This window comes from Lepisosteus platostomus, chromosome 7 (genome assembly GCF_059453375.1).
Source record: "Lepisosteus platostomus isolate fLepPlt1 chromosome 7, fLepPlt1.hap1, whole genome shotgun sequence".
Lineage (NCBI taxonomy): Eukaryota > Metazoa > Chordata > Actinopteri > Semionotiformes > Lepisosteidae > Lepisosteus > Lepisosteus platostomus.
In genome coordinates, this window is record NC_142617.1 from 27,752,608 (window position 1) to 27,813,555 (window position 60,948).

Consider the following 60,948-nt stretch of genomic DNA (forward strand, 5'->3'; position numbering starts at 1 on the left):
GGCCTTGGAGGTAAAGGACAGGGTGCTGCGCCGGGGGTGGCGGGTACCCTCCAGTGGCGAGGTACGGTGGCAGCTGGTGGTGCCACAGTCGCTCCGCGGGGCGGTGCTCCGAGCAGTGCACGGCCAGCCGGGCGTGGGGCACTTAGGCAGTAAAAAAACCCTGCAACGTCTCCGAGGCCATTTTTATTGTGGTCTTTGCCACCGGGACGTGGAGCGGTATTGCCAAACGTGTGCGGTGTGTGTGGCGCAGAAGGGCCCCCCCGAGCGCTCTCGGGCCCCCCTCCAACAACACCAGGTGGGGGCTCCTATGGAGTGGGTGGGGGTGGACGTTTTGGGCCCGTTCCCGCGCACAGAGGCCGGGATATAATGATGTGTTCCTGCTTAACTTAGATATTGCGTAATTTTAAGTGCTATAAAAACAGGTTTTGATAGTTAATAACCACTTTTTGTGCGCGAAAATTGGGTAATCTTTCTTCCTCGTGGTCAGCCTAGAATCTTTGTGTATGCTGTAAGTTTAACTTTTTTCTCTTTTCTCACTCACTGCGATTCGGGCACAGAAAGGTTAAAAAGAGGTCAGATAGGCAGAGGGAAGGGGGAGGGGAGAAACTGTTACCTGTCCTGGATAAAGCAGTTAGGTGGATTTACACCTGTGAAAAGCGTTCCAATTTTATTGCGATAAGGAAGACATTATTTATAATAAATTATCTTGTAGGGTCTGTAAACTGAATATTTATAGAGGAGACACGTTGAGTATCGCCTCTTTTTACATTTGGAAGAACATTCCAATGTTAATGCGACACTGAAGATATTAATAACCTTTTAAATCTGAAGCTGTTAACTCTTCTTCAGACCTGCACACTTCCACACCTGTATGTCAAGATCATGGTTCATAATGCGTGAATGAGTCAAATTAAAAATAAAACATGTTTACAAAGAAAGTGAATACAGTAATCAGTTGGGGACTCGAACGTCACTGCCAGCTGTGGCAGCCAGCTGAGCTAAAGGAAGAGCTCTCCTCAGCCCTGCGGTTGAGGTCACTGCTAGCTATTCAGAGGGAAAGGTAGTGACGTCACCCTGCTGACGAGCAGGCACAGCCTGCAATGTCGGCTGTATGCGTTACAATACTGTATATTTAGATCTCTAAATGAATATCATTATTGATTTCTTTAGCCTCACAACATTGTCCAATAATACTCTTCTTGTGTCTAATTTTTAGTTAAGCAGGATGTGAGCTACAGACCATAAAAATACAGGATTCACTTTTTTATGTCTCCTATATCACCCGCTGCGATTTCGGTGATAATAAAGAACAAAGAATGTGGACTACAGTAATACTACACACACTTAAGCCACACCACAGCCATAATTACGTGGGAAGTAGAAACATTATGGCTTTTCACAAAGTACTGTATATAACCTTAATATAGTCAGAAGGAGCACGTAAAAACATTTCCAAAATAACCACATGTAAGACTTTGATGCTTAAAATGTTTAGGAAGAAAGTGGAATACTGGTGTGTATTTTTTATTTCAACTACCAATACCAGCCATGTACAGTTTACATAATATGTTTATGTTCCTAAATTAATATCATTTACGATCATCAGGTGCATTATGCTCTTCTTCTTTTTATGCTCAGCTACTAAAATTTCCCGTTAGTTGTAAAATTTCATATAAATATTCAATACTAAGCGGATTAAAATGTACACAGTAAAGAGTTTAAATGATTAAATCTTTTCACTAACGACCAATGTACCACAAGTGCCCCTGTCGGTCATTTTGGCCATCCAATCACGTATCACGGTACACTGCTGTGGCTTGTGGGTAGCTTTGTGCGGTACGGGTTTGTACCACTTATTTTGAATTGCTGCATCTGTACCTGCTTTAAAAGTAAACACCTTAGTCTTAACAAAACTGTCTGTCCAAGAAAGTGACAGACTATTTTAGATTTATAAATGAATTAATTGTACAATATTTATAATTGATAAAACCTAATGCTTTAAATTATCTAATTAAATTACAATCCAATCCTTAAAATGATCCATTGCAATTCTTGTTTCCTGCAGATGGTTTGTATATGGCATGGTGGCGCAGTGGGTAGCATTGCTGCCTTGCTACAGTTGGGCCTTTGGTTCTATTTCTAGAGTGTGATCTGTGTGGAGCTTGTATGTTTTCCCCATCTTTCTGTGGGTTTCTTCAGGGTGCTCAAGTTTTCTTCCGAAGTCCAAAGACAAAGGTTAATTTGTTTCTTTATATTTGGTACTGGTGGGAGTTTGTGTCTGTGTTGGGTCCTGCAATGGACTGGCATTCCAACCAGGATGTATCCTGTTTTGAGCCTGTTGCTTGTTGGGCTGCATTCCCTGTTATTCTGTATTGGATAAAGTAGTTTAGAAAATTAATAAATGGTTACAAAATAAATAAAATAGTGTTAATGAAATACTAGTGTAATATCAAAATGATAATTGTAATTAGTTAATTAGCTCTGGAAGGTAGGAGGAAACCAGAGTACCAGGAGAATACCAACATCAACAATGCAACATCCACACAGAAGGGCCCCAACCTAGAATCAAACCCATGACCCAATAGATGTGAAGCAGCATTTCTACATGCCACTGCCTTTCCTGAATATATGAAAGCCAATCTACTATTGCTGAACATTCCTATATGCCTGTTTCTTTCAAGTTACCAGCTGGTTTTTGCTTTCATCTGTAACTGGAGTCTGTATCTGTCCAGTCAGATACAAGAAGTATAAGGCATACATTTAAAAAAAAACAGGTACTTCAAATCATGTGCAAAAGTAAAAAATCTGTAATCTGTAGAAAGTACTCCATAACTGGTTTACAGACTAGCCTACCATTATTCATTCTACTTTATACCGTCTACTTTAGTGGTGAGCAACATACATTAAATGCCTTCAATACAGTTTTTTGTAATTGCAGTACAACCTCTTGGCGCATTTAAGAAAGCTGCTGCATCCGTGCAAATATATGACCTGAAAGAGCTCTGGTCACTAAGTGACCATTTTGGTAGGGATTGAAATTGCTGAACCTTTATCCCCTTCCCATCAAATCATCATGTTCAAATATCTTTTTAAATGTTTACAAATGAAATAATGCAGCAAAGGTATTGACAATCTGTCTGAGAATCTCCTTGTGCCATTATGTACTGTGGGAAATAACTGATCAATACCTTACAACAAATTAAATACATTTTTGTGACTTTCTGTGTCCCTGCATATTAAGTAATTTTTTGTGACTTTCTGTGTCCCTGCATACTGTATTACACCACCAGTTAAGAGTTCTGACAGAGAATAACATGAATGCATTATAAACAAATTTTTATGGCAGAATAATTGGGATCAACAACAAAAATATTGCATTTTTCTTCTTTATTTTCTTGCTTATCAGCATGGAATTAATCCTTGATTGTCTCTTTTATCCCCTATTATTCAAAACACTTCAAGCATTGTAAATTATACAAATGTGTATCATTGGAGGAAGATAATTCCACAGTTCTGTCACGCCCTCTGCAGCCAGAGGGCGCTCCTTCTCTGTCCTGTCCCTAGTTTCCGGTCTGCTGTCCTTCCTGTCCCTCTCTTTCCCTTGGGCTATATATTTCCGGGTCTTGCACTCTGTCTTCGCTCAGCATTGACGTTCGGATGTCCTGAGACCCGCCTAGCACCAGGGCGCCCCACGTCCGCTCCCTGAGGGCATAGGTTTCTATACGGCATTCCTGAACTCTTTGCACTAATGAGCCCGGGCCTTTTTCCCATCTCACCGCTACGCATATGGGTCTTTTTCCGCTCTCCTGCTCCCCACGGTTAGTCCCTTTGGACGCCCGTGACAAGTTCAAGGTCAGTTCAGATCCTGGAGGTATGTGAAGTGAGTGAGGAAGATGTTCTCGACAGAGACAAGTGGAGAAGAGCAACCAAAGCAGCTGACCCCAGGACAGTCTGGGACTAAGGCTGTGAAAAAGTAGAAGAAGAAGAAGGCCAGTTCAGATCATCTAATGCTCAGTCACCAGCACTTTGTCTCTGCAACCTTTGGACATTGACTATGCTGCATACTGTGAGACAAGAGACCAATCAGGGACATACAAATCCAATTGGTCTCTCAGGTACACGGGTCCATATGCACAGAGAAGATAACATATGAGATGACGAGATGACCTGATTTAAATATTCAAAGGTTTCAAAGGCGACAGAAAAATTCCATGTCACAAAGTCAAGAACTGGTGTGGGACAAAAGGTTTCTGGAACTGTCAATACTGTTTATACATTTTAAGTGTGGATAGAATGGCCAATGTTTCCTTATGGGTTGATGTACTGTATGTCCCTCCTTGTCCATTGAGCTTCCCATTGTTTAAAGACACTTGTTAATTGCCACACAATTCAGAAGTCACATTTGGAATTCTGAGAGGGGGCTAACTGGGTCCTAGGCTACGAGGGGTCTCTAGAACAGGCTGCAAATACACAATGGAAAGTTACTCCTGTCTATCTGAATATAGTCAGTTGATCAAAGAGCCCCGAGTTGTTGGCTCAAACCCATAATATTAAAGAGACACTTCAACCCACACAAGGAGCTATGGTTAAGGGGGCAGCATGGACTCTATGGACAGCAGCAAAGAAAGGCCCTAGCATTAGCTTTTCTTATACCCTCTACCCAAAACTGGACTTGGGGACAATCAGAGGGGATACCATTATGGACACACTGTTCAGGAGGATGCCTGATACTTCACAGAGTTTCTTTGCCGTCACTATCCAGAGCTGTTGCTGCATACTGTGAGCTAAGAGACAAATCAGGGACATACAAATCCAACAGGTCTTTCAAGTAGGTTGGCAGTCATAGGCATGACTATGTTATGAGGTTACAATTGTGTGATGAGAAGATACGGTAATAAAATGGGATATTATGCAGGATAATGGTCTTGTCTGGTCTGTGGATACATTGGGGGTTCTGGGATATACAAAGAACCTGTTGTAGGAGAAAAGGAAAAATATTGCTAGGCTGCATAGTTGGCTACAAAAAACAAACCCTATGGTAAAAATACAAGAATAGAAGGAACTTATTTACTCAAAGGGTTGTAGGACTATGGAACAAACTACCCAGCTATGTTGTTAAAGCCAATGCCCTGGCTTTTGTCAAGAAATGACTGGATAAGATCCTTCTTTTAATTACCTAATAACTACCAAATTGGCAAGAGGAGCCTAATGTATTTCTATTATTTCTTATATTTTTATGTATCCAATGGAAGTGTGTTAGTACAGGTAAAATATGCTCAGATTCATTCACTCTTGTTAAAATTCTGATAGCAGCGTTATATACATGTTGTAGTCTTTAAGTAATATCACTGGAGGTGCCAAAGGGAAATGCATTTAAATGTTTAAGTCCTGATTTAACAAAAGTGTATACTAAGTTCTATGCATGCTGGAATAAAGAGAAAGACACATTTTGGACTATATGACACTTCTGAGCAAATGGAAAATAGAAACTACATTCTGTGTTAGTGTACAATATTATTATACCATGTACAGTATGTACTTTAGTTTTTATGTTTAAATAAATGCATGTCTTTCTCCTAAAAATGACATTTATGTTTAGATTTTGTGATTTATAAAAAAAACATCTGAAGTGCTCATGTTCAGTGCAAAGTACAAGAGGATACCTTTGTCATTAATTTGCTCTGATTGGCATTCTGAATAATCTACTTCAAGAATGTTCACTTACTTCTCTCATCCCTACAGATGTGATGATTGGAAAAAATACTGTAATCATGGTGATCCCCCAGCTAGAGGTTTTGCCACAAATGTTGAAATAATGATTAAATTCTTAGAAATTTCACATGTCCTCTGGTTTGTATCTCATTGGTGATCCCAAAGAGCCCAGTGGGTTTCTGTTAAGCCTTGGCTAGCTGAAGCTAACAGCCATGGGTTACTGATAGGCTTGAATCCCAATGCAGGAGCTCAGTGATCTCTGAAGGCTAGTGAAGATTGTCCAGAGAATGGTTTATGAAGACAGCCAGAGGCAGTGTAACGAACAGTTCTTTCTGGACCCTATGCGGACAACACAATCCGAAGTAGTGAGGAAACACTGGGGGAAAAGGTCATGCAGGAATACGGGGATGAAAACTGGGGGGTGTATCCTTGGTTCGCTGGTATACGCTGGGTGTGGGCGAGGCAAACAATCCAAAGAATAAGTCCATAGGCGAATTCCCAAAACACAAGCAAACGTCCATGGCCAGGTGATCCATCCAAAACGAAGGATTAAAAATAGGAACCGGCGAGGGGAACAGGAACAGGCATAGAAACTTAAAAACATAACGGAGCCAGGCGCAACCAGGTCCCGGGCTCGCACAATATGGAAATCAGAGGCAGAGCCCAGATTAACGTCAGCGACTGGCTTTTAAGGGGGGCTGGAAGGAGGCTAGAACAAGGAACAGGTGCGGGGAATGAGGCAAACAAGGAAGAGCCGGAGCGCCCTTAAGGGGGAGGGACTACAATGGTGACAAGTGGCCGAGGAATATAAAGATGATGAAGAGGATTGGCAGATCTGAGGAGGTCTCTGTAAACCATAGACAATTAAAATAGTAAGGGCCATCAGGAGGGAAGTATAACTGTGCTGCACTCCAGAGTGAAACTGCACTGGTGTGAGAGCACTGGTGTGAGAGCAGTTGTCTTAAAGTTAGGCACCAATGCTGAGCAGTAGGCTGGTGTTCTTGGATTCAGGACAGATTATGAAATCTTCAGGATTCAGGCAGAGAGAAGTTCTCAGAGACAGGTCAATATTGCAATTGCAAATAACTTAAAGTCAAAGCCCTGTTCCAGTGGCAAAACAAGGTTTAAATAAGGGAGAATCTTTGGTGATGCACCCATTAATTAGATAAGGGGGCTTAGATAATCAACCCCAGTGTGCTCTGATAGTCCCAGGAGGTACAGACAGCCATTCAAAATGCACAGAGCATACTGCGTTAAAATGCAGTATGTGTGGCACGTCATAACGTGTCATAATGCATCATACCACACCATATCACAGTTATGATAATAGTATCTGGATTCACTTTGTAAAACTGCCAGGTGGAGCTAATAAAGCATAACATCTCATATACAGCATTTAAGCTGTTGCCTGAAAATGCCTGCGTTCAAATCCCGGTCACTGCTGACGGACCATATTTTTCCAATTAAGAATTTAAGTTGTATACTCTTTAGACTTTTAATAATTTAAAACTGTGTATTACAGCATGATAATCATTAAACATTAAAAAGTCTGTATATTTTATAAAAGCAAGATTGCTCAGTTGGACAAAAGTACACAACCTTCCAGCTTCATCATGAATATGTTAATTATGCAGAAATATTTTATGCATCAAAGTCTTTACAGAAGATATTACTAATTGTATTAATAATGAACGACCTTGGACAAGCTGTAAGCTCAAAGTATAACTGTGGTCAACTTTCTTTGTAACCGTCTGCACCAGTTTCACTGTTGCGACACGAAAATACTTTATTTTTTCATTGACAAAAAGTAACACTACAGCATTTCGTTGATCTGATCACATATTCGTTTCCAATCATACAAAGTAAGTTTTGAGAACGTCCGAGTCACCATGCCTGTAATGGTTTCCCAGAGATTGCTCAAAAACAATATTCATTTTGGAACATAAACATATTATGTAAACTGTATATGGCTGGTATTGGTAGTTTAAATAAAAAAATACACACCGGTATTCCACTTTCTTCATAAACATTTTAAGAATCAAAGTCTTTCATTCAGTTACATACAGATGCAGCCATTCATAATGGGTGAGGTATTTCGCGGCATACCCCGGTGGGCATGTCGCGGTATCACACGGTATCACGTGGTGTCACGTGGTTAATAGCGCGTCATTTGACGCTCTGCCGGAAACTATCTGGCGTCACCTTCTAAAACCGCCAGGGGGAGCTTAACCTCTCATGTCCAGCATTTGAGCCTTTAATTTTGAACTGTGTATTACAGCATGTTAATCATCAGTCATTAAAATGTTGGTATATTTTATGAAAGCAAGATTGCTCAGTTGGACAAAAGTCCAGCACCAGCTGGATTCGAACACACAACCTGCCAGTTGGTAGTCACGCACCTAGACCAGTAGGCTACAAGACAGCTCACATAAACGGGCAGGCGAAACAGCCCTACACAGCCCTTTCGCAGTACACGAATATAATCATACCATTATTAAATTCTTTAGATACGCGATTTGACGTGCTAATGCGTTGGTTTAACAGTCCGGGAGTGGCAAGCTTCCAATGTCAACTCGACTCGATTGGAAGACAATGAACGTATTTTAGCCCTAAATGAATTAATAGCAAACATGGTTTACATAAAATACATTTTTCCAAGAAAGTTTATAATAATACGATCTATAGTTGAAATCTGAGCCTAAATATAAAGGAAAAGCATTTTCAGAGAGCAATCACGCTGTGTTTATGTAGAAAAAGCGATTAGGTTTATGAGCAATCTAATTACCTATTCGCTTAAAACGCTATATAAAATAAAGTTTATTTAGATATAAATGATCAGTGTCGCAGTTTAAATAATTTTTGTAGGAGGGCTTGGACAGATTCCAAGTGCATTTTTGCAATTTACGTTGCATTGTCCAATGTTCTGTTGTAATACAGGCTAGAATACAGTTAGTCTAAGCTTTATCAGCTTATTTAAAATATTTTTTTTTAATCCCCGGCGGAACACACTCCATAGGAGTCAGCGCTTTTATACAGTATATGGCCTTTAAACACATATATTTAAACATGCGTTTACGATTTAAATCAAAACGCGATTTAAATCAATATAAATGTATATTTTGTAACGCATAGGTGACTATTCATTGTTATTAAAAAGACTTAAATTCGATCATGTTGTGATATTTAGAAATATAAATTTGTTTGGTGTGAGTGAGGTTTTATTTAATCTCTGACCAAGGGAAACGTTTCATTTTTTCAAAGAAATGTTTGTTAAAAAATAAAGTCATAGTTCCATGGGATTCAATCACAGACCATGTGACATGGGAGTCAGGAAACTAACACACAGCGCCACCGGATTTAATAACGCAATAAAAACGCTATAAAATAATGTGACTAGGCACAGAAAAAGTTTACAGCACAGTACAATAATAAATGCTGACCATGACTTTAGAAGCATAAATTACCTTACACTCAATTTAAACACAAGCTGTCTTTCTGTATGAACCTCTAAGCTGGTTCATACAGAAAATGTAGAAATGCATTAGCCTGATTATGATTAAAAAACACATAATTAAACACGCGTTTGCGATTTAAATCAGAACACGATTTAAATCAATATAAATGTTTATATTGTAACGCATACTGTCCAGCCTCCATTTCTCTATAAAAATTTACTCTGTTGCACACACACACACAATAGAAGCAGGAAGCAGAAGCAGGGACCGTTGTCAGAAGGGAAGAAGGTGACTATTCATTGTTATCAAAAATGACTTAGAATCGATCATGTTGCGATATTTTGAAATATAAAAGTCAATTGATTGTCCATAATATCGCTATTCTATTTTTTCGAAGAAATGTTTGTTAAAAAAAAGTCCAGCACAGATTTCCTTTCAGTGGTAAAATTAGATATGAATATTCAATACTTAAACGGGCACAGTTAAGACATTAAATATACATATACATACTGTGTACAGTACAGTTTGCATACGGTAATATGTTTATGTTACCCGATTAAAAAATAAATAAATAAAAATGAAAAGTCCAGCACCAGCTGGATTCAAACACACAACCTGCCAGTTGGTAGTCACGCACCTAGACCAGTAGGCTACAAGACAGCTCACATGAACAGGCAGGCGAAACAGCCCTACACAGCCCTGTCGCAGTACATGGATATAATCATACCGTTATTAAATTCTTGAGATACGCGATTCCATATTATATTCCCTTTTAATCAAATTCTAAAAGTATGCTTGTTGACTCCGGTATCACGTTAGTTAAAGACTTCGAAGCTTACAATGTTTAGGGAGAAATGGAATACTGGTGTGTATTTTTTTCTTTAAAGTACCAAGACCAGCTATATACTGTATGTTTATGTTCCAAAATTAATATCGTTTATGGCCTTCACATGCGTTACAGTATGCTCCTATTCTTTTTATGCTCAGCTACTAAGATTTCCCTTCAGTGGTAAAATTCAATATCTACAACGGGCACAGTAAAGACGTTTACAGTAAGTCTTTCCACGACAGACCAACGGACCACGAGTGCCCCTGTCGGTCAACCAATCACGCTATGCAGTTTTATCTAGAACAAGCGATGCTTAAACCTTTGTCTGATTCTTGTGAAACTATCCACACGACAGTTACAGTAGCTAGGAGTTGACTTCAGTGATGTCACTGATGGGATGTTTCTAAAAATCCATCCTCTGTAAAACGTCTTCTCTAGTTGTCCTGCATATGTATTCGCTAATGAAGCTGTGTGTTCTGAGCCTGGATCTCTACATTTCTGTATGAACCAGCTTAGAGGGCTAAAGACAGCTTGTGTTTAAATTGAGTGTAAGGCAATTTATGCTTCTAAAGTCATGGTCAGCATTTATTTTTGAACTGTGCTGTAAACTTGTTCTGTGCCAAGTCACATTATTTTATAGCGTTTTTATAGCGTTATCAAATCTGGTGGCGCTGTGTGTTAGTTTCCTGACTCCCATGTCACATGGTCTGTGATTGAAACCTGTAAAACCGGTTTAATTCGTCACAGCCAGCACTCTTCAGGTGTGAGGGTCTTCTGCTCAGAATGAAACGCTAAAATGTAATGTAGGCTCTGAATGGGTTCAGGTATGAGTTGGGCTTGATTAAGGTTGCTGCCTTTCATCTAAAACCCTACTTGAATCCTTCTAAACTAAAAAACAGTCTTAGTGAGTTCTAAATAAAGAGGTATCCAGGTAACAGTGAAACGGGCAGACAGTCTGGGGAGATCGCCCGTTTTCCATGTAAAAAGTTCCCTGGTTCCGCACCCCTTGGTGTTTCTCTCGCTCTCTCTTGGGTCACCTGATCATTAGCTCGAAAGATTTGAGTGCTTTGTGTATATTCTAATGGTAGTGGGGGCAGGGTGTGTGGGAACAGGTTTGGTTGAAATTGCATTGGAGATCTATGTTCTTCACACCTGAAACATTTTCTCTGAAAGCATTTTCTTCGCAGTTTAACCGATCTTGTTACAGCATGTTACAGTTTACTATTATTAACCATATTAATTTTAAGTACTTAATGTAAAATCTTGTAAAAATATATTTTCATTGTTCAAATATACATTAAGTCTGACTATCATATAATAAGTTAAATACAAAACTAAAGAAAAAATAGGCTTAAATATAATTCAAAATATTTGGCTAACAATGTTAACTGTTTATGAATAATAAAATGTATTAACTAAGGAGTAGGATGGCACAGTTGTTAGTATGTTTTTTGTTTTGTTTCTTTTTCATAAATACAACAGTAGTACCTGATGTCTCAGTGGCTTTCAAAATTAAATTAAGCATGCAAACCTGTGAACTAGAAAGATAACTAAGATATCCATCCATTATATTCCATAATATCCATGAAATATATGGTGCTGAAATATGTGTGACGCAGTGGTGGCCTGGCACGGTGAGGTGCGCTGGCAGCTGTGTGGTGTGTCGAAGTGGTGGCCTGGCACGGTTACATGCGCTGGCAGCTGTGTGGTGTGACGCAGTGATGGCCTGGCATGGTGAGGTGCGCTGGCAGCTATGTGGTGTTACGCAGTGGTGGCCTGACACGGTGAGGTGCGCTGGCAGCTGTATGATGCAGTGGTGGCCTGGCACGGTGAGGTGCGCTTGCAGCTATGTGACGCAGTGGTGGCCTGGCACGGTGAGGTGCGCTGGCAGCTGTGTGATGCAGTGGTGGTCGGGTATGTAGAGGTGCACTGGCAGCTGTGTGTTGTGATGCAGTGGTGGCCTGGCACGGTGAGGTGCGCTGGTAGCTGTGTGATGCAGTGGTGGCCGGGCACGGTGAGGTGCCCTGGCAGCTGTATGATGCAGTGGTGGCCTGGCACGGTGAGGTGCGCTTGCAGCTATGTGACGCAGTGGTGGCCTGTCACGGTGAGGTGCGCTGGCAGCTGTGTGATGCAGTGGTGGTCGGGTATGTAGAGATGCACTGGCAGCTGTGTGTTGTGACGCAGTGGTGGCCTGGCACGGTGAGGTTCGCTGGCATATAATGAATATATTTCCATGGATATAATACAACTGTTATTATTGATCACCGAATTATTGTACTTGACATGACTTCATTCAGCCTTTCCTGAACGTCTATGACAGGCAGAGAGAGTGCTGTTTCTGGTGCGATCTTTTGCAGCTGACATTTCACTGTTTTTAACGAACAAGAAATTAGATTGCTCATAAATCACTTATTCTATATAAACACAGCGTAATTGCCCTCCAAAAATCCTCTTTTTCTTGTTCGTTTTTTCGAGACCTTGATCGAAACTGATTTTAGATGTCAGAAAGGATTTATTTTCTCTGTATTTCCTACATTGCTTTGTCGAGATTTTAACTTTATATCTAACTTTATATCTAGGCTCAGATTTCAACTATAAATCGTACAGTGATTAATAGCAGTAAATACTGATGTTTTGCGCCCTCCTACCACCAAAATATATGTTTAAAAAAATGTCATGTTCCCATAAAAAAGTCATGCCTTGGAGTATAGACCCCCAAAGGAATGCCATAGACTCAAACTGCAAAATAAACACATACAGAAAGAAAGTATTTGTATTGTAATTGCAAATCCTGGTACTGTATGAGTGATTGGTATGACTTTCCTCATTACAAATCTCTTATTAGAATTTAAATTTCTCTGTAACTCCAGGTCAGAACAGAGAAAATGTAACTGCCTTAAGGAGTTTACGATTATGAAAAATAGAAGGATAAGCATGATACGTATGTCTTCTGTCATTTTCTAAGTCATGTTACTGAGCACCAAATCTTATTGAGAATATGAATCCATTTAAGGTTTATACCATTAAAGTAACGGTTTATTCCATGCTGAAAATGTTTGTACCAGACTTTTTTGAGGCCTGTTTAATTGTGTCTGAAGTCTGATGTTGTAAATTTTATTGTTAAAAAGATCCATGAAAATGTCACTACTAAAGTTAGCTGGTACTGTTGGTATTGTAAGTGGCAAGTAGAGCTCATATTTTAGATTTTGTGTAGTTGCTAGCGTTGAACTGTGTGTTGGATGCACATGAATTGAAGGAATGGGCAAACATAGCTGATGCGGATCCACAGAGCCAGCATATTAAGATGTTTATAATTAGAGGCAATTTGTTTAAATAACTAGGTGTGGATACTGATGTGCAAGAGAGGTGGAAAGGCTGTTTCCTTAAGCCAGCACTATAAAATATTTTATTCTCAGTGAGATGCTGCCATTTCATAGTGGGTTTCTAACACTGTGTATAGTTCCATCCGCACAGTGCCTTTACTTCCATTTCTAATCTCTTTATCCAGTACAGAGGATTTGGAGCCTATCCCAGTAAGCAACGGACACAAGGCAGAATACACCCTGGACATAGCGCCAGTCCATCACAGGACAGACAGACACAAACACACACACACCAGGGCCAGTTTTCCCATAAACCAATTAACTTACCAGTATGTTTTGGAGTGCGAGAGGGAGTCATATCACACATATGGAGAAAAACCATGTAAACCCCACACACACAGGATGGCAGGAATTGAACCTAGGACCCCAGTGCTGCAAGATAGCAATGCTAACCACTTTGCCACCATTATAAATGGACGGATATCTTAGTTATCTTTCTAGTTCACAGGTTTACATGCATAATTTAATTTTGAAAGCCACTGAGACATCAGGTACTACTGTTGTATTTATGAAAAAGAAACAAAACAAAAAACATACTAACAACTGTGCCATCCTACTCCTTAGTTAATACATTTTATTATTCCTAAACAGTTTATTATTCATTTTATAATTCAAAAACAACGACCTATAATGTACTTCTTTGCGGCTCTGTTTGCCCAAATCATATATTCACAACGTGAAATCTAGAAAATAATATTATGTAACCAAAATCCGCAATATGGAAACAGAACCTGTGTAATTGTTGATAGATGATGTACTCGTAACATTTTTTCAAGACGAACTACAACATTTAAAAAATGACTTGTATGTACTTGATATCTCTAATCAATCCACGGCTCCCAGCACAAAACGAAACTAAAACGCATACCGTTTCGCGCTTCTTATTAGTTGCTCAAAAGTAATTTGACCGTATGAAATGCATAATATAAACCTAGAAACATATACGTGAGCAGTACTTAAGCACTGTAGTATCGGTGTTAAGACATACCTCTCAAATACTGTAAATCAAGTTAAAAATATCTCAAGACCGATTCTGGTCATAATGAAACCATGTTTTGTGTATGTTTTCTTTTTCATCTTGAAATAACTCATTTCTAAATACCTTTTTCACTGTTAACATCTTGCAGCAACTCTGCAACAAAATATACACTCTGACAGTTCATCCTGCTACCAACATTAAATAAAACAAATCTTAAGATTTCTATATTTATGTCTTTATTTAGTGGTTTCATTAGTGACAAAGGCTAAACTTTCTTGGAAAAATGTATTTTATGTGTTGCTGAAAAAACTGACTTGCTTTAACAAAATATGTTTACAAATCCTTTCACCTGGCATTTTCGTAGTTAGAAATTATGGAACGCTCTGTTAAAAGCAAGGGAGTTTTTATGTCCATTGCAGTTCTTTTGCAACATGAATATAATTATATCTTTATTAATTTCTTGAGATACGCGATTCCATATTATATTCCCTTTTAATCAAATTCTAAAAGTATGCTTGTTGACTCCGGTATCATGTTAGTTAAGGACTTCGAAGCTTACAATGTTTAGGGAGAAATGGAATACTGGTGTGTATTTTTCCTTTAAAGTGCCGATTCCTGGAATCTGGCTGGCTGACACCCCTCTGAAGTGGTTCCATAAAATCTGGTATACGGAAAAGAAAGCGTTGATAAATACAAGTGTCTTTTAATACACTCTTTGCTGTGCTCTTGAGGATCCTTGTGATATTTTAAGCTCTAGTTGAATGATAGGTGTCGCATTTTAAATCATTTTTGTAGCTATAAATTATGAAACGTCCTGTTAAAAGCAAAGAAGTTTTTATGCCCGTTGAAGTAAAACAAAATGCCTGATAAAGTATGGCTTGGACAGATTCCAAGTGCTTGTACAAATGTGCTAAAGAAATTATACTTTGAGTATACAGTTTGTCCAAAGTCATCCATTATTAATACTATTAGTCATATCTTCAGTAAAGGCTTTGATGCATAAATATTTCTGATAAAGGTAGGTTGTGTACTTTTGTCCAACTGAGCAATCTTGCTTTCATAAAATATACCAACATTTTAATGACTGATGATTAACATGCTGTAATACACAGTTCAAAATTAAAGGCTCAAATGCTGTAAATGAGAGGTTAAGCTCCCCCTGGCGGTTTTACAAGGCGACGCCGGATAGTTTCCGGCAGAGCGTCAAATGATACGTGACACCACGTGATACCGCGTGACACCGCGACACGCCCACCGGGGTATGCCGCGAAATACCTCACCCATTTTGAATGGCTGCATCTGTACATACTGTATAGAATGTCTAGTGCCATAAAAAGTAAAACTTCCTACAGTCTTTACTTTGTACTTCTGTTAAAGTGCTGTTTTTCTCAGGAGCAATATAAATAGTACCGAGATTTTTTCAAAGTTTATTTTTAATAAGTGTATTTCACATTAAATTTATAACCTAATTCCTCATATAATTGTGAGTTTTGAGGTTGAGTTCTTACTTCAGAGTATAAAAAAAACAAAGCATTTTAAAAGTATTTTACGTGACTTCTTTATCAAACAGCAACATTCATTATTATGCAATACACACGAGACCATTTTAGATGTAAGGGCATCTCAATTGATTAAATAAAAATGATTGGATCTGAGAATTGCTAAGCAATGGTGAAGTAGAAAAAAAATCTACTCTTCATTGTGACGAGCTCCAGTGCTCTTGCATTAACATCATCTCTTACGACTCCACATTCCACATGTGGAAGGAACTTGTCAGGCCCATCCCAAATGAGCCAAGGTGGGGCTTTTCACCTCGTTAAGGGAACCACACACTATTTAAGCCCAGAGGAACCATTCCAGACTAGGAATTCCATTTCTCTACCCTAGAGTTTGTGTTGGGTCCTGCACCACATTCTCCAGGACTTCCTGCCTGCTTCACTGTGCATATCTCCTGTGGCTGTTCCCCTACCTATTTTATCTGTGCAGCTTGGCCACCTACTGCCTTTTTGTTTCCATCATTATCCTCCAATAAAATCCACATACCTTCACTGCTAAAAAGACTCTAGGAATGATCAATTTGCCATGCCCCCTTTTCCATTCACAGGCCCAGAGTTACACTGATATTAAGCATTACCCATGTTTTATATATATTGTGTTTATCCTTTATGCTTTTAAAAAACAATGAATTCCCTTCTTTTTCAAGTATTTATAACATTTTATATCTAGATATCCTGTGTGTTAGTCATGTAGCTCAGCAATGATTTGTTTTTCATGATGTCTGCACATCCTATTTAATTTCAGTGTTTTTTTATTTATAATTTTATTATCTGTTAGGAAAGGGCCACATGGCGGTGTGGTAGTTAGCATTGCTCCCTCACAGAGCTAGGGACTGCTTCAATTCCTGGGGTGCTTTTTGCGTTCTCCCTGTGTTCATATAAGTTTCATTTGGTGTTTACTCCCACCAGTCCAAAGACTAGCTAGCTGGCTTCTGGGAGAAAAAAACCCTGGTGTGTGTGTTTGCATATATGTTTGTGCTTGTGCTTGTGTCTTAATTAATTAATCGTACTGTATGTAATGCCTAACAGGCCAAAAAAGAGATAATCCTGCCTAGTAGACCAAAGAGAATACAACGTAGAGTTAAATCTCTCTCTATAAATCACTGTTGATGAAGATGAATGACAGCAGCTGAAATTTCTGTAAAAGTAGAATCATTGATTGAATTATTGAGTCGTTTATTGACTTAACCCACTTGGTTGAGGGCCAACCTCCGGGCTACAGGATGGGGAGGCTAGAATCTCCACGCTTGGTGAAAATGTGACCAAGGGGAAGCTCCAAAGGTGGAGATGAGGTGGAAGATGGATACTTAAATGAGCGAGAAAGAGGAGAGGGTGATGTGTGGTATATATGAGCTGAGGCAATTAGGAGCAAGTTGAGATGGCTGAGCTTAATTAGTTTGGCTGCCTTCATCCCTCCCAAACTTTCGTTAGAACTCCATTAATGCACGTTATGTCATCTGCACATATTCCTAAAAAGTATTATGCATTTGATTATAATGTCTGTGTAGCAGTTATGAAGACATTACCAGAAATGATTATACAAATAATTCGCTGGAAAATATTGTTCATAATACTGTAGCGCTTTTGGGTTCACATGGGTATGCGCCCTCGCCACTGCTACCTCAGGTCAGCTCGATCCTGGGCCTCCGGCGTCACTATACAGGGAATCAGCCAGCTGATCTAAAGGGAGACCTCCCCCTAGCCTGGCGGCTGAGGTCCCTGATATTCACAGGGAAGGGCTGTGACGTCACCACACTGGCAAGCCGCCTCGCACAACCTGTAATGTCAGCTGTATGTGTTACACTTTCCCCCGCTTAATTCGCTGTCCTTGGTGAAAGGCTTTCCCATCCCACACGAGCTGAAAAACACGTTTCGGGTTCACGTGGGTATGCACCCTCACTGCTGCCCCAGCTGGGCGCTCTTCAGCCGCAGTGCCAGGCGAATGCACTATACTGCCCCCACCTGAGATGTCTGGCATCCTGCCAGCGTCAAATAGTCCCCTACATCCAGCACACAATCCTGCAGCCTTTGCTGCACCCGGCAAGTGCGCCTGCTACGTCGAGGTGGAGTCTGGCAGTCTGCCCCCTCAGCCCCCCTGGCTGCTCCCTGGCTCCTCTGTGCCCTCCTGTTCCAGCACCCCACACAAGCCCTGAAGGGAGCCAGGCGGTCTCGTGCAGGACCACCACCCTCCCTCGTTTCCTGAACCGGCCACAGTAGCTGACCTCCCCTACGACCTCTAGGACCTCCCCAGGTCCCTCTCAGGCCGGCGCCAGCTTCTAGCTGAGGCCCTTGGGGCACCATGGTTGTAGACCCAGACCTTGCCTGTTTCCTCCCACTATGCCTGTTGTAGACCTTGCCTGTTGTAGAGCTTGACAGAGTAGTTCTTACCAACAGCAAATTGGACACAAACACCAAGTCTTAGGCCTGACCTAGACCTAGAGCAGGCCAGTCATGACATAGCATGACTACATTCCATGCAAGGACCATTACTGCTTTACCTGTACGATAGTCACATTTTTCTTAAAGATAAGTTTTTGTTTCTATTATACTTACATGCCCTTTAGCACATAATTCGGAAAATGACTGTTATGGAATTATTAGAGAATATCAATAATAATTGTATTGATTATTTAATTGCTGTTTTGTATTAATTTAATGTTTTAATATGGTAATTGATATTTTGCAAAATGGCCATGATTGCTCCTCATTGTGGGTGTCTTTTATGATTTACCAGTTGTTGGATTATTACATATTCTTTAAATTGAATGAATTATAACAGCTACACAGATATCACAAGGTTTAATGATGAATTGGTGATTATTTTAATGCCCCAGTGAAATTAAATTTTAAAAATATATGTTTACATAGATTACAATTCTCATTTTGTTAGAAAACAAAGAAAGACAGAAACTGTTTTTACAATTTGTCTACAAGTCTACACATCACTGTTTAAGTATAAAACAAAAAAAGTGCTTTAAATCTGTTTCTTCACTGAACCTTTAACACCCTGCCTTACATCTTCAAGCATCTGAAATCATTTCCTGAAATCCATCATCTTTCTAAATATATTAAATGTAAATATACTCAGAAGCATCAGAGAAATATCAGAAAAAATATGATTACAGTGAGGCTGTCTGTAGTCACGTGAAGAATAAAAAAATTAAGAAAGGTTAGAATACCATTTGGACACTTTTAGTTGCTTATTGTTACAAGAAAATGGTCAAAATGTTTTTGAATGATCCCTGGAAAAAAAGTGAATGAGTTAATTTTTCAAATTTATTTTTCAAATTTTTCACTTACAGTATCTCTTTCTGTTAAAGATGTGCCTTACATCTAAGAAAATGACCTTTTCTTTTCAGTCTTAAATACACTAGAGGTAGCATACTTCCCAATTGTATTGGTTACTGTGAAGCTTGATTTTCTAACACAGAAAGAGAAATCAATCTGCTGTCAGTTATAGACTCTCACAACATACCACACACCACAGCAAGAGGGTTGGGAAAGCACCAGTTACTTGTTTTGCTCCATCAGCTTATTTTAGAGGCTTAGAGATCATCTCAGAGAACACAATGCTATCTGACACACTGATCTACTGTATCTGATCTCTGGACTACATTCTGACTCTATTCTTTTGTTATTTAATTTTAAAAAAATCTTTAATTTTTCTTTAATTTAACAATGCTGTTTGTTTCTCTGAACAGGAGTTGTAATTTTAAAATGATCCTTTTATTATGGGGAGTAGTATTCATGACTAAGGGCAGCTTTGGCTTCCGAGTTGTCAGTGGTGAGTATTGTAAAACTTTTTGTCTTCTATAAATGTAATATTCTTTCACCAGCAAGAATGTCATTGCATGTTTCCTCAACAAACTATTACAAGTTGAGGTTTTTTTTGCATTCAAGTGAAAATTTAAATGATTCCAATAATTGTAAAAATAATTTTAACTACAACCGATGCATTATCTTATATTTATTCAATAGTTGAAGAACATTGTTGCAATATCTGTAAAGCTAAATCGATCTTATGCTTAGACTAATTACATTTTTAAATAAAAAATATAAAATATGTAATAATGATCATGTTATTTCATAATACACCACTGGCTGATAAACTACGTTTGTGATAAATAGAAAGTAGTAAACTAATTTCTTATATTCTAAATATTGAAGTCTCTAATATTACTGGAAATGTGATGATGAGATTGTGTTATGAAATGTGTTTCTTTTCCTTAGTACAGGCTTCACTCTGGTCCTGTTTCAGTAGCAAACATGATAAAACCCCATAGTATACATACTGTAAACAGCACTCATAGTAGGCGAAAGGTACCACATACTGATTAATCTTGAACAAGCAGACTTGATGTTTTCTTCATACTGAAATTATCTCAAAAACAGAAATAAATATGATATATATATATATTTCAGAATTAATGGGATTATTCAAAGCAATATTTAAAATACCTTTTTCGTATATTTATTAAAATTACTCCATTTTTTAAATGTTGTTTTGAGCTTTGGAAACAAAGAATCATACAGAGCATTTCACATATAATCTACTGTGCAATCCACTGTGATGATATACAGTATATATATAGAAAAGCATAAGTCTAAGACAAATATACAGTATATATATTATAATTTATATAGTTTATATATGTATACTTAAAATGCCATTTTTCATGGCATTTGAGAAAAAAAAAACTTCATGGATTTTGTTCCATCCTTCTATTTACCAAGAACTACTGCAAATTTTAATTTTTCCGAAGAAAAATAACGCAACATAAATAAAAAGAATAACTCTAAAATGGGCGATTATAATGTAAAAATAGAAAAAAAAAACATTACATTATTTTCCTACATGGTTCAATCTAAGAATGAGATTTGTGCAGGTCTGGACATAATATATGTCCGAACCCCAGTGGACTTTCTAGAATATCTAGAATAATGAAACAACATACTGTATCATAAGTGTATTCCTTGGGTTCTGGCAAATACGAAACAAAGTTCATGTTTGACTTTCCGTATGGCTGGTATAGCACCTATGGGGGTAATCATAATAAGCATTTTATAGATTACTTTAGCATTCTCTTTGTGTTGTGTTGTCATGTTCTTAAGTTTTATGATATAATATGCAAGATGAAATCTAAAATCACTGTATAAGAAGAATGTCAACTTATTTTATGTCAATATGGCACTGAAATGAGAGCTAAATGTATCAAAAAGTGTATTTTAAGCATACTTTTTATTCCTCTAGCGAGACAGACAATCACATGGTGATGAAATAAGATAGATACTTTATTGATCCCGTGAGGGAAATTGCAGTGCAACAGCAGCTTAACACAGACAACAAGCCACAGTGTAACGAATGATACAATAATAATAATACAATACATACAGTACAATCAGTACAGTGAGAAGTGCACTAAGAAGAGTTACTCACAGTCTAGAACACACAAAGAACAAACCAGAACAGAACAGTACACTAAAAAGTTGTATTGCACAATGTGAATATAAATATAAAATATAAATAAAATAACAAATGAGTTAAATCTCACAAAATAATGACTTCTAATGAAATAAAATTGAAAAGGTGACTTCAAAATTAGAACATCTATTTTTAGTTTTAGTAAATAATTAAATGTTTAATAACATTAAAGAAAAGTAATTTTTCAGAATGCAGACATATTTTTCTATCAGAGCACATAACTCTACCAATAATAACTTACAAAAAACTAACTTTCAATCATTTAGTGCACATTCAAATTAGAAAACGTATTAAAAAAATGTAACAAAAGAAACAAATTTCATGCAAACACCAGTTCAAAAAACAAAAGGGACTTCATTTGTATGCAAAATAAAAGTATTAATATTAAATAATATGACTCACAAGCTTGTTTTTTTTAATTATCTCTTTAGAATAAATGTTAACACATTGACATTAGAAATGTACGATCACTACTAAACATGTACAAACATAATCCAACCTGCATTACACCCAATTAATATCAAGATTAGGAACACTGGACCTGGAGAGCTAAATATAAAACTGTTATGGATGGCTTGTCAATCAGGCTTGTGTTAAAGAATTGAAGATAAGAGGTAGCTATACAATTTTGAAATGCTTTCTGGATAGCTCTTTTCTACTACATCTGCAAATTCTGACACATTTTAATGTACATTAAATGAGATTAATTTCTCAGGTTTTTTCAATCGGATTGGTCTGATCTGACACCCGTAGGGCTTTGCCTTAAACAGCAGGAAAAATGGATAAAAAGTGCTGAGTCCACCTTTGAGCTCTGGAGAGTCCATTTTCATCCTAAAAGCATGAAGTGATGATTATGCAATTTGGTCCTTGCAATTATTTAAAGTGCATCTTAGGCAGTGAGCTAATGTGATTATAAGACTTTTAACAGTGTATGTATCAATCATAGTAATTATCCCCATACCACAGTGTTTGAGATGCATGATCATAAAACATATCTAAGGAATGTAATTAGCGATGGTCCTTGTTTAACTGGTTAATTTAACAGAAATAGCTGTCATAGATGATTGTCCACAAAGGAGCTTAAGAACAAGGCTTTAAACTAGGATACAAAAAAGACTGATCCGATAAGAAATATGTTTAGATTTGGAAATTGGAGGCCATGTGTTTTTTGAATGTTTAATTATATGGCAATGATTTACAACAATTGTAACATTTTTACATTTAACTAAAATAAATTTTAAAATTAAATTATTAATTTGTAACTACTGCAACATTAGAATATGTACAGTGTGTCATAATCACCCCTCATTCTTCTGAACATTGTTAAATTTGGAAAATGAAAGCAAATTAATATTTTGTTTTCAATGTATTTACAGTATAATAATTAAAGTGAACCTCTTTCCCGAGGTTTATATAATTCAAGTAACAGAATTACAGAAACAAAGGAAAATGTGGGTATATCTTGGTATAAATTATATTTACAGTGTAATTGTCTATTTTCAAACTGCTTAATTTGACTCAGGGTCACAGGGGAGTTAGAGCCAATCCTGGAAAACAACGTGCACAAGGCAGTGTACACAGTGCATGGGACGCCAGTCCACTTCAGGACACACAGACACAAAACATGTACACACTCACACCAGGACCAATATTTCCAGAAGCCAATTAACCTAACTGGCAGGGCAGTTTAATTCAAGGTAAAAAAAAATCAAAACAGAGTGGCAGGGTGGTGTGCTGTGTGCTGATTAAATCTCCTGCCCCAAACCACCAGATTCAATTCTTAACCAGGGATCTTGGGTGTATGTTTTCCAGGGTTACAATCAGGTGCTCTGATTAGCTCGCAGCTTCCATGGACGGGTTGGTTGTGTTTCACTGGGGCCTCAGTGTGAGCACTCTGCCAAGGACTGCTGTGATCTAGACAATGAGGCAATAACACATTATATTACATTAAAAAAAGAAATGTGCAGTAATAAAGCAAATCAATTCAATCAAACTTATTTTATTCGATCAATGCTTTTATAAAAACCACCATCAGATTTATTTTCTTTGCAGGCATTTGAAAATTTGAACTTTGGTTTCAACTTTAAAACATATCAGGATTGCCTTTCTGGCTAAGAGAGATTTCATTAGGAATTCCACTTGAAACCTTTGGCTCTGGAGAAAATGAAAAAAATTCCTGATTCACAATTTCATTTGGGTTTGAGCGTTTGTATGACTAGTAGTGGCTACCTCTTGCTAAACATCCATCACAGAGCACACACAGACATGAACACACTCACTCCAGGGCCATTTTTCTCTGAGACCAATTAATCTAACATTGTAACTTTGGACCACTGAAGGAAACCAGAGCACCAAGATCAAAATCATGCATAATGGGGGAGAACATGCAAACTCTACACAGATAGCACACCAGCATTGTCTAGCAGTTTCCCATTTCATACACACACTAACATAACCATACTTTACTTCTAAATCTGTTATTGTTATTTGTAAAGAAATCACACACACACAAATATAATGTTGTTTTTTTATTTATTTGTACCTATCCTTGTAGAAAAGAGTGTACAGACGTCTTACTTTTTTCTTGTTGTCGTTTATTGCTGTGCGCCTTGAGTAGTCTGACTTCTGTATATGGGGTCCAAACCTGAACACTTTGATCAGCTTGGCTTTGTGGTGTCAATGTTGAGTGGTGCATGTGCACATCTTTCAGAATAAGAAGTACCATTATTGCGAATACATTTGGAAGGGGTAAAATGTTTTGCTTGTGTTTTCATTATTTTTTTACATTCTTTATATTCTATTCTTTAAAAAGTATGAATGATTTTTTATGGGGAAATTATAAGTTTATTTAAAATATGGATCTGGGTCATTTTAATGGGACAATGGTAAGTTCCGAGGGGGGCAAGGCTATACCTATTTTGGAAGTTCCTTTAGCTATGAAAGGGATATTTAGGCCGTGTCCTAATTGTCACTCTATGCTTTAAGCCCTTCATCCAAGTCCACACATCTGTGACGTAGAGCAAGCGTGGATTTCAAGTGGGCCACTATTCGAGGGTGCATCATTATGAAAAGGGTAATGGGACACCTCACGTGATGTTGCTCATTGGGTACATGACACGTGGTCAAAATGCTTTCACTTATTGATGCTGCTTTTTGATGTTTTGCTTTCTATTGTTAATGCTGTACTTTCCAGTGGCTAAGTGCATGTTGGCAGGTATGTTTTAAAGAATCCGCTCGCAGTTTGATGAAATTGAAATTCATCTCGTCTATCCTTGCACAAAAGTAGTCACACATCAAGTTCATTCATGTTGAGCAGGCTCGACTCAAAACGGGAGAACTGAGTAAACTTGGCAATACCACTCTCTGTTTATTAAAAGATTCGTACTACTATGCAGAACTGACCCAGAACAAAAATGGACAGCACGAGGAACATAACGAATTCATTCATATTCATTCAAGGTAAACTAAATAAGGTAATCCAGGTGGGTAGCTGTGTCAGCATGCGTCAGCATACTCCTGACTCCTGTGCCACCTCCTTACCTGGTTACACTTGAATATAAACATTAAATACACCATTATTTTATAATTCAGATTTTTTTAAAAGGAAATGTTTATGTTATTGCACTTAATTCTCTCTACAGTAATAACGAATAAATATTTTGGCATTAGAGATGGTGTGTGCATGTTTGCTGTATGTACTGTTTGTGTGCCCTGCAATGGACTGGCAACCTTGCACCAATTGCTTGTTGGGATATTTTCTGGCTCCCCTATGACACTGTTATGGATAAAGCAGATAGAAAATAGATGGATGGAATTGTTTCTGTCAAAATACAGTTGCAAACAACTGCACAGAAAGTATAGAAGATTTTTAATTTCCATTTGTAAAATTACAGTTACTTGTGACGGAGCCTTTACAGCCAAGATGTCTTCAAAAGATAACATAATCAACACTCTATTAACAACTACACTGATTTGCTTGTTTAGAAAAAAGCATGAGAAATTCTAAAACAGGGGTCTCAAACATCATTACCTAAAGACTGCAGTGACTTCTGGCATTCGTTTTTTTTATTTTTGCTTATTTAATTTAATAGTTTAATTAACTGGATAGTTTCTGTTATTATCTCTAAAATAAATAAAGTTTAAAGGTAATGCACATGGAAAATTATTTAACACCTTGACAGAGAAATTAAAATATGGCATCATGGTACATATTTTCTTATGTATTCTTCATTAATTTTACAGGTCAGAAGTTGTGTTATGGAGGACCAAAGCATCCATGCTATAAGATTGCCTACTTCAATGAAATGTCCAGCAGAGTGGCATTTGAGGAAGCACGTAAGGCCTGTGAAATTGAAGGTGGGGCTCTTCTGAGCATAGAAACTGAGACAGAGCAGAAGGCCATTGAAAAACTTTTACAAGACCTGACATCTTCAGTCTCAGGGATTTTTGATGGAGACTTCTGGATTGGACTGATGAGAAATGGGGGAACACAAGAGCACACTTCCTTCACTACCTGCCCAGAACTCTACAAATGGACAGATGGAAGTGTTTCACAGTTCAGGTGAATTAATTTAACTCTGTAATACATTTTAATTAAATTGCATTGAGTAAAAGGGAACAACCAGTGTCTTCTGCACATTAACTCATACCATAATGCCATCATGGTATTCTAAATAACTTTATTATTTTATTTTTCTCTACGTTTTTCTCCTATTGCATTGCAATGGCAATGCTCTGCCTTTTATCAGAAAAGATAATTATACTGCACATACAGATGCAGCCATTCAAAAGGAACGGGGTAAGCTGCGGTAAAACGCGGTGGACGTGTCACATCAAAACATGTCAAAACACGTCATACAGTATAATACCACATTTATCATGATAGTATCCAGAATGGAGGTGGAGCTAATAAAACTTAATCTCTCATATACAGCATTCAAGCTGTCGCCATTAACACCTGGTTTCGAATCCCGGTCACTGCTGCAGGACAAACGTTTTCCAATTAAGAATTTAAGGTGTATAATCTTTAGACTTTTAATTTTAAACTGTGTATTACAGCATGTTAATCTTTAAACATTAAAAAGTCTGTATATTTTATAAAAGCAAGATTGCTCAGTTGGACAAAAGGACACAACCTACCACCTTTATCATAAATATTTTAATTATGCAGAAATATTTTATGCATCAAAGTTTTTAAGGAAGATATTGCTAATAGTATTAATAATGAATGACCTTGGACAGCCTGTAAGCTCTAAGTATTACTGTGGTCCACTTTCTTTGTAAACGAAAATACTTTATTTTTTCTTTGACAAGAAGTAACACCACCATAAATGATATTAATTAAGGAACATAAACATATTATGTAAACTGTATATGGCTGGTATTTGTAGTTTGAAGAAAAAATACACACCAATATTCCACTTTATTCCTAAGCATTTTAAGTATAAAAGTCTTACATTTGGTTATTTCAGAAACATTTTTACTTGCTCATTCTGACCATATTAAGTTTTTATACAGTATTTTTTTGAAAAGTCATAATGTTTTAACCTTTTCTGCGAATATGCTTGTTATCGGAGTAAAAAAAAGAATACTTTTAGAATTTGATTAATGTACATTAAAGTACATTCATGTACTGTAGTTCCAATAGTTTATTATACTACTTTCTATGGATATGTGTGCTTCAGTTTTACTGCTTAAGTGTGTGCCTTATAAGCCTGAGGTCTGGCATTCGAACCTAGCTGTCGCCATGAGTTTTCTTTTAACAAATAAACATTTCTTTGAAAAACTAAAATAGCAAAGATGGACACTATACTGACATTTTTATATTTCAAAATATCACAACACGTTCGAACCTAAGTAATTTATTAATAAAAACAAATAATTTCAAACTGCTACACATATTATTACTGACAATAAATATTATCGACACTATTGTCATTACAAACATGTATGTAATGTCGGCCACACAGCATACGCATTACTAAAGCTGAAAGTTTAGCCTTTGTCACTAATGTAACCACTAAATAAACACATAAATATAGAAATCCCTACATTACAAATTGTATATGGCTGGAATTTGTGGTTTAAAGAAAAAATACACACCAGTATTCCACTTTCCTCCTAAACATTTTAAGCATCAAAGTCTTACATGTGGTTATTTTGGAAATGTTTTTATGTGCTCCTTCTGACGATATTACATTTATATACTTTGTGAAAAGTCATAATGTTTCACTGCGTAATGTTTCAGTTTCACTGCTTCCCATGTGATTACGTCTGTGGTGTGATGGCTTAAGTCACACTGGCAACCTGGCAATCCACTGAAGCTAAGCAGGTGTGAGCCTGGTCAGTACCGGGATGGGAGACCTCTTGGGAAAAACTAAGGTTGCTGCTGGAAGAGGTGTTAGTGGGGCCAGTAGGGGGTGCTCACCCTGCGGTCCATGTGGGTCCTAATGCCCCAGTATAGTGACGGAGACACTGTACTGTAAACAGGCGCAGTCCTTCGGATGAGACGTAAAACTGAGGTCCTGACTCTCTGTGGTCATTAAAAATCCCAGGGCACTTCTCGAAAAGAGTAGGGGTGTAACCCCTGTGTCCTGGCCAAATTTCCCATTGGCCCTTACCAATCACGGCCTCCTAATAATCCCCCTCTATGAATTGGCTACATTACTCTACTCTCCTCCCCCCTGATAGCTGATGTGTGGTGAGCGTTCTGGTGCACTATGGCTGCTGTCGCATCATCCAGGTGGATGCTGCACATTGGTGGTGGTGGAGGGGAGTCCCCATTACCTGTAAAGTGCTTTGAGGAGCTCCATGGCTGAAACGTTGTGTTTTCTTTCTTCTTTTTTTTCAGCATGGAATAAACATATTACTTGTTCCTTTGCATTATATCTTTATTATTTATTTATTTTTTAAAAAATTTAAAAAATTGTTTGCCCAGCCTAAGTGGGTTTATAATATTGTGGTATTCTCAGGTTTGGCGAGGACAGACACAGTGACTCAGACACTCATTGAATGAAAAAAGGCGCTTTATTTTTTTGGCACAGCCGGCACAGCCAGCACAGCAGCCCCCACATGAGGTCACACTGTTGGATATGTACTCGATCCTCCAGAGATGTAACGTTTTACTGTATATGTCAAACTGGTTGCTTTCCATTGCAGATGTGCTCCCGCGGAGACTTTTTTTTCTCCATAGCCTCCGTTTTAGCATTTATACACTATGCCTATTCCAGAGACATTTTCATTGTCGATAACGATGTGGGCATTTTTAAAAGCATTGTGAAAGTACTCCAAAATGTGTTTCAGTTGTATAGACAGAACATAATTTCTTGCTGTAAAACAACATCCCTAGGCATAATTTGTTTGCTATAGATTTGTTCCCAAAAAGGAATAAAAAAGCCATTTGATTCAAATAGCTCTTGCAAAATCTATGGATACTTTGCCGTTGAGCTGTGAAACGTTTAGGTTCTTTGGGTCCTTTATGCAGACCTTTCAACTGTAGGAGCAGCCATGATTTAAAAGATTTAAAAAACTATGGCTTTCATAAAAATGTGAGAGTAGCTTCATGCATTCCTCCCCATAGCACTTTACACTTAGAGATCAATTTAGCCAATGTCCGCCTGGAATTTCCACCCCTTAAACATTTTGTTATATCTGCAGCAGAACATAGCAGGAGCCTGGTTCAGGTCTTAAATTGAAGCTAACCCCCTTGGCTTTGAGTGTGAATGGTCAATTTTTTAATTTTTCTTAATGTGTCCACTCAGAGAAACGTATGAAAACAAAACCCCCAAACAGCAGGCAGAAATGTTGTTTTGGTCTTCAGAGGTCAGAAATTTCAATTCTAGGCCTGTGAATGTTCTGGGAATTATTTGAAAACTTTGTTCTTGGTGACTACGAGTTTGGAGAAAAATCTGGGACAAATTGATCAATTAGAAAAAATTCTACATAATGTTTTGTGAAGACTGGACCTGGAATGAAATTTCACGCATATAATAAAAATCATAAAAATATTGAAAATAATAACAATAAAAACCATTGCAATTGCTATAAAAACCTTTAGACACTGCTAGAGAGCTTTATCTGCTGTTATGTAATGAAAAGAAAACTCAGTCGCCTTCTGGTGCCTTCTGGTGTACTGAACTTCTGATGCCTTTTGGTGTACTGAAAGGAGCACTGATAAGAAACTGATAAAAATCTGATTGATTACCCCTTCTGAGTCAATGTTTGACAGCTAGAGGAAGTTTTACTCCCTAAGGCCTCTGAATGGCTGAAAATACAATGAATGACAGCACTTTTTACCAAACAGATCGGCTTATTTCTGGCAGTTCTGCTTCAAACATTTACTACTAAATCAATAATGTTCAGTAGCCTCCAGTTCTGGAGATGAGCTAGTTTAGGCTTCTGTAGATATATATCATGCTTCAGAATAAGGTAAAAAAAATGTGATATATTTTTTGCTGGTTTTTGCTTTTGCGGTCTTATTTTGCAGGCTTATTGATTACGGAATCGATGCATTTTGGAAGTTTGGAAGTGCATTATCAGATAAAAATTAATTTTGTGATCGTCTTGTTTTTTTTTAAAAAAAACAATGTTTTTTTAAAGCTGCGGTTGTCCTTTTAGGATTGATACAATGGTTATGTGGTTTTGTTGGTAAAAAACGATTAAAATTACGAAGGAATCAAAGGTAGATATTGATTTACACTGCGGACGTTTACCCTGGAGCTCACTCGTTCTCTCTCTTTCACACTCTCACTCTCAGTCTGTCTTTCAATTAAATTCAATTCAAGGTGCTTTATTAGCATGACTGATGAGTACAGTCAGCGTTGCCAAAGCAAATAAAAATAATAAAATTAACATGAAACAAAACAAAAAATAAAAATAAGATACAATCTACAGACATATTACAGACATTTACAACCAAGACATATAATAAAATATTTACATATACTGTTAATTTATTACTTTAAATATATACTTGAAATATATGACAAATATATTACTTTTTTATATAGCACCTTTAAAAGTGGCATCTCAAAGCAATACAGGATTCTGGCTGTCAAATTCTGAACATATTGGAGATTGCTCAGTGTGGATTTAAATACCCCAGTGAACAGGATGTGCATTTATTAATTCTATTAAAAAAGCCTTTCTTTTCTCTACTACCCTTTAAAAGAAACTATTATTCCACAATGTGGAGTACTACATGGCTGGTATTTACAAATGATATTTGTGATTTAAACCAATTAACATAGGCAGTTTTGGGGGAATAAGTGTTGGCTGAGTTATTGCAGAATGTAAGACTAGAGATGTAGGTAGGAAAAAGAAAATGTGGGGAAAGTTTCACTTCCTTATGTACAATGGGTCTAAACATAGTTTCTTTTAACACCAGAGGTATCAACGACAAAGTTAAATGCCAGTCTGTCTTTGATTACCTCCAGCAGAGAGAGGGAGATGTGTTGATGTTGCAGGAGTGTGCTTTAGCTTATCAAGAGAGGTATAAAAGCTTTGAAGATAGGTGGGATAAAGGGCCTTCTGATTGGTCAGGGACAAAAACAACAGAGCCTCTGATGTGGCCATTCTTTTAAGTGAAAATTGAAAAGTATCCAGAGGGTCATAGATGGCAGGTTGCCCCTTGCTGTCTGTATTAAACCTAGTTCACGCAGTAGTTTAAACTAAGTATAAAGTGCTATGGGGAGGAATGCATGAAGCTACTCTCACATTTTTATGAAAACCATCATTTTTTAAATCTTTTAAATCTTGGCTGCTCCTACAGTTGAAAATCTGCATAAAGGACCCAAAGAACCTAAACGTTTCACAGCTCAAGGGCAAAGTATCCATAGATTTTGCCAAAGCTATTTGAATCAAATTGTTTTTTTTATTCCTTTTCGGGAACATACAGATGCAGCCATTCAAAATGCGTGGGCAATACTGCATTATTTTCCGGTACGCTGTACGCAGTAAATACTGCGAGTTACCGGTAAATACCGCTAGCAAAATAATAGTATCCGGAATTTCCGCAAGGTGGAGCTAATAAAGCTCAACCTCTCATGTTTGAGCTGTCACCATCAAAGTCTTTAACGAAGATATTACTAATAGTATTAATAATGAATGACCTTGGACAAGCTGTAAGTGTAAACTCAAAGTATTGCCCTGGTCCACATTCCTTTTTTCATTGACCGTCTTTGTAAAAGTAACACCACAGCATTTCACAATCACACATTTTTTTCCAATCATGCAAAGTACAGTAATTTTTGAGAATCGATTCACCATGCCTTTCACATGCTCATAAAAGAGATTGATTTAGGAACATAAACATATTACCCTATGCAAACTGTACTGTATACAGTATGTATATGTATATTTAATGTCTTAACTGTGCCCGTTTAAGTATTGAATATTCATATGGAATTTTACCACTGAAGGGAAATCTTAGTAGCTGACCATAAAAAGAATAGGAGCATACTGCAACGCGTGTGAAGGCTATAAACGATATTAATTTTGGAACATAAACATACAGTATATGGCTGGTCTCGCTACTTTAAAGAAAACATACACGAAACATGGTTTAATTATGACCAGAATCGGTCTTGAGATATTTTTAACTTGATTTACAGTATTTGAGAGGTATGTCTTAACACCGATACTACGTAAATACTGCTCACGTATATGTTTCTAGGTTTATATTATGCATTTCATACGGTCAAATTACTTTTGAGCAACTAATAAGAAGCTCGAAACGGTATGCCCAGGACGTTTTAGTTTCGTTTTGTGCTGGGACTCTGCTTTAACAATGTTGCCGTGGATTGATTAGAGATATCAAGTACATACAAGTCATTTTTTAAATGTTGTAGTTCGTCTTGTAAAAATGTTACGAGTACATCATCTATCAACAATTACACAGGTTCTGTTTCCATATTGCGGATTTTGGTTACGTAATATTATTTTCTAAATTTCACATTGTGAATATATGATTTGGGCAAACAGAGCCGCAAAGAAGTACATTATGGGATGTTGTTGTTTTTTTGCAGTTTTATCTAGAACAAGCGATGCTTAAACCTTTGTCTGATTCTTGTGAAACTATCCACACGACAGTTACAGTACCTAGGAGTTGACTTCAGTGATGTCACTGATGGGATGTTTCTAAAAATAGCATCCTCTGTAAAAGGTCTTCTCTAGTTGTCCTGCATATGTATTCGCTAATGAAGCTGTGTGTTCTGAGCCTGGATCTCTACATTTCTGTATGAACCAGCTTAGAGGGCTAAAGACAGCTTGTGTTTAAATTGAGTGTAAGGTAATTTATGCTTCTAAAGTCATGGTCAGCATTTATTCTTGTACTGTGCTGTAAACTTGTTCTGTGCCTAGTCACATTATTTTATAGCGTTTTTATAGCGTTATCAAATCTGGTGGCACTGTGTGTTAGTTTCCTGACTCCCATGTCACATGGTCTGTGATTGAATCCCATGGAACTATGACTTTATTTTTTAACAAACATTTCTTTGAAAAAATGAAATGTTTCCCTTGGTCAAAGATTAAATAAAACCTCACTCTCACCAAACAAATTTATATTTCTAAATATCACAACATGATCGAATTTAAGTCTTTTTAATAACAATGAATAGTCACCTATGCGTTACAAAATAAACATTTATATTGATTTGAATCGTGTTTTGATTTAAATCGTAAACGCGTGTTTAAATATATGTGTTTAAAGGCGATATACTGTATAAAAGCATTGATTCTTATGGAGTGTGTTCCGCCGGGGATTCAAAACTTTATTTTTTTTAATCGCATATCTAAGGAAAATTGCAGTATAACTTTGTTCATGCACAAACAGTGGCATGTTACATTATAATTTGGGTGTCTCCTCTTGCCAGAAAGCTCTAAATTGCATTTTGAGTGCGGTTTTTGACTTTTTCTAAATTGCAACCCATAAATAAAGCTGATAAAGTTTAGACTAACTGTATTCTAAACTGTATTACAACAGCACATTGGACAATGCAACGTAAATTGCAAAAATGCACTTGGAATCTGTCCAAGCCCTCCTACGAAAATTATTTAAACTGCGACACTTATCATTCATCTCTAAATAAACTTTATTTTATATAGCGTTTTAAGCGAATAGGTAATTAGATTGCTCATAAACCTAATCCCTTTTTCTACATAAACACAGCGTGATTGCTCTCTGAAAATGCTTTTCCTTTATATTTAGGCTCAGATTTCAACTATAGATCGTATTATTATAAACTTTCTTGGAAAAATGTATTTTATGTAAACCATGTTTGCTATTAATTCATTTAGGGCTTAAATACTTTCATTGTCTTCCAATCGAGTTGAGTTGACATTGGAAGCTTGCCACTCCCGGACTGTTACACCAACACATTAGCATGTTAAAGCGATTTCATTGAGGAGCCTAGCTACCAGTTAACACTGTACTTCTTACTTTGAAAATACCTGTGAAACCGGTTTAATTCGTCACAGCCAGCACTCCGGCAGAGAGGGGGTTGTACTCGTAAAGTAGAAGCAGGCGAGATTTCCAGTGAAAGACACCTCCCCCCCCCCCCCTCAAAAACCCAGTAAGTACAGTACTAGTTAAGAAAGGCGAGGCTCCTCAATGAAATCGCTTTAACATGCCAATACGTTGGTGTAACAGTTCGGGCATGGCAAGCTTCTAATTTCAACCCGACCACGGCAAAAGGAACCCTTCTTTCATTTGAAGACAATGAACATACTTTAGCCCTGAATGAATTAATAGCAAACATGGTTTACATAAAAGCCCTTTTAGCCTTTGTCACTAATGAAACAAAGGTCACTAGCCTTTGTCACTAATGAAACCACTAAATAAAGACATAAATATAAAAATCTTAAGATTTTTAAAATACATGACTTTGCTAAAATTTATTTGAAAATAAAAACGATTACAAACGTCAGGGGAGAGAGAGAACAGGGGAGGGATGTTGGTTTTGCATAAGGGGCTATGGAAATGAGGTCTGTTTGGGAATATGGAGTTACATGTTCTGGCTGTTTGTGAATTATCGTTGTTGAGTATGGAGTGTTGAGGTATTGATTTTGTGTAATGCTTTATGTTGAAAATTGAGGTGGATTTTGTTTATGATATAGAGGATAAACTGGGATGGGAGGAGGGTTTGGTTTTGCATAAGGGGCGGGATTATGATAATTGGAGGAATTTGCGAGAGTATAATGGTTTGATATATTTGATTTTGTATTGTGGTCGTTATCTATGTTTTTGGTTGGTATTATGTTTATATGGTTGTTTTTGTTGGTTGGTTGTTATTATGGTTATTAATAATACGATCTATAGTTGAAATCTGAGCCTAAATAAAAAGAAAAAGCAAGTGATTAGGTTTATGAGCAATCTAATTACTTATTCGTTTAAAACGCTATATAAAATAAAGTTTATTATTAATTTGCTGGACAGAGCGGTGAACATTATTATGCATAAGACAAAGATAACGATCCTGATCAGTTTAGAAATCTGTGTACGCTGTAAGGTTTTTACTTCTTAAATTTTTAAAATACACGTTTCGAATAGAAAGAAATCCTCTTCCTGGTACATATTATATTAGCAGAAAAGCTTAAAACTACCATTTTTTCACACGCTATTTCACATGTTAGTTAAATTTAATTTATTTATATATTATATATTTATATCTATGACCAAGGGAAACGTTTCATTTTTTCAAAGAAATGTTTGTTAATAAAAGAGTCATAGTTTTAGTGGGATTCGATCACAGACCGTGTGACATGGGAGTCAGGAACATAACACACAGCGCCACCGGCAAGGTCACATGGAGACTGCTGAAAAAGCACTACAGAAACATTATCGACAGACAATGTACAGTGTGTACTATTCTTGTGTTGCGGTACATGAATATAATTATATCGTTATTAATTTCGTTAGATAAGCGATTCCATATTATATTCCCTTTTAATCAAATTCTAAAAGTATGCTTGTTGACTACGGTACCTCTTTAGTTAAAGACTTCGATGCTTAAAATGTTTAGGGAGAAATGGAATACTGATGTGTATTTTTTACACTTTTTTTACCGATACATACTCTTAGAGTTTGATTAATAGGGAATATAATACAAAAATATAGTACTAAAAAAGGTACTACCACTTTTAAAGGTGATATGTTAAATAAAGTTTTTTATTATTGTTATAGAGAAACATGATCAGATTTTCCCTGGTTCAGAAAAAAAGATCTAAAGTGCTACACATAACTTTCTTAATTCGATGTATTTAAAGCAGTGAACTACTGTAGGTGTAACATAACATTCAGAAATACAATCGAGAATAGTTTTGTGGTGTTTGTTTAGATGAAACATTCCTAAAACGTATAACGTAACAAAATTAAAGACGATTAAAATCTGTAATCTTTCCACTTGTACTGTTTGTCATCGGAAAGTTTCTGCTTTGTGTAAGGATGGTATCAAAAAGCAATCTTAAGTGGTGTGAAAGCTGTGCTCAATGTATTTAAGGGACTTAAAAGTAAAAGGAGATGTTTCATATTGCTTGACTAATTTTAAAAACTAAGTGATAAATGCAGACGCTCCCTCGGTGCCGCGCCGGGTGTAAATATCAAAATATACATTCGTCCCGGGCAGAGGCCGAAGAGCGCCCAGCTGGGGTGCGCGGGGAAGAGCAGGACAGGAATGAAAGGCGGGGTATAGGAAGGCGTACAGTCTGGGCAGGTATAGATTACACTTTTCTAAAACGTATTTGAAAAATAAAAACGTTTACAATCTAATTCTTCCACGTTTGATCCCAAAATCCCAAGAAATATAAATCTAAACGGGTAGAAAGCTATGCTGAAAGTTTATTAAGATACTTAGAAGACAAAGATACTGTATCAATTTATGTTGCATTAGCCTGATTATGATTAAAAAACACATATAATTAAACACGCGTTTGCGATTTAAATCAAAACCCGATTTAAATCATTATAAATGTTTATATTGTAACGCATACTGTCCAGCCTCCATTTCTCTATAAACATTTACTCTATTACACACACACACACAATAGAAGCAGGAAGCAGAAGCAGGGACTGTTGTCAGAAGGGAAGAAGGTGACTATTCATTGTTATCAAAAATGACTTAGAATCGATCATGTTGTGATATTTTGAAATATAAAAGTCAATTGATTGTCCATAATATCGCTATTCTATTTTTTCGAAGAAATGTTTGTTAAAAGAAAAGTCCAGCACCAGCTGGATTTGAACACACAACCCGTGAGCTGGTAGTCAGGCACGTAGACCTGTAGGCTACAAGGGAAGTCACATGAAGAGGGAGGCGAAACAGCCCTACACAGCCCTGTCGCAGTACACGAATATAATCATATTGTTATTAAATTCTTTAGATACGCGATTCCATATTATATTCCCTATTAATCAAATTCTACAAGTATGCTTGTTGACTCCGGTATCTCTTTAGTTAAAGACTTCGATGCTTAAAATGTTTAGGGAGAAATGGAATACTGGTGTGTATTTTTTACTTTAAAGTACCAAGACCAGCCATATACTGTAAGTTTATGTTCCAAAATTAATATAGTTTATGGCCTTCGCACGCGTTACAGTATGCTCCTATTCTTTTTATGCTCAGCTACTAAGATTTCCCTTCAGTGGTAAAATTCAATATCTACAACGGGCACAGTAAAGATGTTTACTGTACTGTAAGTCTTTCTACGACAGACCAACGGACCACGAGTGCCCCTGTCGGTCAACCAATCACGTACCGCGGTACCCCGCGTCATCTTGCGTCACGATGCGCGACGCCGTAGGCAATTACCTCCGGTACGTGTCTGTACCGCGCACTTTGAATGGCTGCATCTGTATCTATAACAAACAAATTATGCCTAGGGATGTTGTTTTTCAGCAAGAAATTATGTTCTGTCTGTACAACTGAAACACATTTTGGAGTACTTTCACAATGCTTTTAACAATGCCCACATCGTTATTGACAATGAAAATGTCTCTGGAATAGGCATAGTTTATAAATGCCAAAACGGAGGCTATGGAGAAAAAAAAGTCTCCGCGGGAGCACATCTGCAATGGAAAGCAACCAGTTTGACATATACAGTAAAAAGTGACATCTCTGGAGCATCAAGTACATATCCAACAGTGTGAGCTCATGTGGGGGCTGCTGTGCTGGCTGTGGCAAAAAATAAAGCGCCATTTTTCATTCAATGAGTGTCTGAGTCACTGTATCCGTCCTCGCCAAACCTGAAAATACCACATTATAAACCCCCTTAGGCTGGGCAAATGATTTTTTTAATTTTTAAAAAGAAATCAATAATAAAGATATAATGATGTGTTCCTGCTTAACTTAGACATTGCATGATTTTAACAGGTATAAAAACAGGTTTCGATAGTTAATAACCACTTTTATGCATGAGAAATGGGTGATCTCTCTTCCTCGTAATCAGTTAAGTACGCTGTAAGTTTCACTTTTTTCTCTTTTCTCTTTTCGCACTCGCTGTGATTCAGGCACAGAAGGGTTAAAAAGAGGTCAGATAGGCAGAGGGATGGGGAGGGGTGAAACTGTTACCTGTCCTTGATAAAGCGGTTAGAAAATAGGTGGATTTACACCTGTGAAAAGCATTCCAATTTTAATGTGATACGGAAGACATTATTCATAATAAATGATCTTGAACAGTCTGTTAACTGAAAATTTATAGAGGAGACACATTGTGTATTGTCTCTTTTTACACTTAGAAGAACATTCCATTGTTAATGTGACACTGAAGATATTATTAATAACCTTTTAAATCTGAAGCTGTTAACTGTACTAAGCTGTTAACTCAATACTAAGTGAATTAAACATGCACAGTAAAGAGATTAAATGATTAAATCGTTTCACTAACAACCAATGCACCACGAGTGCCCCTGTAGGTCATTTTTGCCAGGCGTCAGAGGGGGAGGAGGCACTGAGAGAGAGAGGAGGCGCAGAGCTCAGTATTACACAATGGCTGTTCTACAGAGCAGAGTGAGAATGGCACCAATTGCATCTGCATTCATAACTTAGTGTTTAAAATTTAACAACGTAAATGTAAATAATTTTCTTTGACTTCTAAGTCCCTTAATCATCATTAAGCACAGCTTTCTCACCACTTAGACTACTTTTTAATACCATCTTTATACAAAGCAGGAACTTGTTGTACTTTCTAATGACAATACATGTGGAAAGATTACAGATTTTAATCGTCTTTAATTTTGTTATACATTTTAGAAAAGTTTAATCTATACCAACTCCACAAAACTATTCTCGGTTGTATTTCTGAATGTTATATTACACTTAGTTCATTGTTTTAAATACATCTAATTATGAAAGTTAGGTGTTAGCATAAACTATTAGTAATCAATAATATTAAATTTAGCACTGTAATAAATTGTTGCACTTCTCCCCACATCTTGTAGAAATATATTTTCATTGTTCAAATATACATTAAATCTGACTATCATAAAATAAGTTAAATACAAAATTAAAGAAAAAATAGCTCTGTGTAGTTGGCCCCCCTACAGACAGCACAAACGATGAAACCCACCTCATTCGTTAGTGTTACGTTTGTGCCGTTGAAAGTTGCATTTGTGCTGCTTTCGTTTCCAAGATATAGCGCCTTTTTTTCCGGGGTCGTAACGTCACTCAGCCCCCCTACAACGTTGTAAGGGAACCGGTCTGGTTCAGTTATTAGTGCTGTTTGTGCCAGTTTGTGCCATTGAAAGTAACTTCCCAGCTTCTTTCTTTCCCGAGATATAGCGCCTTCTTTTTTTGGGTGTGATGTTACTCAGCCCCCCTACAATGTCGTAGGGGAACTGGACCGGTCTCAATCATTAGTGCTGAGTTTGTACCGGCTTGTGCCATTGAAAGTAATGTTTGTGCTGTTTTCGTTCCCGAGATATAGCGCCTTGTTTTTCCGGTGATCACGTGACCATGCACTGTGACTTTGACCTCCAGTGACCCTGTCTGCTGAGTTCAAGCGGTTTGTTACCGGCACGAGAGTAACAGTTCTGCAACTTTGTTCCTCTGTTTGCCCTAGTGAGGATATCTCTAATATCATACCCGAATCAGAAGAGTTGTGGGTGTAGCCTTAAAAAGCGAATATTAGCAAACAATTGTATGTTCTTACAGAGATGCTTTAACGAACACATCTTAATACCTCGTAGCAGTGTCCTTTTATAAAAATCTGAAGTAATCAGTTTCGCATTGTCTCCTTCTTAAATAAACATAGGCATCAAGGGACATGTGAAGATTTGACCTGTCAGCATTTGAGCTGTCGCCAGAAAACACCCGGTTTCAAATCCTGATCACTGCTGAGGGACAATCTTTATTCAATTAAGAATTTAAGTTGTATACTCTTTAGACTTTTAAATTTAAACTGTGTATTACAGCATGTTAATCATTATACATTAAAAATGTGGTATATTTTATGAAAGCAAGATTGCTCAGATGGACAAAAGTACACAACCTACCACCTTTATCATAAATGTTTTAATTATGCAGAAATATCTTATGCATCAAAGTCTTTACCGAATATATTACGAATAGTATACTAATAATGAATGACCTTGGACAAGCTGTAAACTCAATGTATTGCCCTGTTCCACATTCTTTGTAACCATCTTTGTAAACGAAAATATTTTATTTTTTGTATAGCGCCTTATTGTGCACGTTTTAGTATTGAATATTTATATGGAATTTTACCACTGAAGGGAAATTTTAGTAGCTGAGCATAAAAAGAATAGGAGCATAACGCGTGTGAAGGCCATAAATGATAATAATTTGGGAACATAAACATACAGCATTATGTAAACTATGGCTGGTCTCGGTAGTTTAAAGAAAAAATACACACAAGTATTTCATTTCTCCCTAAACATTTTAAGCATCAAAGTCTTTAACGTGAAATAATGTGTATAAAAAGTGGTAGTTTTAAGCTTTACGGCGAATACGCTCGATACCGGGGTAAACAAGCATACTTTCAGAATTTGATTAATAAGAAATATAATATGGAATCGCGTATCTAAAGAAATTAATAACAATATAATTATATTCATGTACTGCAACACAAACGGTAGTACTGTATACGTACACTGTACACATCAGTGAAAAACAGGAAGTTTTAAAAAAAAAGAATTAGCTCACTAATACTGTAGTTTTCTGTGGAGACTGTGAACATTCTCACAAGTCTTTTAAATACATTTCAGAAAAGTGTAATCCATACTGAAAAGCTGTATTTATTAAATTCAAGTGTGGTAAAAAAATCACGTAAAAACGACATAGTGAAGGCTGAGATGTGATTGAGATGTGCTTGTCACACGACTGCCTCAGCGGCATGATTGCTTAAGTAACTGACTTGTACACCTAAGGTTGAGTGTTCAAACCCAGCTGTTGCCATCAGTTTTCTTTTAAAAACTAAAATAGCTAATATTATTGGGATTATATTGACATTTTTTATATTTCTAAATATCACAACATGTTATTGTTGTTTTTATCCTGTAAAGTGCTTTGAGAAGCCACCTTTAAAGGCACTATATAAAGGCGCTATATAAAGGCACTGATTCTTATGGAATGTGTTTTCTTTCTTCTTTTTTTCAGCATGGAATAAACCTATTACTTGATTCTTACGAAAGCCCGGTTCCGCCAGGGATTTTAAAAAAAGCACCATGTTTCTTCCCCTTAGAAAGAGGAAACACTTTGCACTTTAACTCTTCAGTTCACAGCGAAATTTCACCAGAGCCACCCACTAATAGTTTATGCTAACACCTAACTTTCTTAACACACGGCGCCCCCCCGGGGGTTCCAATTAGTGCGTGATTACGCATCAGTGAAAAACCGGAGGTTTAAAAATAGAGAATTAGCCCACTAATAGTTTTCTACAGCTACAGGCAAAGTCATCTATAGAAAAAAGTTGTATTTAATACCACTCGACAGCTAGCTGGCTGTGCTGAAAAATAGATACAAACTGGTTTAACAGCTCTGTTGTTTTTATCCCCTAAAGTGCTTTGAGAAGCACCTTTAAAGGCGCTATACAAAGGCATGTATGGCTGGTCTTGCTACTGTATTTTAAAGAAAAAATACACACCAGTATTCCAATTCTCCCTAAATATTTCTTACATAACTTATATGTAGTTAATGTCTTATATGTAGTTAATACCACTCGACAGCTGGCTGTCGAGTGGTATTAAATGCAACTTTTTTGTATAGATGACCTCACTGACGCGTAATCACGCACTAATTGGAACCCCCGGGGGGGGGGGTGCCGTGTGTTAAGAAAGTTAGGTGTTGTGGGTAGTGGGTGGCTCGGGTGAAATTTCGCTGTGAACTGAAGAGTTAAAGTGTAAAGTGTTTCCTCTTTTTAATGGGAAGTTTCCGCTTTTTTTTTAATCCCTGGCGGAATCGGGCTTCCATAAGAATCAAGTAATCGGTTTATTCCATGCTGAAAAAAAGAAGAAAGAAAACACATTCCATAAGAATCAGTGCCTTTATATAGCGCCTTCAAAAAAGCGCTTTACAGGATAAAAATAACAATAACAACAACAACGACAATATTGAATTTCATTGCACTTTGACAGATCGTCTTTGAATCGATTGTTGATTTAAAGTTTGACAGTAAATGTTTATATTGTAACGCATACAGCCTCCATTTCTTTATGAAAATTAAAAAAATAGTTTGTGCAGCCTGAGAGGGGGGTCTGCTCTCATTGACAGCTGACACTCCTCCATACACTCAAGTGAAAAATTAATAACGCCAATGTAAACGTCATATTTACAATTTGTTGAAGTTCTCTAAAGCTTTCTCAGTCAAGTATGATCGTTTACCCAGGGAGCTGTGTAAGCATGCATAGGTAGCAAAAGATCAGCTAAACTGGGAAGATGCTACACCGAAGATATTATTAATAACCTTTTAAATCTGAAGGGAGATCTAAAGGGATCCCCACACGATACCGGTTCCTGCTTCTGGAGCGATTCAGAGGGAAAGACAGTGATAAGTATTCGTTGTTATTAAAAAATTACTTAGATTCAAACATGTTGTGATATTTAGAAATATAAAAAGTATAATATCCATAATATTGCTATTTTATTTTTTCAAAGAAATGTTTGTTAAAAGAAAATTCATGGTGCTAGCTGGGCCATCATGGCACTTAGACCATCACGCCACTCGCATGGTCACATGACAAGTGGTGAAACAGGTTTGTGTTGCAGTACATGAATATAATAATATCGTTATTAATTTCTTTAGATATGGGATTCCATATTATATTTTCTATTAATCAAATTCTAAAAGTATTCTTGTTTAATCCGGTATCGAGCGTATTCGCAGAAAAGCTTAAAACTACCACTTTTTATACACACGTTATTCCAGATGTTAGTTAAAGACTTTGATGCTTAAAATGTTTAAGGAGAAATGGAATAGTGGTGTGTATTTTTTCTTTAAGTACCAAGACCAGTCATATACAGTTTACATAATACTGTATGTTTTTGTTCCAAAATTAATATTGTTTATGGCCTTCACACGCGTTATGCTCCTATTCTTTTTATGCTCAGCTACTAAAATTTCCCTTCAGTGGTAAAATTCCATATAAATATTCAATGTTAAAAAGTGCATAGTAGAGACATTTAAATCTTTCCACGACCAACCAACGCACCACGAGTGCCCGTCAGTCAACCAATCACGTACCGCGTGTATGATGCGTTATGACCATATAGCCAAATTACTGCATATGTAAATCTCTAGTTGTATATCCTGCAATAACTCAGCCAACACTTAAATCCCCAAAAGCTGCTTGCGTTCTTTAAATCACAAATATCATATGTAAATACTGGCCATGTAATATTCTGCATTTTGGAATTATAGTTTCTATTAAAGGGAACTAGAGAAATCAAGGCAGGCTTTTTTTTTCTAGAAATAATAATAAATAATAAATGCACATCCTGTTCACTGGAGAAATTAAATCCACACTGAGCAATCTCCAATATGTTCAGAATTTGACAGCCAAAATCCTGATCGGGATGCATTACACCTGTCTTCAAGTCCTTGCAGTGGCTTCCTATCAGGTTTCGAGTTAACCTCAAATTCCTCATCCTCATTCAGTACCTATCTGGCTAATTATCTGTCTACTCCCCACCTTTGTCCGTCTGCCTCTGGTCTTCTAGTTGTCTTAAAGAACATCTACATTCTGTGTGTGACAGGACCTTCTCTAGCTGCACCCCAGAGCTCTGAATTTGAATCCCCAGTGATGCCAGTCACCTACCCTGAGTGCAATTAAATCTAACCTCAAAACCTTTCTTTTCAGAAGACTTAGTGTCTGTATCTGCTTCATTTTCTAATTTTAGTAGCACTTCTAACTGCTTGTCTTTTTTATATGTATTTACTTTACTTTTTAATCTGTGGTCCTTTTAACTGTTTTTACATCTACTGTATTGCTTTGAGATACCACTTTTAAAGGTGATATATAAAATAGATTTTTATTATTGCTATAGAGAAACATGATCAGATTTTCCCTGGTTCAGAAAATAAGATCTAAAGTGTACTAGTTTGTCACTCTTCTCATTCCCTGTTTGCTAAATGGCTTTTCATACTAATCTGATCAATCTAACTGCCTATTTTCTGTGCTTTCTCTATCCTGCTAGATTTACAATTATTCTAACATTTTTCTTCTTGAAATTACTCATTTCTAAGTACCTGTTTTCACTGTTAAAATCTTGCAGCAACTCTGCAACAAAATATACACTTAGCTCAACCTGACAGTTCATCCTGCTACTCACATTGAATAAATAGTCTTTAGATTTCTATATTTATGTCTTTATGTAGTGATTTCATTCGTGACGAAGGCTAAACTTGGAATAATGTGTTGCGAAAAACTGACTTGCTTTAACAAAATATATTTACAAATCCTTTCGCCTGGCAATCTACCTGAATGCCCAACTATCTGAGAAGCCCTCCATGAAACCATGTTTTCTATTTATTTATTTAAGGCTCTCTGACAGAATTGCTGTTTTTTATGTGTGCTAATTTTCTGATTCCTCACTCATTTCATGTTTGCATGTTCTTTTGTAACATACAGCTTTCTGTGATTTATTTGTTTATCTAAGCAAGCAACAAACTTTTAGGTTATATAGTCCTTGCTTGCTGCTTCAGACGTCATTCGGTGTTATGGTAAGGGGAGGGGGTCATGGTATTTGGCCAGTTAAAAGAACCTGGCCAAATGGTCAGTTTAAGATTATGCCCCCAGGGGGTTCCTAGCTCGCATCTGGAATCCTTATCAGTTAACCCCCTTTCCTGCCATAAACCCCTGTTGCTTAGAAGTCTAATTTTCAGGCAGAACTGACTTAAGTTAACCCTTTTTACATCTTGTCTCTTACTACATTCCCCCCTTATAAAATATGGCATACGTCAGGACTGCCTATTTTTACACATACAATGTCAGGGCAGATCTTTCTTTTTTAGATGTACAGGCATGCATTACCATGACATTGTGCGTTCCACGGTTACAACAAGATGTTATTGATGTTTTTGTACAAGTGATAGTTACAATTATACATATAAAACAACCCTAATCCTACAAATACATAAAGTCCTACTCCAGGACCAAAACGCAGACCTCAGCCATGTGGAGATCTATCGTCAGGATCTTGGAATAGCAATATTGACCCAACTCCGATTATATTTTTTGGCTGATAGATATGCCAACACCGGGAATGTATTGATACCATATCCCCAGTAATGCTCCTCAGGCCTAACAAGCACACTGTTGGTCTAAGGAAGCATCAGACACAGAAACGGTAACAACATCCTTCTTTCTGTTCACTCAGTCTCTGGTGCCAAATACATACATTATATACATATACAGTAACCCTTTAACATCTTTCTTTTTACAATCTTCCATCAGTGCTCTTAACTGGCTTGCAGCGCTGAGGCAGTGGAGGGGCGTTTTTCCGATTGTTAGCACCTTGAATTCTGTTGTAACAGCTCAACCTGTTCTCTGTTCTCCCTCATGCATCAGAGAGGACCCATCAGTAAACAGTATTATATTTTCTTAAATTTTCACGGTCCCCCACCTTTTGGCTACAGCATCTAATGGTATAATAGTGCCTACCTCCATGCTCCTGCTTCAGCACAGCTGCCCAGAACCCTTTGTCCACACTTACAAAGGAATGGTTGATCCATCTGAGGAAACCCCAGTCTCAGCACCTGTAAGAGAGCTTGTTTCAAATTATTACAGGCGGCTTTTGCTGCTGGAACCAAGGCAATCTTGTCCTTGTACTGCACTCCCCCGTTAAGCAGATCTGTTAAAAGTTGTGCTCACCCCGTAAAAACATTGCACCCAGGCCCTGTTAAAATTACACAATGCTCGACACAAAAGGGCCTTATCATAACTGCTTAATATTAGACACTCTAAACCTGAAGCAACTCAGACTTGTGGGTTTCCTCGTCAGGGGAAGCACTCAGAATACCATCAACATCCTGAGTGATCACAGTCAGTTGAAGCCACTTGATACCCTGTTCTGGATAGTCATTCTTTGTAATGCATAATATTCCAACCCAATAGATCTGGGATAAAACCACCCACATTCGTGTGATAAGTGCACGTGAATGTTAAAATCTGGTACTCGGCAAGTAAAACTTGCTGCCCCAATACTCCTGTGGCTTCCTGCCGTCTTCCCATATACATTACTCTATAGCACACTGTTGAACAGAGGAGTGAAACAAGCATGACAGTAGTGCTCCAGTATCCCCTAACAGAGAAACCAACACTCCATTAACGGTACATTTTTATCCACTGGACTGGGACAGACTTAGGGAGGCTACAAGGGATTTACAGGATCTAATCATTAGGTAAACAGATCTTCTCACAAGACAGTTTATTCTCCCCAGTCTCGATTCTAAACCTACAGCGTTTCAGCATGTCTGGTTTCGAGACATTTGAATAAATCCAAATTGTTTCCACTATTACAACTAATTGTATATACAGTACATACAAAAATTGTTTATCTAACTCCTTTTACGTCCACCTGTACTGTACTTATACGTTTCAGATGCTCTTATATTTTCCAATCTCCTTAAGTTGATTTTCATTGTCTCTTTAGTTACGTCTCTAGCCAGTCCCGCTGGCTAAACACACTCACACCGTCATTTAGTATACAAAAACTCACAGTTACACACATACATGCCGGCACACAAATTCATAAAACACACATACACATCGAGAATATATTTTTCTCTTCGTACTACAATGTGCTGTATTCTTGTTTCACTTCTACATGAATCCTTTTAATTCCTGAAGCGCACTCCAGGTTCGCTGCATTCCTAATTTCGGCTGCGGCACTTTAGCCTACTGGTCAATATCTTCCGGTTTTGGATTTGATCGTATGGGGGAATCAGGGAAGGTAGGTGCGAGTGTGGACCCCCCTTGACGGGGTGCGAGACAGTTAGAGTGACGCTGTCATCAACAGCGCCAGCCCCTGCTACATCAGGCCCTCTCCCACTTAGGGTGAGAGTACAGGTCTGTGGGTGCCCTCTGTTTAAGATGGGAGTTCCTGTACCATCTCTATCACACTCGTACCAGGTGTCATCCCACTCAGACCCCCTGTCTCCATATGGTCACTGTGGGAATTGATCCCAATTATTTTCATTTCCTGCCTGTCTGTTGCCCTATGGGAGAGCAGGATATAACACATTAACTAGTGCAGTGCGACCAGGAACTAATTCTTTTAGTTTCTGATTCTCCTGCACTGCCTCTTTCCGCTTTTGTTCATACTCTTTCGTAGCGAGTAAAGTATCTTTTCTTACGGGTTTTTGTTTTCCCTGTAAACACACTTTTAAGAAGTCACATCCCAATTTCTTTTTTTTTCTCTCATGTACAGATGCAGCCATTCAAAATGGGTGAGGTATTTCGCGGCATACCGCGACACGCCCACCGGGGTATCACGCAGTTCACGTGTGTCACGTGACTAACTATCCAGCGTCGCCTTGTAAAACCGCCAGGGGGAGCTTAACCTCTCATGTACAGCATTTGAGCCTTTAATTTTGAACTGTGTATTACAGCATGTTAATCATCAGTCATTAAAATGTTGGTATATTTTATGAAAGCAAGATTGCTCAGTTGGACAAAAGTACACAACCTACCTTTATCAGAAATATTTATGCATCAAAGCCTTTACTGAAGATATTACTAATAGTATTAATAATGGATGACTTTGGACAAGCTGTATACTCAAAGTATAATTTCTTTAGCACATTTGTACAAGCACTTGGAATCTGTCCAAGCCATACTTTATCAGGCATTTTGTTTTACTTCAACGGGCATAAAAACTTCCTTGCTTTTAACAGGGCGTTTCATAATTTCTAACTACGAAAATGATTTAAAATGCGACACCTATCATTCAACTAGAGCTTAAAATATCACAAGGATCCTCAAGAGCACAGCAAAGAGTGTATTAAAAGACACTTGTATTTATCAACGCTTTCTTTTCCGTATACCAGATTTTATGGAACGGCTTCAGAGGGGTGTTCCAGGAATCGGCACTTTAAAGAAAAAAATACACACCAGTATTCCATTTCTCCCTAAACATTGTAAGCTTCGAAGTCTTTAACTAACGTGATACCGGAGTCAACAAGCATACTTTTAGAATTTGATTAAAAGGGAATATAATATGGAATCGCGTATCTCAAGAATTTAATAACGGTATGATTATATCCGTGTACTGCGGCAGGGCTGTGTAGGGCTGTTTCGCCTACCTGTTCATGCGAGCTGTCTTGTAGCCTACTGGTCTAGGTGCGTGACTACCAACTGACAGGTTGTGTGTTTGAATCCAGCTGGTGCTGGACTTTTCATTTTTATTTATTTATTTTTTAATCGCGTAACATAAACATATTACCGTATGCAAACTGTACTGTATACAGTATGTATATGGATATTTAATGTCTTAACTGTGCCCGTTTAAGTATTGAATATTCATATCTAATTTTACCACTGAAGGGAAATCTTAGTAGCTGAGCATAAAAAAATAGGAGCATACTGTAACGCGTGTGAAGGCCATAAACGATATTAATTTTGGAACATAAACATACAGTATATGGCTGGTCTCGGTACTTTAAAGAAAAAAATACACACCAGTATTCCATTTCTCCCTAAACATTGTAAGCTTCGAAGTCTTTAACTAACGTGATACCGGAGTCAACAAGCATACTTTTAGAATTACTTTTGAGCAACTAATAAGAAGCGCGAAACGGTATGCGTTTTAGTTTCGTTTTGTGCTGGGACCCGTGGATTGATTAGAGATATCAAGTACATACAAGTCATTTTTTAAATGTTGTAGTTCGTCTTGAAAAAATGTTACGAGTACATCATCTATCAACAATTACACAGGTTCTGTTTCCATATTGCGGATTTTGGTTATGTAATATTATTTTCTAGATTTCACGTTGTGAATATGATGGGATGTCTGATGGGATGTTTCTAAAAATCCATCCTCTGTAAAACGTCTTCTCTAGTTGTCCTGCATATGTATTCGCTAATGAAGCTGTGTGTTCTGAGCCTGGATCTCTACATTTCTGTATGAACCAGCTTAGAGGGCTAAAGACAGCTTGTGTTTAAATTGAGTGTAAGGCAATTTATGCTTCTAAAGTCATGGTCAGCATTTATTTTTGTACTGTGCTGTAAACTTGTTCTGTGCCTAGTCACATTATTTTATAGCGTTTTTATAGCGTTATCAAATACGGTGTTACTGTAGTTTACTGAGTCCCATGTCACATGGTCTGTGATTGAAACCTGTAAAACCGGTTTAATTCGTCACAGCCAGCACTCTTCAGGTGTGAGGGTCTTCTGCTCAGAATGAAACGCTAAAATGTTTGTGTATATTCTAATGGTATTGGGGACAGGGTGTGTGGGAACAGGTTTGGTTGAAATTGCATTGGAGATCTATGTTCTTCACACCTGAAACATTTTCTCTGAAAGCATTTTCTTCGCAGTTTAACCGATCTTGTTACAGCATGTTACAGTTTACTATTATTAACCATATTAATTTTAAGTGCTTAATGTAAAATCTTGTAAAAATATATTTTCATTGTTCAAATATACATTCTGACTATCATATAATAAGTTAAATACAAAACTAAAGAAAAAATAGGGTTAAATATAATTCAAAATATTTTGCTAACAATATTAACTGTTTATGAATAATAAAATGTATTAACTAAGGAGTAGGATGGCAAAGTTGTTAGTATGTTTTTTGTTTTGTTTCTTTTTCATAAATACAACAGTAGTACCTGATGTCTCAGTGGCTTTCAAAATTAAATTATGCATGCAAACCTGTGAACTAGAAAGATAACTAAGATATCCATCCATTATATTCCATAATATCCATGAAATATATGGCGCTGAAATATGTGTGACGCAGTGGTGGCCTGACACGGTAAGGTGCCCTGGCAGCTGTATGATGCAGTGGTGGCCTGGCACGGTGAGGTGCGCTTGCAGCTATGTGAAACAGTGGTGGCCTGGCACGGTGAGGTGCGCTGGCAGCTGTGTGATGCAGTGGTGGTCGGGTATGTAGAGGTGCACTGGCAGCTGTGTGGTGTGACGCTGTGGTGGCCTGGCACGGTGAGGTGCGCTGGCAGCTGTGTGATGCAGTGGTGGCCTGGCACGGTGAGGTGCGCTGGCAGCTGGGTGATGCAGTGGTGGTCGGGTATGTAGAGGTGCACTGGCAGCTGTGTCACAACACACAGCTGCCAGTGCACCTCTACATACCCGACCACCACTGCATCACACAGCTGCCAGCGCACCTCACTGTGCCAGGCCACCACTGCGTCACAACACACAGCTGCCAGTGCACCTCTACATACCCGACCACCACTGCATCACACAGCTGCCAGCGCACCTCACCGTGCCAGGCCACCACTGCGTCACATAGCTGCAAGCGCACCTCACCGTGCCAGGCCACCACTGCATCATACAGCTGCCAGGGCACCTCACCGTGTCAGGCCACCACTGCGTAACACCACATAGCTGCCAGTGCACCTCACCATGCCAGGCCATCACTGAGTCAGAGATTAAATAAAACCTCACTCGCACCAAACAAATTTATATTTCTAAATATCACAACATGATCGAATTTAAGTCATTTTAATAACAATGAATAGTCACCTAGGCGTTACAATATAAACATTTATATTGATTTAAATAACGTTTTGATTTAAATCGCAAATGCGGGTTTAAATATATGTGTTTTTTGATTCACAATCAGACAAATGCAACATAAATTGATATCTTTGTCTTCTAAGTATCTTAATAAACTTTCAGCATAGCTTTCTCCCCGTTTAGATTTATTTTGGGATCAAACGTGGAAAGATTAGATTGTAATTGTTTTTATTTTTTAAATACATTTTAGAAAAGTGTAATCTATACTAAAAAGCTGTACACCACCTGCTATAAAGATACATATTGTAATACTTTTGGGTTCGGATAGGACAGACACAAGAACTCAGACTTGCGGAGTTAAAGCAAGTTAAAGCCTTGATTTTATATATCACCTTTAAAAGTGGCATCTCAAAGCAAAGTAAATACCCAACACTGATTGTACCCATCTGTCATGCTAATAAAGCAGCTTGAATTGAATTGAGGGGGGGGGGGGTATATTTGCTTTGTGTATAAAGTACATTGTGAATGTTTTCACAGCCTTCACTTTGTCGTTTTTATGCCATTTTTTGACCACGCACGAATATTCCTATTTCCGTATCTTCGCAAGGGAATCAGTGTGAATTTTAATACTAATTAAATGACCGCGGGCACTTTCCACCCCCTCTACATTCTCAGAGTAGAACAGACTAACCTTCTAATGAAAGACGGTCCACCCCCCACGGACAGGAAAAGTGCCCACAGGCACTTAAACTTAATATGGTCAGTAACAGTAAACAGTAACATGGTCAGAAGGAGCATGTACAAACGTTTCCGAAATAACCACATGTAAGACTCTGATGCTTAAAATGTTTAGGGAGAAAGTGGAATACTGGTGTGTATTTTTTCTTTAAACTACCAATACCAGCCATTTAAAGTCTTTATTTAGTGGTTACATTAGTGACAAAGGCTAAACTTTTAGCTTCAGTAACGTGTACATATCTCCCCTTTTTATAAAACGACTTGGTTGAAAACTGTTCCAGAGCCACTGTTGTTTCATCAGTGAAAAGTACATCATGAAATGCCTCTCCCTGTTCAATCCACTGGAAAAAAGAAAAGGAGCATAAAGCTTCTGATGGTCATAAACGATATTCATTTAGGAGCAGCATCAGAGGTATGTTTTTAACTGCACTGCATTGGAGAGAATACCATAGTGTGTTTTTTTTTTTACTCCCTGGCGGAAACTGGCTTCCAGAAGAATCAGTATGGCTCAGAGATTAAATAAAACTTCACAGACATTAACGAAGAGCATAACGCGTGTACTGTATACACTGCAAGTACAACCCCCCTCTCTGCAGGAGTGCTGGCTGTGACGAATTGAACCGGTTTCACGGGTATTTTCAAAGTAGGAGGCGAGATTTCCAGCGAAAGACACCTCCCCCCCCTCAAAAACCCAGTAAGTACAGTACTTACTAGTTAAAGGCTAGGCTCCCGACTACGGCGAAAGGAACCCTTCTTTCATTAGAAGACAATGAACATATTTTAGCCCTGAATGAATTAATAGCAAACATGGTTTACATAAAATACATTTTTCCAAGAAAGTTTAGCCTTTGTCACTAATGAAACCACTAAATAAAGACATAAATATAAAAATCTTAAGATTTTTAAAATACATGACTTTGCTAAAATTTATTTGAAAATAAAAACAATTACAACCGCCAGGGGAGAGAGAACAGGGGAGGGATGTTGGTTTTGCATAAGGGGCGGGGTTATGGAAATTAGGTCTGTTTGGGAATGTGTAGTTACATGTTCTGGCTGTTTGTGAATTATCGTTGTTGAGTATGGAGTGTTGAGGTATTGATTTTGTGTAATGCTTTATGTTGAAAATTGAGGTGGATTTTGTTTATGATAAACAGGATAAACTGGGATGGGAGGAAGGTTTGGTTTAGCATAAGGGGCGGGATTATGATAATTGGAGGACTTTGCGAGAGTAAAATGGTTTGATTATTTGATTTTGTATTGTGGTTGTTATCTATGTTTTTGGTTGGTATTATGTTTATATGGTTGTTTTTGTTGGTTGGTTGTTATTATGGTTATTAATAATACGATCTATAGTTGAAATCTGAGCCTAAATAAAAAGAAAAAGCAAGTGATTAGGTTTATGAGCAATCTAATTACTTATTCGTTTAAAACGCTATATAAAATAAAGTTTATTATTAATTTGCTGGACAGAGCGGTGAACATTATTATGCATAAGACAAAGATAACGATCCTGATCAGTTTAGAAATCTGTGTACGCTGTAAGGTTTTTACTTCTTAAACTTTTAAAATACACGTTTTGAATAGAAAGAAATCCTCTTCCTGGTACAGTATGTATAGCAAACCAGCACGTCTTTTTTCTCCAATCAGAGGGGTGTCAGATGGTGTCAGCCAATCACCATTCTGAAGCCCTACCATAATCTCTGGTATGGGGAGACCCCAGAATTCTGTCCCATAGTTTAGACAGATGATAGATACTTTTATTGATCCCATGAGGGAAATAAAGTAAATCATTTTCATTTTAGGAAATTATTAAACGCTCGGTTAAAAGCAAAGGAGATTGTCTGTTATAGTGGACATAAAAACAAGAGTTCGTTGGCATTATATCCTGGAAGACACAGACCGGCGCCAGACCGGTAAAATGCCTGATGAACTAGGGATTGGACAGTTTCCAAGTGCTTGTACAATCGATGGAAATGTTCAAATAAATGTGCAAAAGAAATAAACAAAATAATCATTTATTTCTTTATCATATTGGGATGTCCTCTCTTTGCTAGTTAGTGGCTGTGTTTCTGCGTTGGGTAGCAACGGGTGATGTAAACAGCTTAATGTTCGTGTTAAATAATTTTTTTAAATTCAATTAAACGGGCACAGTTAAGACATTAAATATACATATACATACTGTATACAGTACAGTTTGCATACGGTAATATGTTTATGTTACGTGATTCAAAAATAAATAAATAAAAATGAAAAGTCCAGCACCAGCTGGATTCGAACACACAACCTGTCAGTTGATAGTCACACACCTAGACCAGTAGGCTACAAGACAGCTCACATGAACAGGCAGGCGAAACAGCCCTACACAGCCCTGCCGCAGTACACGGATATAATCATACCGTTATTAAATTCTTGAGATACGCGATTCCATATTATATTCCCTTTTAATCAAATTCTAAAAGTATGCTTGTTGACTCCGGTATCACGTTAAAGACTTCGAAGCTTACAATGTTTAGGGAGAAATGGAATACTGGTGTGTATTTTTTTCTTTAAAGTACCAAGACCAGCTATAAACTGTATGTTTATGTTCCAAAATTAATATCGTTTATGGCCTTCACACGCGTTACAGTATGCTCCTATTCTTTTTATGCTCAGCTACTAAGATTTCCCTTCAGTGGTAAAATTCAATATCTACAACGGGCACAGTAAAGACCTTTACAGTAAGTCTTTCTACGACAGACCAACGGACCACGAGTGCCCCTGTCGGTCATCCAATCACGTACCGCGGTATTTTGCGTCATCGCGCGTCACGATGCACGACGCCGTAGCCAATTACCTCCGGTACGTGTCTGTACCGCGCACTTTGAATGGCTGCATCTGTATCTGCCACCACTGGTGCCGGCCGTGCACCAGGGTGGGAGCTACATGCTTGTGCTTTTGCCAATCAATACGCATATGCTTTCTTTACAGGCGTCTTCGCCCCAAACTCCCTCTGACAAACTCAGCTTTTCCCATATTTTTCTCCTTCTTTTCCGTCAACTTACACTTTTCCAATATATAAACGGACCCTTCCACCACTTTCTCAAACCATCAGTTAGTACACATGTTCGGTCTCTTTTACTTTTGCCGTGTGTGAGGTAACAGCTCATACAGTAGGGGGATGCGTTCACTTGAAAAACCTGTGCATTCCTGCACTTATTCAGCCAAGGGCGTCTGTTACCTCCAGATCTAAATGCCTCTCAGAGACTTTAGAGAGGACTTACACCGCACTGTTCACAGGTAAGGAACGAGACCTCGAAAACCCCCTTTCTTGATCAGTAATTCACCATCCCCAGAATGCCAGCATCGCTGCTTTTGCCCCGGGGTGGACTTACACACTGAGCTCAATCAGGGCGATTCTCGGGTCTCAACGTCCTTTAAATCCTGCTACTTAATGCTTTGCTCTTTTATTATGAGGTGTGTTCATGTTAGTGTCGTCCGTGTGTATATGTATTCACAAACAATGAAAACACCAAAAACATACATATATATATCTTCTACTTCTGTTTCCTTTAAAACAAAAAATCACGCCACGCCAATCTGTGCACGATCAAGGCTTAGCTAATCTCAGAACCCCGGGCGCAATTAAGGCCCACACCGATCTTGAGCCTCAGAACTCCGGGCGCAATTAAGGCCCACACCAGTCCTGAATTACGTGCATTTAATGCACCACTCAGCTCCAGAACTCCGGGCGCAATTAAGGCCCACACCAGTCCTGAACTTCGCGGTAAAGGTCCAAAACCCGCTCAAAAACTCCATGTGCAATTAAGGCATACACCAGCTTCAAACGCCTGTACACAATACCGCGGACCGCCTGCCAGACCAAATTCTGGGCTTACAGCAAACCACCCATTACATACACTGTGTCTTCCCCGGGCCGGAGGAATTCAGGAACTCACGTTTACTCCGTCATCTTGGGCGATTCTCGCAGGGAACAGAGACTTCCCAATCGGTCAGAGAGAGTCGGGACTTTTTTTTTTTTTAAAAGAGGAGTCCTTACCTCTTAGTAATGTGAGCGCTGACCGTCTCTCCTGCCGATGGGAAGTTCTGCGCCTTCTGGAGCATCCGCCGACTACGCCAAATTTGTTGTAACAGAAAGAATAAGGTTCTGGATCCTGAGATGAAGTAAAACAGATGAGTTTATTGCATGCAAGGAACAATAAAGCCAAAGTCTTGTTTCCCGCAAGAAACAACAAAACCGAAGTATTGTTCGATGTGCCAGTACAAACTTTTAGGTTATATAGTCCTTGCTTGCTGCTTCAGACGTCATTCGGTGTTATGGTAATGGGAGGGGGTAATGGTGTTTGGCCAGTTAAAAGACCCTGGCCAGATGGTCAGTTTAAGATTACGCCCCCAGGGGGTTCCTAGCTCGCATCAGGAATCCTTTTCAGTTAACCCCCTTTCCTGCCCTAAACCCCTGTTGCTTAGAAGTCTAATTTTCAGGCAGAACTGACTTAAGTTAACCCTTTTTACATCTTGTCTCTTACTTCAGTATTGAATATTTATATGGAATTTTACAACTAAAGGACATTTTAGTAGCTAAGCATAAAAAGAAGAGGAGCATAACGCATATGAAGGTCATAAACTATATTAATTTAGTAACATAAACATTATGTAAACTGTAAATTGCTGGTATTGGTAGTTTAAAGAAAAAATACATACCAGTATTCCATTTCTCCCTAAACATTTTAAGCGTCAAAGTCTTACATGTGGTTATTTTGGAAACATTTTTACGTGCTCCTCTGACCATATTACTGTACGTTTATATTCTTTGTGAGAAAAGTGATAGTTTTAAGCTTTTCTGCGAATACGCTCATACACCTTAATCGGCTCTCTACCCCACAATGACCCAGTTACAGATCCTGTCTGGGAGAGCGCTCGCTCAGGCGGAACCTTTTTCTCCGGGGGAATCGAGCACTCCGGATTCTGTCTGTCAGGAATGTTCAGGAGGTCTCTGAGTCTGAGAATGTCCAGGAGGTGCTCTGAGGGGCTCTGCGATGAAGGAGAGAGGGACTGGCAAGGGAGAAGAAAATTTAATTCCTGTACTTTAATAAGCCTGGCCGCTACATCGGAATAAACAAAAGGGCAGTGGTGGACAGTTTGCTATTTTGTCAGTAATCTGCTAATCTTCTTAAAAACTGTAGAAAACATGATTTTATTTCTCTACGGAATGGGTGATAAGTTTAAAAAATTAAAGTGTTTCAAATGTTTAACAAAGAAGTAGTGTAGTCTGCAAAGGAACAATTAATAGGTATATTCCATGCTGAAAAGAGAAGAGAGAAAATGCAACATTTTGGCTGTGAAGACTGATGCAGGGAACAGGGAGCAGTTTACACAAAAATGGGTGATCTCTCCAGACTGAACATCCGTTTCGCAGTGAGTCAGCGGCGTTCCTAATCCCCGCCCTGATCACTACCACTCCCTTCCTGCCCCTCGCCAGGCGCTCTTCACCCGCAGCGTCAGGCGAATGCACTACGTTCATGTAGGGCTTTTGGGGGTCATGTTGGTTTGCGCCCTAGACCCTGCAGTACAGCTGTGTACATACAGTACGAACATGTGATATTTAGAAATATAAAAATGTCAATAGAGTGTCCATAATATTTGTTTTTTTAGAATTGTTTATTTGTTAAAAGAAAACTCATGGCAATAGCTGGATTTGAGCACCCAACAGCAGGGTTATAAGTCAGTCACTTAAGCCATCACGCCACAGATGCAGTAATGTAATGTTTTAAATACTGAAACAGCTGTACACATATTAATAGAAAGTCTTATACTACTGTTTGTGCTACAGTACATGAATATAATTATATCGTTATTAATTTCTTTTGATACGTGATTCCATATTATATTTCCTATTAATCAAATTCTAAAATTATACAATTGTTTACTCCGATAATGAGCGTATTCGCAGAAAAGCTTAAAACTATCACTTTTCTCACAAGGTATATAAACGTCCAGTATTATGGTCAGAAGGAGCACGGAAAAACGTTTCCGAAATAACCACATGTAAGACTTTGATGCTTAAAATGTTTAGGGAGAAATGGAATACTGGTGTGTATTTTTTCTTTAAACTACCAATACCAGCCATATAAAGTACAGTTTACATGATATGTTTATGTTCTTAATGTAGGCATCCTCTCACGAGGTACCAATAAATGTAGGGGTTTTGTGCATTTACTGGGACAATTATTAATTGTAGCAGTAAGTCACAAAATGATTCTTTGATGGCTATTAAAAGACCAACCTTGTGGGATAACTCAGCATGCACACACGCGGATACTAATACACAAGAATACATTTATTAATACATAAAATGTGCATATAAACATAACAGATCTTATCGGTGAGGGTTAGCAGAATACAAAAGGTATATATTCAATCATGAAGAGTTACAAACCAAGAGGGACATACATTCAGTATACCATTCATTTAGACCGTTTCGTAAATGAACTTGGTTACAACTTCTACACTAGATACTCAAAAGCAAGTACATCACTCATAGGAATTAAATTGATATCAACTAAGGTTGAGGTAACAATTGAATTCTCGAGCTGTAATGCAGAATGTTGAATACTCATCCAATCTGGGTCATCTCCCGCGGACACAAAGAGACAGTGGCAGGCTGTTGCTGTGTCCAATCCGCGCTCTCTGGCCTGGATCGGCGTGCGATGTGGGAGGAGGGAGAGATTTCTGCTGCGACGCCCTGTTGATGCTTTCTGAAGAACGGCTAGTTAGTTCTGGCTAAATAGCAACAGTTTGTGCACATGAGAAAAGTGACTGCGGGTCCAAGTAGGTCACACTCTTTAGACAGGTAGAAGACTGGTTCGTTCCTGATGTAGTGCTAGTCCTGAATCCTGAGATTCAGCTGTCCACAGTTCCGACCGTAGTTCTCTTGTTGATCAGGTGAGCTATCGTGGTGGGTTCACGAGAATTGCTGCTGGGCTAACCCTCGGGTGGATCCTTTGGTTACGTGCTGGCGACCTCCATTTTCGACTCTTAGAACAAAGTAAAGTCCTGACACTCTGACACACTGGTCGTTACGTGATTGTCCAAGCTGAGTCTGAGAATGTCCTGGAGGGGCACAGAGGAGCCCTGTGCTGCCTGTTTTACCTGGAGGAACTACGGTCGTTCATTGGTTGAAAGTTTCGTGGGCATTCGAGACCCACATGGGGTTACCCTACCCTACCAGTTCCTGATTGGCTGATGATGAGTAACAATGCACTCTGACCTTAGAGTTGTAATCAACTTGGGATGAGACTCTCCCTTGGAATCTCCCAGACAGTAAGGCAACAGAGATGACCATTGATTAGGGTTGCTGGAGAATCTCAGCACTGGGAGTTGTTCCTTATCAGGACACTCTATCAGCTAGAAAAACATGTTAAATGTGAACTAAATGGAATGGCCTCTCTGTATCCAGCAACACTGAGATGAGAGAGGGAGATTGGCAAGGGAGCAGCAAACTTAATTCCTGTATTTTAATAAGGCTTGCCGCTACACTAAATTAATATTGTTTATGACCTTCAGGTGCGTTATGCTCCTCTTCTTTTTATGCTTAGCTACTAAAATTTCCCTTTAGTTGTAAAATTCCATATAAATATTCAATATTAAGTGGATTAAAACAGATTAAATTATTAAATCTTTTCACTACCGACCAATGCACCTAGAGTGCCCCTGTCAGTCATTTTGGCCAGCCAATCACGTACTGTATGACATAGGTAGTTGCGTGCAGTATGGGTTTGTACCGTGCACTTTGAATGGTTGCATTTGTATGTATTATGTTATGCTACTGTTTTTATTTTCAGCTACCAAAATCACAAGCTACAGTATAATTATAAACTTTTTTATAAATCCAACTGAGCAATCTTCCTTTTATAAAATATACCTATACCTTAATTAGTTCAATATTTAACATGCTGTAATACACACTTTAAAATTAATAAAAGTCTAAACAGTATACTATTTAAATTCTGTAATTTGAAAAAGATTGTCCCTCAGCATTGACCCAGAAATCAGGCAATTTTTGGCAACAGCCCAAATACTCTACATGCCACGTTCAGCTTTCACTGCTCAACCTGGTGGTTTTACAAAATAGTGCAGCCCCACATCTAAGTATTTAAAAAAAAACTGTGGTACCCAGCAGCCCCTGAACTGCAAGCTACTGCAATATCTCCTGTGAATTCTAAATGGCTGGGTCTGTAACATTGTGGGTTTTATCTGAGTCTGTTAATTAACTATACAACATTTTTCTCTCAATCTACTGTGACAGTGTTCTGTCATCTTATTCCATTTCCATGTGCTAACTGTGATTAACGCATTTACAAGAAAATTGATTACATTTATAATAAAATTATGTAAATATATGGAAATTATTAAAAGTACCGTGCCTATTACTATGTAATATTTTTCTTCCAGAAACTGGTATTATGATGAGCCATCCTGTGGAGGGGAGGCCTGTGTGGTGATGTACCATCAGCCAACAGCACACCATGGCCTGGGAGGAGCCTATCTCTACCAGTGGAATGATGACAGGTGCAATATGAAGCACAACTTTATCTGCAAGTATGAACCAGGTACAGTTCTTTATGTTTAGAAAGATAGGTAGACAGATGCCTAAATCTTCTACATTACAGGTGATGTAAGTGCTTGCATTGTTCAGTGGCTGAGTCTCATTAATTCTACTGTTAAAAATCCCTTTTTTCATTAGTCATGCTATAATTATTGGATCTAAAGCTAAGTTGATATTTTTTCTGGACCTCAGACATTATTCACATGTTATCCCTATCTTCTATTAATGCAATCACATAAATCTTGCAGTGTGGCTAATGAGGTTATGTCTTCAAAGTCAGATTTTCACATATGTTCTAAACATATTCTATTACATGTTCTATTACAATAATCTTTATCAGAGTTCAAAAAGTTACATTTATCTTGGAAACAGCTGAGCAAGCAGCCTTTGTTCTGGATGCCACTAACAATAAAAACCATATTAACCTTGGGGGTAAAATCTTGATGCTAGTTAATTAGTATTAACATTTACCAAGTGAGCCCTTTGGATTAAAAATGTATGAAAGGCAAATTAAAAAGTACTGAACATTTGGAATACTAAGCAGAAATGTTATATTCTTGTAGTAAGGCTTGTCAGTCATGTTCAATACATACAGTAGGTGGGCTGGTTTTCTGGTGTTTCATTGTATTCTTAAAGCCTAAAGCCATTTGGTTAAACAGCCTAAATAGAGCTTTCTATGAAGATACCATCTATTAAAACAATTTATGTATTAAACCTATTCATGAGCAATTATTATGTGTGTACAGTATAAGTTTTACTTGACATTAGGGTAAAAGCATCTGTCTATGTAGGTTCCTTCAGTTAGATTTTGTAGATTTTGTATTTTGTATTTTAAACTCAAATAGAGATTCAACACATAAAACTTTATTTGAAATTTACTTATTTTCAAGACATACATTTGTAAATCAAGGGAGTGTATAGGTAATTCCTTAAAAAAAACAGGCCAAAGATCTAAAACAAATTTCCATAAGACAGGGACCCAGCAGTTAAACCCGTAAAAACCCATCTAAAAACATTGACAGCAGTTATTGCTGCCAAAGGTTTTTCACTGAATAGTGACTAA

General features: G+C 37.8%; 1 protein-coding gene across 1 annotated transcript; it reads left to right on the forward strand.

Annotated features, from left to right (window-relative positions):
• The first annotated feature begins 19,661 nt into the window (after nt 1–19,661).
• On the forward strand, nt 19,662–59,909 carry chodl (chondrolectin). Its single transcript, XM_088641813.1, has 3 exons — nt 19,662–19,698; nt 25,639–25,957; nt 59,732–59,909. The coding sequence occupies exons 1-3, from the start codon at nt 19,662–19,664 to the stop codon at nt 59,907–59,909; spliced, it is 534 nt and encodes a 177-aa protein (XP_088497939.1).
• Nucleotides 59,910–60,948: the final 1,039 nt, after the last annotated feature.

What these genes read in the sequence shown, in the direction of transcription:
- chodl (XM_088641813.1), top strand. Translation starts at nt 19,662, where the DNA reads ATGACTAAGGGCAGCTTTGGCTTCCGAGTTGTCAGTG. An exon ending in TGGCTTCCGAGTTGTCAGTG is followed by an intron (nt 19,699 to 25,638) that starts GTGAGTATTGTA and finishes TTAATTTTACAG; the next exon opens with GTCAGAAGTTGTGTTATGGA. An exon ending in GGAAGTGTTTCACAGTTCAG is followed by an intron (nt 25,958 to 59,731) that starts GTGAATTAATTT and finishes TTTTTCTTCCAG; the next exon opens with AAACTGGTATTATGATGAGC.